Source organism: Mercurialis annua, linkage group LG1-X (assembly GCF_937616625.2).
Source record: "Mercurialis annua linkage group LG1-X, ddMerAnnu1.2, whole genome shotgun sequence".
NCBI lineage: Eukaryota > Viridiplantae > Streptophyta > Magnoliopsida > Malpighiales > Euphorbiaceae > Mercurialis > Mercurialis annua.
Genome location: NC_065570.1, coordinates 10,173,969 through 10,239,310, shown reverse-complemented (window position 1 = coordinate 10,239,310; position 65,342 = coordinate 10,173,969). Strand labels below are relative to the sequence as shown.

The 65,342-nt window shown below is 33.6% G+C and overlaps 6 protein-coding genes and 2 long non-coding RNA genes across 8 annotated transcripts in view; 3 read left to right on the top strand and 5 right to left on the bottom strand.

Moving 5' to 3' along the window:
• The first annotated feature begins 3,423 nt into the window (after positions 1-3,423).
• LOC126678305 (subtilisin inhibitor CLSI-I-like) lies at positions 3,424-5,164 on the top strand. The gene is made up of 2 exons (XM_050373213.2): positions 3,424-3,570; positions 4,707-5,164. The coding sequence occupies exons 1-2, from the start codon at positions 3,495-3,497 to the stop codon at positions 4,934-4,936; spliced, it is 306 nt and encodes a 101-aa protein (XP_050229170.1). The 5' UTR covers positions 3,424-3,494; the 3' UTR covers positions 4,937-5,164.
• An 8,591-nt stretch (positions 5,165-13,755) lies between these two features.
• Positions 13,756-16,081, top strand: LOC126678315 (uncharacterized). The gene is made up of 4 exons (XR_007640702.2): positions 13,756-13,896; positions 13,987-14,062; positions 14,824-14,904; positions 15,770-16,081. It is a non-coding gene; the product is annotated as an uncharacterized LOC126678315 (long non-coding RNA).
• A 4,169-nt stretch (positions 16,082-20,250) lies between these two features.
• Positions 20,251-22,702, bottom strand: LOC126678283 (L-type lectin-domain containing receptor kinase S.4-like). The gene has a single exon (XM_050373186.2). The coding sequence runs from the start codon at positions 22,460-22,462 to the stop codon at positions 20,444-20,446; it is 2,019 nt and encodes a 672-aa protein (XP_050229143.1). The 5' UTR covers positions 22,463-22,702; the 3' UTR covers positions 20,251-20,443.
• A 7,584-nt stretch (positions 22,703-30,286) lies between these two features.
• Positions 30,287-32,798, bottom strand: LOC126660874 (uncharacterized). Its single transcript, XM_050354614.2, has 5 exons — positions 32,677-32,798; positions 31,607-31,752; positions 31,388-31,494; positions 31,055-31,303; positions 30,287-30,974 (listed from the first exon to the last, which is right to left on the bottom strand). Exons 1-5 carry the CDS (start codon positions 32,796-32,798, stop codon positions 30,480-30,482), a joined length of 1,119 nt encoding a protein of 372 aa, XP_050210571.1. The 3' UTR covers positions 30,287-30,479.
• Positions 32,799-37,260: 4,462 nt separating this feature from the next.
• LOC126678980 (ribulose bisphosphate carboxylase/oxygenase activase, chloroplastic-like) lies at positions 37,261-39,961 on the bottom strand. Its single transcript, XM_050373917.2, has 6 exons — positions 39,688-39,961; positions 39,273-39,571; positions 39,090-39,195; positions 38,608-38,693; positions 38,068-38,540; positions 37,261-37,799 (listed from the first exon to the last, which is right to left on the bottom strand). The coding sequence occupies exons 1-6, from the start codon at positions 39,730-39,732 to the stop codon at positions 37,513-37,515; spliced, it is 1,296 nt and encodes a 431-aa protein (XP_050229874.1). The 5' UTR covers positions 39,733-39,961; the 3' UTR covers positions 37,261-37,512.
• Positions 39,962-45,235: 5,274 nt separating this feature from the next.
• On the top strand, positions 45,236-46,615 carry LOC126666098 (uncharacterized). Its single transcript, XR_008790034.1, has 4 exons — positions 45,236-45,541; positions 46,103-46,192; positions 46,306-46,373; positions 46,453-46,615. It is a non-coding gene; the product is annotated as an uncharacterized LOC126666098 (long non-coding RNA).
• Positions 46,616-48,770: 2,155 nt separating this feature from the next.
• On the bottom strand, positions 48,771-49,339 carry LOC126660707 (dirigent protein 4-like). The gene is made up of 2 exons (XM_050354386.1): positions 49,262-49,339; positions 48,771-49,178 (listed from the first exon to the last, which is right to left on the bottom strand). Exons 1-2 carry the CDS (start codon positions 49,337-49,339, stop codon positions 48,771-48,773), a joined length of 486 nt encoding a protein of 161 aa, XP_050210343.1.
• A 14,655-nt stretch (positions 49,340-63,994) lies between these two features.
• The window catches only part of LOC126679516 (uncharacterized), a 3,287-nt gene continuing 1,939 nt past the window's right edge, over positions 63,995-65,342 (bottom strand). Inside the window, exons 2-3 of the mRNA XM_050374566.2 lie at positions 64,955-65,342; positions 63,995-64,202 (exon numbers count right to left, since the gene is read on the bottom strand). The exon at positions 64,955-65,342 is cut by the window's right edge and continues 167 nt beyond it. Coding sequence (XP_050230523.1) covers positions 64,104-64,202; positions 64,955-65,342 — 487 coding nt within the window. The 3' untranslated portion in view covers positions 63,995-64,103. The remainder of the gene's footprint in view (positions 64,203-64,954) is intronic.

Below are 65,342 nucleotides of genomic sequence, written 5' to 3'. Positions count from 1 at the left end.
TCTCTCAAAACCCTAATTTATTTTCTTATTTTATTCCATTAACACACATCCACCATCATTCTACCGCCACCGCCGCTTTCACCTCACGCCGCCGCTATCTCCTCGCCGCTGCTCTCCCTCACGTTTCCGCCGCTCTACTCCCACGCCGCCGCCGCTCTCTTCCCATGCCGCCTGACTCTCCTCTTTGCTCCGCCTCCGTTCTCGCTACATTCACCGCCTTCGCCATTGAATTTGACGCAATCTCCAACGTTGCCGCTCTGCTCGGCTCGCCGCAACCGCTCTATCTGCCGCCGCTCCATCCTTCTCTGCTCCTCCTTTGTCGATTAAATATGAAATCGGATCTCAAAATATCAGATCTGAAATTTCAAATCTAATTTTTTATATCTGAATTTGTTTCTTTTTTAAATTGTATACAATATGTATTATATACGGATTATATATAAAATTTGGCTTCATCTTCATCTTCTCCGTTTTTCAGAGATATTCTCATTCTCAGATCTGATGTTTTAAAAAAAACATATATAATTCGTATTATATACAGATTATATACAAAACTGCATTTTTATATACGAATTTTTATATAAAAACTGTATTTTTGTAATTATTATTTGAAAATTTGTACTTTTATAATTATTTTTTATATTTCTGTTAAAAAAATGCAAGTAGTATCTTTGTAAATATTTTTATTTTTTTCGGTATTTGTAAAAAAATTTCTAATATAAAAGACTTTTAAGATTTCATAATAAATGACTTTAAAAACTTATAATTAATTAAAAATAATAATTGATTTCATAATTTATAACATTAATGATGCATAAAAAAACTCTTTAAATATATAACTTTTTAAACATTAATAAAATATAGTAAAGATTAAAAATATTCAAATATACTATATACTAAATATTAGAAATAAATTAGATTTTTAAATTTTAATTTCATAATTATCATTTATTAAAATGCAATGGATTTAAACTTTCATTTTTAAAAGTTAAAATTATTTTTTTAAAATGTATTTTATGTCATAATTCATAAAAGTAAATAATAAAATAAACTCTTCAAATTTTATAACTTATATTTAAACTCTTTGAATTTTATAACTATAAATTTATTGTGTATTTAAGAAAAAGTTAATTAAATTATATAAATAAAAATTAAAATAAATTTAAATATAGTTGTACACGTGGATGAAATATAGAAAGACACTTGGTGAAATTGTGTGAAAACTCTTTTGGAGCTAAGATTATAATCTATATATATATATATATATATATATATATATATATATATATATATATATATATATATATATATATATATATATATATATATATATATATATATATATATATATATATATATATATATATATATATATATATATATATATATATATATATATATATATATATATAGATTAATTGTCGGAAAACGGTTGGGTCTACAAATTACAAAAATAACAAAAATAGAGATTTATTTCGTAACGTTTTAAACATCAAAATTAAATCGCAACATAAGTGAAACGTTGGAATTTGTTTTGCAACTACTTTTTTTTCTTATTAATAATATCATTAAAATTACATTAAATGATACAATTTTTTTATAATTTTTATAAATTATTACTTCATCCATTCTAAATTAATAGATCACTTTATCATTTTTTGCATCCTAATTTGTGTACACCTTCAATTTTAGTAAACAATTTAAATGTTGAAAGTTATGGGCTGTGACACCTTTTTCAGAAGGCGACATGTAGATAAAAAGGCATAAGCGTATTAATTCCAACTCGTAATATAATGGACTTTAAATTCGGACGTCGAACCCACGAGAAATGTGGAGTTATGATGACAACGAGTTTAGTTGTTACTCAATTCGTTTAGCACGCAAGAGCAAGAATTTTAGATCATAATTAAATAAAAACAACTAAAGTAAACAAAGACTAAATCTAAAAATTACTTAATCAAGCAAATGATTAATTAACTATTGGATTAAAAGCAAGAGTAAAAATGGATCAAAAGCAAGAGTAAAGTTGTTTTTTTAATACTTTTCAAAAAGAAAAAGAAAAGACATAGTATTTGACTAAATAAGAAAATGAGTCTAATGTCTTGAGCCTTAAAATTTGAATCCTGAGAAGCCCTTTTTGTGCTGGTCACGATCATGACCTCCTCTTTAAGTGGGAGTCACGACCGTGACTCTTGTAAATAAGTCAGCGTCGGTACAATTTGCTCCATAGGTCAGGATCGTGACCTTCCCCTGGTTGCGGGTCACGATCGTGACATGCCTTGATTAAGCATCTTCATCGCTTCCTTGCTCTAAGACTTTGCCGCAATGATTCTTTGTCGATTTCTTCGCTTTCTTAGGTTAAATACGCTTCAAAACGCTCTAATGTCCTGAAAAGTTCAAGCACACAATAAGATACATAAACACCTTAAAATACAAGACAAATTACATTAAAACGTGATGAAATGACTCGAGTAAATAGGAGTATTTTACTCCTATCACACCAACGCCTTCTTGGTCGAGTTGGTTCTAGAAAAATTCAAAATTATTCATTCTTGGTTAATTTTCACGCAAATGAAACAAATCAAGCTTAATTAAAATTTTAAAATGATTGTATAATCAAGAAACAACATTGAAATCCTGGAGTTTGGATCCAATAATGGATATAATATGCAGTTTTGTGATTCCACAACTTAAGAACGAAGAACATCAAAAATAATATAAACATATAATTAATTCGAATTAAACACATAAACAAGCAAAAAAATACTTACGTGATATGATTGAAAACGAATTTGAATCTTGAGAAGTATTGTTTTGAATTTTTGGATTATTTTCAATTATCTATAGACATTATCGGAACGATTAAACGTTTGAACATAATGAGATTACTAAGCGTTTGACTTTTTTGGATTATTATACTTAAAATGAATGTGCATTAAGTACAAATCGAACCCATCCGAATCTTTCGTACTTCTTATTAATTAAATTAAACTAATTTTATTAAAAATATATCAAATTGAATTTATCGATTCAATTAGATCAGTGATTTTTTTTCTTCTTTGGTTGTGCACACCCCCTAAATAAAATGGTAAACAAGTGAATGAGCTTAGGATGAATAAAGCATATAGCATAATTGCCGGCAAGAAAGAGTAGCGGATGAAAGAAAACGGCATAAGAACTTGGAAGTTGGAATAAGATCCCCTTTATTGTATTTTGTTCTCAAATTAGTCTCCAAAACCAAGAAGCTCCATACAAGTCCACATCAATCAAAGTTACAAATGCCAAATGGAAGATAATCGTAAATATCAATTCAATCATCTTGGTCTTTTGTGAATTAGCCAGTCAAATACTTTTCAATTGGCAAAATCAAGAAATTAATTAAATTGACGTTGAAGTTGAAGTTGCTATATTAGCACACGTTACTCTAAATATGTTAAAAAGAAAAAAAAAACTATCTTCTCCCAAATTAACATATACTATCTTTGATCTTTGAAATGGCAGAGAAAGAAGAGATCGTTAAATCCTCTCAAGAAGAAGAAACTGCCCAATCAACACCACCCTTATTGCCAAGTAAGTTTATAACACAACAGAGGGTTAAAAATATATGTATATACCAAACTTTATCTCATGTTTCGATTTCGTATTAAAACTTTGTTTTGTTTCGTATCAAAATGATATGTAAGGAGGCCCGTCATATAACTCTGTGATATAACGATTGGCATGATAAGATGTATACAGCCAGGGGCGGAACTAGGGAGGGTCGAGGAGGGTCGGCCGACCCTCCTCGACGGAAAATAATTAAAAAAAAAACAAAATTTTTGGGATTTTTTAGTATAACCACCCTCAAGAACCGCCCCTGCATGTATTAGGGGCAGTTTTCTTTCCTTGTAGGGGCGGTTAGAGCTATAAATTAACAGACCATTTTTTTTAAATAGCCGAATGTAAAAATTTCGACCCTCTTTATATTGGAGTTTTGGTTCCGCCTATACAACAATATATTATAAGAATATGTTCCACCAGTATTATATTAGATCGGAAAGTAATAAAATATTATCGCCTGAAATGAAAATAAAAATATAGATAACACTAAGGTACGAATTAAAGTTTTGATATAAACTTAATATAAGAGCAAGTTATTATGAGGTCCCTCACATTTATCATAATTCGCACTTTAGTCCTTCCTGTTTAAAATTAAATGATCAATCCAGTTCTTTCCCTATTTAACCGGCTTATTTCAGTCCGGATTAGTGAAAAGAAAACTTTCCATCATTTTTGTTTTCGTCTACAGTTTAGTCCACCCGTCCATTTTCGGTGATAGTCACCGGAGTCGAAAAACTTAGGAGTAAGTTAATTTTCAAACATGATGGATGAAATCATTGACAGAAATAAAAGTGAGGGACGAAATTGTTGACAGAAACAAAATTGATAGACAAAATCGTTGATAGAAATAAAAGTGGAGGACCATATAGTTTCATTGACTCGTTAACACGAAAAATGGATGGAAGAACTAAATCGTTGACAGAAACAAAAATGAAGGACCATATTGTTTGATTTTCAATAAGAAAAACTAAAATGGAAATTATAATAAATGTGAGGAACTTTTTAGTAATTTGCTTACAGTACCACGTACACTTTTAAGTTTTAACCCACAACAGATGAATAATTGAATTCTTAATTTCACAATTTGCTGTTGGAGAGAATTCCAGGGACCTGTGGGAATTTACTTGGCCCTATTTCAACTGGAAGAAGGACATGGCCTGATCTAGTCGGCGTGACGGCGGAGGAAGCGGAACGAAAGATAAAGGAAGACATGGCCGGAGCTGAAGTTCAAGTAGTTCCTCCTGATTGCTTTATTACCATGGATTTCAAGGTAGGGAGAGTCAGGCTGTTCATTGATTCATCAGGAAAAGTTGCAAAACCCCCCATAATTGGCTGATATCTCTGCAATTTCGATATTAAATTGAAAATTATAATAATTAAGATTGGGCACTAAATCTGTAATCTGAATACTCATTTTATAAATTGTATGCATACGTGGTAGTACTTTGTTTAGGTAAAACAATTTTATGTAATCTACTTAACAAAAATTATTTTGTAATCACCCATGCAATCAAAATTGAATCATCAATTATAAAAATAAATCTCAAAAATATAGAGTTTGATATATTTATCACAAATTACAAAATTGACACATCAGATTGTCACAATTTTTTTAAAAATACATTTGACATTTTGATCAAAAATGTAGATATATAAAATACTTACGCCTTTTCCAATCATCAAAAGCAAGTGATAACATACTAGGGGTCAAACAACCTCAAAAAATTTAAACGTCACTAAGTCCAACTAATACCAAGCATGGCCCACAATCCCAAACCGACATAAAAGCCCATATTTAATTGTAAAAATTGGAAAGTTCATGTAGCCAAAATTAAAAATTTATGTTAAATATGCAAAACACGCGAAACTTGGTGATTTTTGATGCATTTAAACCTTTAAATTTTGATTTAATGGGTATTTTTTATTTTTTATTAATTGCTTTCCTGATTTCTTCTAATTGCTTATAAATATGGTTTTTCATGTATTTCATACTTTGAATGTTTGATGTGCAAGATAATGAACATAAGCTGTTTGATAAAATTTCTAACCAAACCGTTACTTCATATTTGCAGATTTTGAAAAAAAATAAGTAAACATGGTAAATCAATAATAAATTAATAGTAAACTGTTAGTAATCAATAGTAAATTTGTTTTTTAGTAATCTAAAAGTAAACAAATTGAAACTAATTTTCGTATATTTTGTATAATACTAATAGTAAATTAAGCAATAATTTATTTTAATTTTATAGTGTAAAAGATAAATTAATAGTAAATTAGTTTTTAAAGTAAACAGACAGTGTTGAACTTAATTTTAGTAAATATACTAGTAAACCATCAGTTAGGGGTGCACATTAAACGTTCAAAACAATTAATCATACCGAACAGAACTGAGTTAATCAAACCGAAATATAATTTGAAAATTCGATTCGGTTACGGTTAGAACTTTTAAAACTTCAACTATTCGGTTTGGTTTTCGCTCACAACTAAAAAATAACCTTAATAACCAAAACGAAAAAATTCAAAACGACGTAGTTTTGTTGTAAATATACACTTTAAATTACTCAAATCCTAAGAAAAAAATCTCTCACTAGTCACATATTTCCACTTTGTAAAGTCTTTACTGTTTTCCTCCTTTTCTTTATTTTTTTTCTCTGTGCTAGCCCTAATTTCACTTTCTAAATCTATATTCATTCCTTTCATTTTTTTTATTATCTTCTTTTCTCGTCCTAATTATTAATTTCACTTGCTAAATTTATAGCCAACAGTAGCTTCAATTCTAGATCTTTCTCTCCTTTTTTTATATTTATTCTTCTTGTATTTTAAAATTGATATTTAGATGAAAATTCTTGAACTTGAAAATGTGCGCAGGTATAAAAAAATTGTAAGTAAATTGATTTTTGTGTAATATAATACATGTATATGTAAAATTCGGTCATCAACCATGGCGAACCGAAATATTTCGGTTTGGTCAAATTCAGTTTTAGTATAATTTTGCTTAATTTGTTTCAATCACCGAATTTTTTAATAACCGAACGGTTTGTAATTTAGGTGCGTTTTGGTGACCGAACCGGCCGTTACTCACCCCTATTGTTAGTAAACTTAAATTGTGAATTTTTTGGCAAACTGTATTTTTGCAATAATTTTTTGTCAAACCGTATTTTTGCAATAATTTTGGTGAAAGCATATTTTTTAGAATATTTTGCCATTTCATGGATATTTTTTAAAAAATTCCAATTTAGTATACGCGAGCTGAACTCAATAACATTTTATAAGCCATTTGAATTCAGTAACTGATTATGTATTTTTTGCTTGTATAATTGATAGCACGTTCATGATCGACTTTAATCAAACTAAAACATTATTAAAACCGATTTCGGGTCCGCTACTTAATAATTTGTATAAAAGATTTTATGTAAAAGTAAAGATATATTATAATTGATATGCATAATAATAAAAGATATAAAATAAATTAATCAAATTTAAGAATCTGAAACGGTTAAATATTTAATTAATTTATAATTTTTTTTATTGATAATTGAGAAGGAGAGAGCGCTTGTGAAAGGAAATAATCTCACAACTTTGACAGTTTGTTATTCAGCGTTTATAATATTTGAGTTATAGCTCATCGGTAATTAACTTACAAACTTGATAGTTGATTCGAGTGGCTCATATTTGAATTAGATTCAATTAATATTTCGTCGGTTTTAAATATTTTTTATATTAATTTGAATAGATTACGAGTGGAGTGATGGATAGAATTTCAGATTGGGAAACAAAATTGATGATAATTTATGGACAGTGTAGTTGGCATTTGCAAAACAGAAATAGGAACTGTGGCTCTTGATGATGGCATAAGTTGAAAATGTAGTCCCTTCACTTTAACAACTCGCTCATTTTATGGCATCCTTTCCACATTCGCATTGAGAAATTTGCATTACTCATTAAATGTGTTAAAAAAGAATTCCATTATTAAAACTGTTTTGGTATTTCTTTTCATAAAGATCTCTTTAACACTCCATAAAGAGGAGCACTCAACAATTTAATTTTAATTGCAACAAGGACAGCATCACCAATAATCGCCCAAATTTGGTGATTGCCACCTAATAGTTTCCACCACTTGAGCAAAAGAAAAACAATACACAATTGATATTACAAGATAATTTTTTCAATTTAAAAAGGTTTAATGGTACTAAAAATATAGTATTTTTTATTTTTTATCTTTTAAAAGTTTATTTAATTTTTTTTAGAAATTATAAGTCTATCCTAATTCGGCAAATTCGTTGGAACTCTATCGAATTTTTTAAAACTAATTTAGCTGTGCCTACATGGTCATATGAATGTGTAATTTGTTTTTAAAAATGGAAAAAAAGTTAACAATTCAGATGCTACGCTGTCAAATAAATTATAATTTCGTATTTAAATCCAACTTGACATGTCATGTAGATACAAATGAATCAGTTTTAAAACAATTGTATATACTTTCAACGAATTAATTAAATTATGATAGATTTATATTTTTTTAAAAGATCTTGATAAATTATTGAAAAGTTTAAAAAATTTGACTTTTCCACAACATGAAAAAATATAAAATAAAAGAAATATTGCTATAATTAATTAAATGTATTGTCCACAGGTTTTTTATATTCCTTTTATGTAATATACTTTGATATTAAAATTTAATTTTACTTATGTTGAGGTCATAGTACTTGTTTTCCCTAAAAATTCATTTAAATATATAATTTTATGAATTTTTTTTGGAATAAAGGTACCGAGTTGTATTAAGAGCATCTCCAACCAATTTCAAAAAAAAAAAAGCATCTCCAACCAGTTTCAAAAAAAAGCATCTCCAACCTAAAAATTTAAAATAGTATGGAATTCATACTTTTGAGGTTTTATATAGTGTTTTTACTTCAATTTATTATCCTATCTTTCACACTAAAATGACTTAATTTCAACCGTCGCCTTGACTTTCAGGCTTTTTATCACTGACGTCCCTAAAAATCATTTTCGGCATGTAAACTTTCTGAGTTTTAATTTAAAAGCCAGTAAACTCTTTCTGTCCAAATTTTGACTAACATCGTTAACCGGTGATGATATGGCACATAAAAACTAAAAAAAACACATCCATATCATCTGATATTGTCACGACTCGAAATCTCGAGTCGAGACCGGCACTACGGAATGGGAGTGATAGCTCCAAAACCCGTAGCAAGCATAAAACAACTATAAACTTTTCGCGATCTAATCAAATAAGCAATCATGCAAAACGTTTTCAGAAAGGCTTTTAAATAATACGATTGCAAACATCTACTCACATTCTGAAAACTATACATATAAACTAGGGTCTTACAATGCGATGCCACATCAAGCATTTCCCTGTTTCGCACATAAAAAACAAACGGTTTAAAGCGCAGATAAACTATATGAGTTTACAAAATATCAGAGTATAAGTGATACATAAAATGTTTGACCAAAAATCACATAGACATCTAGGACTAGACTACTACAGCGCTATCAAAATCTTCTTTGTACATACTTTTAAACACAGACTTCTGAAGCAAGGATAGAAGTCTGTCATGTCAAAAGACTATGTACTGAAAATGGCTAAAACAACGGGATCAGTCAAAACTGAGTGAGTTCATAATTTACAAGTGAATATTCTATAAAATAAAAACAATGCTACAATTCATTCATTTATATGCATCCGAATATAACTTCCGATTGAAACCCTAATCCTTGATTCATTGAATCTTCTTTGCGATCAAAACGATTAACTTAATCCTGATGGTAGGTTACAGGATAGTTCAACCAAGTCAACCAATACTATTTGGTATAGTCCCGGGATAATTCAACCAAGGTGACTAGTACCATCACTCAAATCCAAGGACCGATATGAGTCCCGGGATAGTTCAACCTAGGTGACTCATTAGATACAGGTCGCGGGATAGTTCTACCAAGCTGTTCTTGTATTTAAACACACAAAAGATGCCTCCAACATCAAATGAAGAAGCATATAGCTTGAACTTAACTAGTGATCACATAATTTCTATTGCCGCCCAATAGGAAAGCATGTTTCATCAGATCTATACTTGTTTCAAGATAATGATGTGTGTATTTCATACAAAGCATTTTCGATAATAAACATGGTATGCAATTCGTATAAATCACTTTGCATTTAGAAAGCAAGGCATTTTCAATACATCAAAAGTAAACACATATATACTCACTGCTTGCTATTCCAAAAACTTTAATCACACGACACCTGTCAAGCTCCTTTTCCGATAGCTAGTTGTCTCGCCGGATCTAGCAAACAAAAAAAATATCTTGAGTAAGAATCTAACTCTACAGAAATTCTAGACTTGAGATATAAACATATACGTAACTCGTCGAGTTCTAATCACGTCTAATCTTATTTCTTTCTATCTTTACTTATCGATCTTCGATACTAACTCTATACAGCTTTAGGTTTACGACTTAAACCTAAACGTCTAACTCCGTATATCAAAACCCTAGTCATAATCTTCATGTTCCATGTCCAAATTTCTCATTTTCGGAGTCCGTAGGTCAAAATCAAGCTGAACTGCATCGAACGTGTCTCAGAATGTCATTCCCGTGACAAAACAGGCTTAGCGTACCATGCCAGGCCTTCCTCACGTCGTGAGAGATCCCCTCACGTCGTGCGACACTCCCCCACATCGTGAGGCTCACATCGTGAGGCACTCCCTTTCGTCATGAGGGACAGTGGCGGATCCAGAACTGATGTATGGTGGGGTCCATATATATTAATAATAATAATAAAAATACTAATTTTAATTAAATAATATTAATATAATAATAAAATTATAATTATCGAATCAGCTAATATAAAATTTTAGAAAATATTAGATACAACTAATAATAAATACTTTTTATTTTAAAATATCTCAATATAATTTACTAAATAAATTATACACACCAGATTTTTAATTATTATATAAAAATTAAACAAATAATTGAAGAAGTATAGATTTTTACAATTTAAAAAACATTTTACTATAGTAAGGAGAAATTTTTGGCGTGCTTGTAGTAGAATTTGATATCAAAACCTTTGTAAAAATTTGCCTAATATATGTATCATTTGAGTTATAGTTTGTTGGTAAATTTGATAAACATTAATATGAAAATTATTTGCAATCTTTTTAATTTTTTGATTGAATTAATTAGTATTTTTAATTAAAATGTTTTAAATTTGATATATAAAAATGGTAAATATTTCTCATATTATCGTTATCTATTTTTTCATTTTCAAATTACTAATTTTTCATTGTCAAATTACTAATTTTAATTTTTTGATTGAATTAATTAGTATTTTTCTCATAAGGTTTATTTTGTTTTATATGTTTTTTTATCTATTACTTATATTACATATGTGGGAAATTTTTTATTCTAACAAAAGGGTGGGGTCCATGGACCCCATCCTACAAAGCATAGATCCGCCTCTGGTGAGGGAGCTCCTCACGTCGTGAGGACGTGATGTTTGGCCCCTAACACGACCCCAATGTGTTTTTGACTCCATTCTGACCTCCTTTCACATACCCATCAATACCACAACGCTTAGGAAACAAATACGCATAATTCAAGCTTAAAACGAATCGAATACGCAAAAATGGTACGATTTCACCATAACCTTAACGTTCTATCCAAAAACCCATCAAAAAAATCAAACGAATGGCAAAACGACATGCTCACCTTGATAGCCCTTTGAGTTATGATCGTTTTGCAACAAAAACCGTCAAATTTGGTTAAGAAACGAGAAACCTAGGTGATGGCAAGTTGATCGTGAAAAGATGGGGTTTAGGTTATGTAACTTTATTTTGAAATGAAGAAGATGAATACTTACATATTTATTTGGCTAAAGTACAACTAGGCTCAAACAGCTCAATCTCGTACTTTAACTCAATTCCTTAATTAACGTCCGCGTCTAATTTTAAAACGATCTCAGAATTACACGAAAGTTTATCGATAAATTCTTAAAAATATTTTACGAATGACGGCATAAATATTATTAGCTCGGGACTTATATTTATTTTATATTAATTTTCTTAACTTTTTATTAGTCCCGCTAATACCCACTTTAACGAATAATAATTACTAATAAAATTATTATTCCGGGATCAACTTTATAAACTTATTCCGACTATAATTCTTAACTCAATTTCCATTTCCGACCTACTTGATCTAAATTTCATAATATAAAACACGTGGCACAATCTAATATCTTTAAAAATTTATAGGTTATTACAAACATGTCATCAAAATACCTTAAAAAATTTAAAATATCAAAATACCCCTAAATTCCAATAATATACCAAAGACGAATCCCATCTAGGTTCAAGTTTGTCCTCATATGAACTTAGTACGAATTCATTTGAGAAGTCGAACCCCTCTAGGTTTGTCTTCTCAAACGATTGCAGCGGAGGAGGCCAACGGTGGGTTCAGCTAGTGACGATGGATTTTGATGGTGATGGTCGGTTCCGCCGGTGGTAGCTGAACATTCAATAGGTTTTGTTTTGGCATTTTTTTGGTTTATGGGTATTTTAGGTATTTTTTTATTTTTAGCGTGTTTTGATAACGAGTCACATGATGTGGAATGTATTTTAATTTTTTAGATTTTTTAAGTGCCATATCAGCATCTCTTATCAGTATTAGACAAAATATTTCGGAAGGAATTTACTAGCTTTTAAGTCAAAACTCAAGGTGTTTACAAACAGAAAATGAAATTTCGGGACGTTGTTGATAAAAGACCTGAAAGTCAGGGACGACGAGTGAAAATAAATGTAGACACCTCTTTTTTGGATAGGTAGAAAAGTAATAAGGGACTGAGGCGTACAATGATGATTTCTAGAGACATCCGTCCGGGTAGCGAGCTAGCGATTTGATTGTCAGAATTCAAGTGGACTAGTTCGACATATATATAGCGGTAAATTTGAAGGACTAAAGCGTATGTGTTGCAAATAACCAATAAAAATCCAAAGGGATTGTGATAAAAGTCTAAAAAATTTGACTAATTACAATGACTTAGAAGATTATAGGTTAATTTGTAGGTTTGGCGGATTAATTGCCGAAAACCTAATTTTAGTGGCCCTGAATGGCTTTTTTACACTTTTAGGGACCAAACATGACTTTCTGCCACTTTTTTTCGTGGCATATATAATTTAATCGGAAATTCACATTCAATAAAGCTAAAAATACAAGTTCTAACCTCGCTCAAAACACCCTAACTAACCCTAACCCTAATAAAAAAAATAAATATAACATTTTATGTACGCAATTAAAGGAGTGGCATAAAATAATAAAAAATAATTAATAAATCGATTTTGCATATACAAACCCTAATTTTTGGCTACCAACCACCAAATCTCATCGACCATTGACACCAATTAATCAATCAAATCGGACTTCTATGCTTCAGAATTTCAAGAATCAATTGCTACACAACGTTTACATTGAATTTTGCATCCAAATCACCAGAAAACAACCACATAACTTAGAACGGTACTTTAAAGGACGCTAATCGGTTCTTACTCATATAAATAAATGACAAACAATCGCCAAATACTCCAGAATGAGATTGAAAAGTGTAATGACCCCAAAATTTTGAAATAATAAAATAATGCCACGAGTCCTAAAGTTTCGTAATTTGGATCAAGTAGATCGGGAAATGGACACCGACATAACATTTATTAAAGATAGCTTGAGAAATAATAATAATTCAAAATGGGAAGTATTATTATTTATAATAAATAATGATTAATCGGAAAAGGATATCTTAAATTATTTGGAAAGTTAGCACGACAGTTATTTGGAGATTTGAGTTTAAATGAAACTTAACCGTTTTCAGCTAAACTGAGCTTTTAGCCACTTTGAGTCACAGTGGTACTTTAACAAAAACATAAGTAAGATAAGTGATTAATATTATTTATTTGGAAATAAATAATATGGAGTTGATCGGACCTAAAAGGTTCAGCGTTCGACGGGCGAAAACTAACAAGTTTTAAGTTAGAAATCGAAACGGTTTGAGTCGATTTCTTTAAGGACTAAAAGAGACCTTTTTCTATAAATATATAAGAAAAATGAATTGATTTTTAAACTCAGCAATTCATTCTATTTCAGCTAGCAAAATCCCGTAGCTCCTCATCGCAAAACCTTCTAAACTTCAATTCACCATATCTTTTTCGTTTCTTAACGAAATTGAGTGATTCTTGCGGCCACGGAACGAGGAAAGGATCCTCTACTGGATTATTGCTTCAATTTGAGGTAACTTTGAGAATTTCCAGTTAGGGTTTTGAGGTTTTAAATTCGGTTTTGGTAATTATTATGGTGACTTGTGAAATTGATACTTTTAAGGTGTTTGTGAGCTTGAATCATGGATTTTGATGGTGAATTGGAGCATGAGATCATTCGGTTTTGAGGAATCATCAAGGTAAGGAATTTTTTAAATTCTTAGGCTTTTGATTGAAGTGTTTAAGTGATGTTTAGCATAAAAAAAAATTGGTTATAATCATGTGGAGTAAGTGTTTGATGAATTGTCTAGAAGAATTGTGTGTTGAATTGCTTGGATTTTGGTTAGGCTATGGTTTGAAGTATTCAGCCATGGCCCCAAACCATTGATACATGTGCGTTGATGAGTTTTAGGCATTGATTTAGTGAGGAATTAGCTGAATTAGATTAGAATTGAGCTAAGTTTGAATGTATGAAAAGTTTGGTGAATTGTAGAAATTTGTCCTGCAAAACAGCCACGTTACTAAGTCAACATCTCAAGCTATTGAGCTCCAAATTAAGTTCCGTTTGTTGGTACGGAAACTTAAGAGTGTTGTCTAAATATGTCTAGGTTTAAGTTTTAGCTAATTCGGCCTCTAGGTGGCCCAAACGAAACAGGACATTAAGTTGCACGTAGCAATCCTGAAAACAGGACAGCCCCACGTTATTAAGTTAAGGGCTAGTTTCCGACACTTTCGGGTGCTAGTTTTAGTCCAAGACCTAAATGAAAGTCGAAGATAACATTCTGAACTTTAATAATGTTGGTTTCGTTTTGAGGTCAGACTATTTTATTATTAGCAAATATAGTCGACTACATGGTCGATAATGTGACAAGATATGTAACTTGTTTAAATATCGAGTCTATGTGTTGTTGAGTTTTTTTTGAGAGGATCTCATTTTAGATCCGTTTGATATATGTCCTAGGTCCGATAAGGCAACCTAATAGCGGATAAGGAACTCAGGGAGCTTACGCTATAATAAGCAAAGATTTTGGATAAGCAAGTTGTGAGTATATTTTACTTACTCGCATTATCGTAATTAAATTTATGTTAATATACTATATGAATAGTACTTGAACGCATCACAAATGTGTATTGTTTGGATTGTTTTGGATTGGATTGCTTGGATTAAATGGTTTGAATTAGAAATGTGATATGCCTTTATAGCTATTGGATAGTCATTTGATTTGGTAAATGATGCATTAAAGTGTTTGTTGTTGAAGTTGTTTTGAGATTTCGTTTTGTGGCCAAATGGTTATTTAGTTGTGCTTAAATGGTTTGAGATTTATGTTGGTGATATGCGACTCTGTAATGATGTATGTGAGAGGTGCTGAGTTGTGATATGCACCTGTGATTATGTGCTGAGATAGAGATATGCACATGGGAGAATATTTTGTTATGTGTCAATGCGCATGACACCGGGCTAAGTCCTGAACGATGGTCGGTGAAGGGAAAAGGGCCGAGCCTGCTAATGAAGTAGAAGGGTTAGCCGTGAGGTGGCCTAGAAAGAGTTTGGCTAGACTGTAAGCCAGTGTTGTGTTCCTAGTTACAGACCTAGGGTTTGGTGAATTATTACAGAGATGGATATCACAATTGTTGATATGATGTTCATGTTATTATGAGTTTCATAGATGTTGAGAATATTGTTGTTAATCATGTCATAGCTAGAACCTTTGGTTGGTTGTGTATGTGAGGTAAAATGAAAATGAGTATGATTTAAGAATTAGAGATTTAACTAGTTTATAATGGAGTAAAAGTATATGTATATGAAAGGATTGTGTTTGCATAAAACGTTTTAAAAACGCGATGCTATTTTGATAATAGAGTATGTAACGTATAACTCACTTAGTCTCGACTGACCCCCCCAACAGTGTATGTTGCAGGTGTATGGTTTATGACACGACGGACTTCTACCTTAGTTCCAGAAGTCCTTATGTACAGTAAGAAGGAGTCAACCAGTAGTGCTGCAGTAGGGTCGAGTCCTAGCATATTTATATTTGTTTGTCAAATGATTTTCGTATACGATATAACTCTGATTTGTAAAAGCATTTTGAGACTTCCGCTATAAAACCGTTTGTTTTATTTTGGAATGGGCTGTGCTAGGATGTGGGGCATCGCATGTTAAGACCCAAGTTCCTATGGAACGTTTTCTATTTTGAAAAAGATGTTTGTATACGTCAAAGATCAAGGAGCTTATAATGAAAATGATTTGTTTTATGAATGGATGTTTGGATTTTGGAAATGATTGTATTTGCGAAAAAAAAAATTATATGTGTTTTTAAAGGCTTGTTACGGGTTTTGGAACTATCATTCCCATTCTTTAGCGCCGGTCACTGCTCGTGATTTCAGGTCGTGACAAAAAGTATTTCTAATCTTATATATACATCAATTTATTGTTTTGAGTATGTAAAAAGTGTTTATTACTTTGAATGTATATCCATATCCAATTTTAACAGGATTAATCAGATAATCACGTTAATTTACTTCCAAACTAATCAGACACATTGAAATCTTAGGACTGTCATGAAATTTGTAATTAGTGGTTGTATAGGCATTGAAGATGGTAATTAATAAAATTAACCTCATTTTTACATCCGGTTTAGGCTTTATGCATGTAATTGGAATACAATTTATTTTTATGTTAGAAACCTCTAAAGTTGGATGCTTGTTTTGGAGTATTTCTTTCTTGCTCACCATGGTAGTGGAGATAGAATGCAAGTCATGAGTGTAATGCATGTTTACATATATTTCTACAATTATTTCTAGTCATTTTTCTTACATAACTTATTTTTGGTTGTCCTATTTGATGAGATTGTTATTGCCTGTATAACATAATTTATTCTACGTGAGATATGTATGTTAAATCGATAAAATTAATAAATCAAGTACAAGAGTTAATTATGTCCACAAATCTGGATCTTTCGGTCTGATGCACGGCGTCTTATGCATCTATAAGCGAGTGGTGCGTTTAGTCAGTAGAAAAGGTACTTCCTAATTTATTTAGGTGGCGATTCCATTTTTAAAATTAAAACCATTAAAGTTGCCATAAGTCTAAGCGAACCAGACTTCCCCTCTTCACCCATACCCTGCTCTCAATAACACTATTTTTTTTTTTTAACGTGGCAATATTTCCAATCCAACCAAACCTCATAATTACCCAACCAAAATCAAGTTTAACCTTTAAATCAAAGTACTCCTTCCGTCCCACAAAAATAGTCCATCTTTCTATTTTAGGCGTCCTAAATTACTGGCCAGCTTTTATTTTTGGTTAATAATTTTAAAATTAGAAGTCTTAGCTATCCCTAATAAATATACATTGTTATCTCCAACTTAATTAATTGCTCCATGTTCCAATATAGAATAAATATCAATTTTTAATACCAATGTAAAATATACCAGTACAAAAATTAGTCATCAATATATTATTTATTTATTTTTTTAAAAAATTATTAAAAGTTAAAAATTGAAAAGTACATAAATAAACTAATTTTAACTAATCTGACTATTTTTTCTTAATTTCCGTGTTTGTCCAACGGCCTATCTTTGTGGGATGGAGGGAATAAATAATTATATTATTATAAACTTAATATATATTTAAAAATTATTAATATTTTCTAATTGACTAATCAAAACTAATTTAAGGTTCTAATTAATTTAATTAAACCAATTAAATCTAATTTTATGTTAAATAAATTTATTTAATAATTTTATCAAAACTAATTTAAAATTCATTTAGAAAATTTAAATTTCGTCATTCTCCACTCTCGTCGCCCCCCTCTCGTTCTCCGTTCACCGACGTCTTTTCCTTCTCCCACTCTGGCTGCCCTTTCCCACACTATTGTTGGAGAAGACGAAGAACAAATTTGTTCTTCATTCTCCATTGGAAAAGATGAAGAATAGATTTGTTCTTCGACATCTCTGTCGTTCTCCATTGGAGAAGTCGAAGAATAGATTTGTTCTTCGACTTCTCCATAGTTCTCCATTGGAAAAGTCCAAGAATAAATCTGTTCTTCGACTTATCCAATGGAGAAGCCGAAGAACAGGTATGTTTTTAGTCGAACAAATCTATTTTATTAGACGAAGAATAGACTAGTTCTTCGCTGAACAGATCTATTCGACAAGAACAAAACATATATGTTCTTCGCCAAATAACGCTAGGAGAGGACATCGGGAGCAAAAGACGCGGCAAAGCGGAAGAGGAAAAAAATGGTGGAGGCCGAAGCGCGAGAGACAGACAGTAGTAGTGGGGAGTAGTAAAATTTAATATTTTGAGATGTATTTTTAATTTGTTTTAATTAATATATTAAATAAATTTTCTTGAATTAAATTTAGATTTAATTAGGTTTAATTAAATCAATTAGAATTTCAAATTGAGTTTAATTAGTGAATCATGAATATTAATTATTTTTAAATATAAATAAATCAATTTGATTTGAAGATTGGGTTTGATTTTGTTTAGATTATTATGTCCTTTGGTTGGATTGAGAGTGTTGCCACATCAGCAATTTTGATGAGTTGGCAGTGACATGACATATGTGTTGGCAAAAAATCGTTTCGATTAAACGATGGTTATAAAAGGTACCAAATATGCTAAAACGAGCTAAATGTGCCGATTTTTAAAGGTTTATATATAACTGATAAACCGCGTAAATGTTTACTATTTTAATTCAGTCGGTTGTAAATCTTTCGGGACCTCACCATTGGTCGGTTAGCTCGATGAGCTACGAAATCTCTCAAGACATGAATAGCTCGTCAGTAGATAATTTTTTTGGAAACTATACTAAACGCTTTTGTTTTTTATTTTGTTTGGGTTGTCCAAAATAGAAATGTCTACACATAGCAATGTCATTTTGTTTGCGAAATAAAATAAAAGTCTTGTAGCTCTTCAAATTTTGAACAAAAGTTGGACCGAACAACTTTTGAAATACAAAAAAATTATATAATACAACTGTTATGTTATTATTTGTACAAATAATATAGTAATTATGTGAAATATTTAATAAAAAATAAAAAATAATTAAAAAATTATCTATCGCAAATGCTCGGGCTCCGGTAGAGGTAGAGCTTCTAATTAGGGGGGAATGGGACAAAGCTTCTGAGGATGGTCAAGATCTTTACCCCATGCTGGACTTACAGGTTGTACCTTTCCAGTTAGTCACCTGATTTGAAATAGAATAATAATAATATGTTTTATGTCAAAAAAACATAAGTAAAATAGGAAGGAGTTTTGGCTAGAAACTTTGAATTAAGATAGAAATACGCTAGGTTGCACAAAAAATCGTTTTTACGTTAATTCAAAGCCCAGAAAGGTGCCACCAGTAGAGGGAGCAACTTCCCACTCTCGCCTTTGGCGCTCTCCTAAAATTAATCGAAGCTGATTATTTTTCTTATGGCAGCCACTATGCAATTGTCTAAATTGAAGATAATTTTGCCCAATCGAACTAAAAAACACATATATGAAGAAAACAATTAATAACTGCCACATATATCAAATTAAATTTAATTGAATAAATTTAACATATAATTAGAATAAATTATTTTTATATCAAAATTTAATTGAAAAATCATACATGTTAAATTGAATTAAAAAAAATTAAAAACATTGTAATTTTTCAAGTTTGTAGCCTTAATGTTTTTAATCCTTTTTAAATAATAGTTCATACCTATTTTAACATAATATTTACTTTTTCCGTTCTATTTTAAAAAAATTGTTTGATTCTACATAAACATTAAAAACATATTTCTTAAAATATTCTTTTTATATTATTTTTTGTAATGCGGTATTACAATTTTTTTAAAATTTTGAATATAAAAATAAAAATATTATATTAAAAATAGAAATAAACTTCTAAAATGAAACATTTTAAAATGAAACAAAATAAAAAAATAATATTTTTATTAAATATGCTCTAATCAATAACGAACCATTTTCATTAAAAAAAACAACGAACTGCTAATATATTTAAGGCTTAATGCCTTAAAAAAACCCGATCTTTTATCCCCTTTTCAATTCTACCCTGACGTTGAAAAATTGCCAATTTTACTGCAGTTTGCACTTTTTCATTTCAATTGTATGCTGAAGCATAAAATTGACCTTTATTCAAAAGTTCAATAAATTTTCTTAAAAATTGTCAATTTAATATAAAAAGTTAATCTAATGCAAAAAAGGTCAATTTAGGTAATTTTTGCCAAATAAAAAAAGGTCAATTTTATGCTTTATAGTACAATTGAGATGAAAAAAAAATACAAAATAGGGTAAAATTAACAGATTTGCAACGTCACGGTAGGATTAAAAAGGGATGAAAGTTCAGAATTTTTTAAAACATTAAGCCTATATTTAAGAAATATACAATTCAAATAAACAAATTAGTCCATAATATTTGGCCATATCATTAATCATTGAGAAGGTAAAAAAGAAAAAAAATTAAAAGAGAAATAAATTTCACTATAACCCATGATATTTCATGAGTGCTAATGCGCCTATCAAAACAGAGCATGACACTAGAGAATTTATGTCACCATTCAATATCTAGTCTACTACTCTACTACCTCGTTTCTCCACTAACATTCAGAAGTGAAAGCGGAGAAAACGACCTAGTCGTTTTATCAAACGAAGAAGAAGCAAACGACTCTACAAATTCATCAAATCCCCCACCACTAATAATCCCCTTTCCGCCGTCACCATCACCGTCACGACCCGTCACATCCTCAGGCAACCCGACTTCACCATCCAAATACTTCACCACCTCTCTCATGGTTGGCCTACCCATGGGCCCATTATTCGAACACATTAACCCTAATTTCAACACCATCATCACTTCACTCTCATTAAACACCCCATTTAGCTTTGGATCCACCACATCACCCGCTTTCCCTTGCCTAACCATTTCCCATACCCGATCCACCAACACCATCTCCTCCGCAGACAACTTAGGTTCAATGGGTCTCCGCCCACAAGCCACCTCTAGTAAGACCGCCCCAAATGCATACACATCTGAACTAGCCGTTGCCTTTCCTGTTCTCGGCATCTCCGGTGCTAAATAACCTAGTGTCCCAACGACCCGAGTTGTATTCGGGTTAGACCCGTGCTCATATAATCTTGCTAACCCGAAATCACCAAGTTTGCCGGTTAGTTCAGTGTCTAGTAGAACATTGCTGGCCTTAATATCTCTGTGTATTACCACTTGTTCGTAGCCTTCGTGTAAATAAAGCAGCCCAGAAGCAATATCTTTGATAATCTTGAATCTTTGATCCCAGTTTAATATCATTTTTGGTTGATCAAACAAGAATCTATCTAAACTTGCATTAGCCATGTACTCGTAAACTAAAAGAAAATCCTCTTTTCGACGACACCAACCGAGTAATTGAACTAAATTTCTGTGACGAAGCCTGCCAATACTTGCGATTTCTGATACGAATTCGCGTATACCTTGTTTCGACTCGTTCGAAATTCGCTTTACCGCGACTTGAAGCTTTGTATCCGGTAAAATACCTTTATAAACTTTACCAAATCCGCCATGCCCGAGCACCTGTTTTTCGCTGAAATTACCGGTGGCCTGCTTCAGTTCTTGATAGGAGTATCTATGAGGCCCAATTTCAAGCTCCCAATCTTCAATCACATCAGCATTTCTAATCTTTTTAACCACGTAAACGACAGCGAAAGATAGCGCAATAGCCGCAAAAATAACCGATGAGACTATGATTAAAATTGTTAAACCTGAATGCTTGTTTCTTGAAGTTGCTGGTAATGAAGGCAGTGAAGAAAGATCCAAAGGTTTAGCTTCTCCGTTCATTTTAAAGCTCCATCCCAAGATATAATGTGAGCTAGCAAGCAAACCAGTTGAAGCAGAGAATCCAACATACATATAATCTTGAACAATTGGTGAAAGATTTACAGAATATGACAAGATTGGCAATCTTGGTTTCTTGGAAGTTGGTGAAATAGTTACATTGAGAAGATTCTGAGTTGAATCATAATCAATCCAAACCTGAATTGGTTTACCACTCTTGAGATTCAAATCCACCTTTGAAGAACTCTCAGTATAATAAGCAGCAACAGCAGAGGCATTAGACCTCAAGCTGTTAATATCAACACCAACATGGTTATCATTAATGTCCCCGAATTCGAAATCTTGAACCGTGTCGAATTCAACCGCGAGAAGATGATTCGTCCAGTTACCAAAATCGGTTGCATTGAGAAGACCTAGATACTGACTCGGGAGAGCGTATAGAACCTTCGAAGCTGAGATTGCGAACGCGAGGCCATGCCCACCGAGTTTCGGATACTCAGGAACTATAGCTAAAGCAAAAGAAGTTGAGAAGGAGAAAGATTTGTTGGTAGTTGAGTTCTTGAACTGAAATGGAGTGGGATAAAAAGCTTGGCCCAACAATCTGCTGGTTTCATTAGTTAAACGAAGAAGACCATTTTTTTGAATCTGTGCATTGCCTGTGAGTGTGATGTTGGGATCAAGATTTTTAAAACCAGGGTAGTAGAGTTCATTTTGTTGGGAAGAAGCATGAACAAAGAGGAAGGTAAAGAAGATAAAACTAAGAGAATTGGCCATTGACAGAGAAAACAGAGTCAATTCATTGATATTTTGAAGAGGTTGGTGAGATTTTAAGTGTTGAGTGAAAGTGAAAGCGGTTGGTGAAAAGAAGAAGAAGAAAGATTATGAGAAAGGAAGAGGTGAGTGTCTGGGCAAGAACAAGAAAGTGAAATGAAAGGAGTCACATGGGGTGACGGAGAATGAATTAAATGCAGAACCTTTATGTGTTATTGTTGGTATGCGGCAGACCATATATTCTTGTCTAAGACCAATTTCTTAGTAGTACTCCATCTCTAAATAACTAATAGGCTGATTTCTATATGGGTTAAAATCACCATTTTTACATAAATTTTTAAAAATAACTCGAATTTTAAAATATGTCAATTTAGGACACCAGTTTTTGTTTTTTTTTTTTTCAAAAACCACATCGGCAATTTTTAGTAGCGTTTTTGCTGACGTGGCAAACCCATCGAGTGTCGAAGTTAGCGAAATTTTACCTACAAATGTGCCCATATTGTTTTTGAATAGAAATAAAAGGTGATGCCCTGAATTGACACGTTATAAAAGTCGAGTTATTTTTGAAAAATCGTATAAAGGTGGTGATTTTATATGTAATTAACCCTTTCTATATTAGATGTTTCACATTATAAATTTCATTTTATTTTGAAATTAATTAAATTTGATTGTAGAGAGACCAAGTAAATAAAAAGTAAAAAATATAAAAACTAATTAAAAAAATCAAAATGGACCAGGGATTAAATAAATAAAAAGTGAAAAGCAGAGAGATCCAATAATGGATTACACCTTTAATAAATAGAGAGATTTATGAATTTACCTAAAAAAAGAAAATAATTTGAGTTTCTACCTCAACACGGAAAAATCAACAAAAATACTCCATGATTTAGCCATTTTATGTTTTTACTCTCCGTGTCCATAAATTAATGATTTTACTCCAATCATATAAACATGACCTGCACCTTTTTTTTTCTTTCTTTTTTCTTTTTTTCTCATATATATTTGATGTTTTTTTTATCTCTTTAACTTTTTAAAATAATATGTTATTTTTATAATAATATTAACATAATATTTTCATAAAAAAAAAATAAAACAGTTTATTTTTTAATTTTTTAAATTACTTTAAAAGAATATTAATAATAAAAAAATAAGTTCCTATAAAATATTTGAATATATTTAGTATCAAAAATATTCAATTTTTTTATTTTATAATTATATCTTAATTTTTTATATATATTTTTAACATCCTTCCTATCATAATCAAAACACTATCGTGGTATCATGACCTTATCATAACAATATCATTAATATAATTATGTAGATATCATCACGTTATCATCTCGTTATTATAATGTTTTTGTAATTTTTTTCATGCATGTATCATATTATCATTTTTATTATCATAAAACTTTATCATACTATTATTTTCATATTATCATCTCGTTATCATACTTTTTTGTCAATATTTCATATTATCATACTATTATCTTCACATTATCATCTCGTTATCATATTTTTTTTGTAATTTTTTTTCCGTATAGGTATCATATTATCATAATATTATCGTAACTTTATTTTTATATTATCATCAGGTTATCACTGATATCATGAATTTTTTTGTAATTATATTTTCACGTACGTTATCATTCAATTGTCATATTTCATTTTCATCTAGTTATCATACTGCAGTGTTATGATAACGACATGATAATGTAGTGATATTAACATAATAATCAAACACTATTTTATCATACATTATTATAGTGATACTAACATAATAATCAGAAACTGATTTAGTTATCATAACATTATCGTTCTGCTATCACGAAATCCTTCTATAAATTTTTTTTACGTACGTTATCATAACCTTATCATACTCCATTATCATAACATTATCACACTAAAGTGTTATGATAACAACATGATAATATAATGATACTGACATGATAATCAGAAACTGTTTTATCATAACATTATCATAGATATTATCATGTCGTTATCATAACATTATTATTTAGGTACTATAACGAGATGATAATACAGTGAGAATAATATGATAATTAATTTTTTTTCAATGTAGAATTTTTTTTTCTGCAGTGTTATGATAACAACATAATAATACAGTGATACTCATATGATAACCATATGATAACCAGACGCTGTTTTTTTATGAAAAAATTATTTGATCTGCAGTGTTATGATAATCATATGTTATTTTGTTTTTTTGCAGAAAATCGTTTTTTTTAATCATAACTTCGTTTTTCATGCAATTAATCTAAAATTAAAAAACAAATTCAAGAGTAATTTATTTAGATCTGAATATTAAAAAAATCGCAATAATCACCATGAATTAAAGAAAAATTTGCTAAAAAAAGAACAGTGCATCGACGGTGGAGCGATGAAGGAACAAAAAAGAAGAAAGAAAAAAATGGAGAAGAAAATAAGAAATAAAAAAGAAGAAGAAAATTGGCGAAGAAAAGAGAATAGAGAAGAAGAAAACGAAGAAAAAGAAGAAGATGAAGAAGTAGAGGCGAGAGGAGAAAGAAAGAAAAAAAGAGGAAAATATTAAAAATGACAGTTGCCATAAGATATGATAAGAGTAAAAAAATATATAATTAGAGTAAAAAAATTAATAAAAAATAGATATACCTATAATACTAGTTTCGCATTACGTGCTATGCACGTGGCTCGTAACGTAACTCATCAATGAACAAATTACTAAATTTATTATAATTATATCAATTTTTTATTTATAATTAATAGTAAAAGTAAATATAATATATTCGGTTATTAAATTTTTTTCCATATTAAATTTATTCTTCTTTTAGTTTTATAATAACCATAATTAAATAATTAATTTAATTTTATTAATAATATCTTTAAAAATATAAGATAGAAATTTAAATAATAATATATTGACCAAATATATTATTTTAATTTTGTAGTTCAATCAAACTAAAAGATAGGTATTCCTACTAATTTGGAGATAATTTAGTTATTTTTTACATACTAAAAATTAAATTGGAGATAATTTAGCTACATATTCTAATTAGAACTTTAATTACAATATTGATTAATTAAATAACTAATTAGTTAATGACTATAAAACTTTTATTTAGTAGTGATGGATACCGAATCCTACTGAAAGTATAATGGAGCCGAGTTGCAGGGGATCCACTCTCAGGCGACGCCGGACTCCCCCTGAAGACCGAAAGATACGGAGGAGATGCCGAATCTCTAAGATTCGGTAATACACTAATAAAGACCGAATCCCACATGATCCGCCAAGAGCGCGTCAGGTCCGGGATTCGGGTAAACGACTGAATATGGAAATATTGTCCTATTTGGACACAAACACTACATATGGAAGGATAAGCTCTACTTTAGGAAGATAAGACTATTTAGGAAGACGTTCCTAAATAGGACTCTTATCAGATTAAGGTAGATCTCGACAAATCAGGAGAATCCCTACGATACGGCCGAATCCCTACAAAGTAGGATTCACCTGCCTAATACAACTCTACTAGGTATATTCGACTACTATAAAAGGAGCACGAGGTATGCCTAGAATCACAATTACATTCACATACTCAAAACGCTGCTCAAAGCTCTAGACTGACTTTAGCATCGGAGAGTTAATCGGACAACCACCGTCCGGTTAGCTTCTACCCTGTTTTGCAGGTTCACTCACCGGTTCAGAAGGCAGACTCCATCAATTGGCGCCGTCTGTGGGAAAAGCTTAACTAAACTTCAAAAGAAGGAGCTTTTCTGAACTCAAAAACAAATCTCATTGAAGAAGATGACTTCTGAAAGAGTAAACCTGAAGAACCAAACGTCACAAAGAAAACGAAAAGCAACAGAACTCTCAACTCCTCCTCCAGTAACTTTTGACGGGGAGGACTTCGGGAGAATAGCCGAAGAGCACAACGAAGCTCTGGTAGTGGCCATGATCATCGAACATTGGAACGTTGAGAGAATCCTGATCGATGAAGGAAGCGCAATAAACCTAATAACAAAAAAGGCCTACGAAAGCCTAGGAGGAGACCTAGCGGAACTAAAGAGAAATGCCACGCCTGTGGTAGGATTTGGGGGCTTGCCGATTAAGCCCAACGGAACAACTACTCTTGACGTCAAGCTAGGAAGGACAAGGAAAAGCGAGGAATTACCTACACGGTTTAGCGTCGTAGAAATCGACCTGCCATACAACGCAATACTGGGGAGACCATTCCTCCACGACTCAGCTGCCGTAACAAGCATAAAGGCACTAACCATGAAGATACCGACGAAACAAGGAATTATCACGATACAAGGAAACCGAGCCGAGGCGAAAAAGTGCTACGAGCAAGCAATAAAAGAATCAGGCGAAGCAATGGCAATAGAAGAAATCCTTAATCACGACATCGAAGAAAAAGAAACAGCACCAGAAGGCGAAACAAAGAAACTCCAACTCGACGGGGAGAAAAGAGTAAATCTCGGCGCAAACATGAACCCGAAGATCGAAAGCGAAATCACGGCCATGCTGAAAAACAATACTCCAGGACCTTCGCTGCTAACGCATCAGAAATAGTCGGAATAGACCCCCAAGTCATTACTCATGATCTAAATGTAGCAGAAGCGGCGAACCCAGTGAAGCAAAAGAAAAGGAAATTCTCGGAAGAAAAACAGAAAATAATCGCTGAAGAAGTAGAAAAACTGGAGAAAGCAGGATTCATACGAGAAGTCCACTACCCCGAATGGGTAGCTAACGTAGTGATCGTAAAGAAAGCCAACGGAAAAAATAGAATGTGTGTGGATTACACCGATCTAAACAAAGCGTGTCCTAAAGATAGCTACCCTCTCCCAGATATCGATCAACTCGTGGACTCTACTGCTGGACACGCGATGTATAGCCTAGCCGACGCAGCTCAAGGCTACCACCAAATCCAGATGAAGGAGCAAGACCAGGAAAAAACTTCATTCATCACGGAGGGAGGAACTTACTGCTACACGGCAATGCCTTTCGGCTTAAAAAATGCTGGAGCAACATACCAAAGACTTATGAATTTCATGTTCAAAGACGAGATAGGAAAGCGAGTCCAGGTGTACGTAGACGACCTAATCATCAAGAGCGAGAAGGAAGAGACCCATGCAAAAGATCTGGAAGAAACATTCAACATACTGAATAAGTTTGGAATGAAGCTGAACCCCGACAAATGCACGTTCGGCGTACAAGGCGGGAAATTCTTGGGATTCATGATATCTCAAAGAGGAATAGAGGCGAACCCCGAGAAGATCAAAGCAATTATGGACATGAAGGCACCAAGAAGCATAAATGAAGTTCAAAAACTCAACGGGCGAATCACAGCACTCGGTAGATTCATGTCTTGCTCAGCAAAAAGATGCTTGCCTTTCTTCAAAGCCCTCAAAGGAACACAAAAATTTGAATGGAATGAAGACTGCGAGAACGCCTTTGAAGAAATAAAGAAGTTCCTCGTCACCCCTCCATTGCTAAGCAGACCGCTGAAAGGGGAGACGCTATACCTATACATCAGCACCACGCACGAGACCATCGGGACAGTGCTGGTAAGGGAAGAAGATAACGAGATGAAGCCAATCTACTACATTAGTCGAGTCCTGAAGGGCGCGGAGACACGATACCCCGAGATCGAAAAAATGGCACTTGCCGTACTGACCACAGCTAAAAAGCTGAGATACTACTTCCAAAGTCACAACGTTGTGGTAAGGACAAATCAACCATTGCGAAAGGCGATCCAACGACCAGAAACCTCCGGAAGATTAGTCCACTGGTCCATCCAACTCAGCGAACACGACATAAGATACGAACCTCGCCCAACTCTGAAAGCACAAGCTTTGGCGGACTTCGTAGCAGAAATAACTCCAACCGAGACTGGCCAACCCAAACCAGCCTTGGTATGGGAACTCCACGTAGATGGAGCATCGAATGAAAAAGGAGCTGGAGCAGGAGCCATCCTCAAAGGACCCGAAAAAATCAAGATCGAATATGGAGTAAACATCCAATTCGCCGCCAGCAACAATGTAGCTGAGTATGAAGCCCTAATTGCAGGCCTCGGCCTCGCATTAGAAATAAGAACGGAAATCCTAAAAATCTATAGCGACTCCCAGCTGGTGGTAAATCAGGTCAAGGGAGAATATCAAGCCAAAGAAACAGGGATGATCGAATACCTGAGTCAAGTCAAAACACAGCTTCAACAGCTGGAAGCACAAGGAGGACAATGGGAAATCATTCAAATCCCGAGAGAGGAAAACACCGAAGCCGACGCCATCGCCAAATCAGCGTCAGAACTCGGAGATCTATTCACTAAAATGCAGCTAAAGGAAATTCTCGAATCACCAAGCACCAGAAAAACAGAAGTCATGGCAATCGAGGAGGTCGACTCCTGGATGACTCCACTGATCAAATATCTAGACCGCGGCGAATTACCAACAGACAAAGTCGAAGCCATTCGCACCATCAGAAAATCTGCCAACTACTCTTTTCACAATGGAGTTCTTTACCGAACCTCATTAACTCATCCATGGTCTAGGTGTGTCTCGCCTCAGACAGGAGAATCCATCTTAAAGGAAATCCACGAAGGAATATGCGGCGCGCACGAAGGAGCAGTTACCATAGCAAGAAAAACAATACTCCAGGGATACTACTGGCCGACCATCAAAGAAGACGCAAAAGCATTAGTCAAGAAATGTGATAAATGCCAAAGACACGACAACATCAGTCGTGTACCGGCAGTGCCTCAAGGATCAATGGAAAGCCCATGGCCGTTCGCCACTTGGGGGATTGACATAGTTGGACCGTTCGAAACGGGAAAACATCAAGCGAAATTCCTAATCGTCGCAATAGAGCACTTCACAAAATGGGTAGAGGTAGCACCTGTCGCAACCATCACCGCAGCCAAAGTAGAGGAATTCTTCAAGAACGAAGTAATATGCCGATTCGGCATACCCCACACTGTAATAGCAGACAACGACAAACAATTCAATTGCAAGCGGTTCAAGGCATTTTGCAAAGGACTAATGATCAATTTGAAATTTACTTCGGTGGCGCACCCCCAGACAAACGGAATGACAGAAGTCACCAACCGAACCATAGCACAAGGAATAAAAAAGAGACTTTCTCAGTACAAGGAGAACTGGGTAGAAGAATTATACAGCGTTCTATGGGCATACAGAACAACTCCTAGAAAAGGAACTGGCGAAACACCTTTCAGGCTCGCCTACGGCACTGAAGCAGTAATTCCAGTAGAAATTGGCATACCCAGTATCAGAGTAAACTATCTAGAAGAAGAAACCAATGAGGCTAGAACAAGACTATGTCTAGACCTACTAGAGGAGAGAAGGGATGAAGCGGTAGCCCGAGCCGCTACATACAAGAAGCAAGCCGCAAAATACCATAACAAAAGAATGAATTTTAGAGAATTTCAAAGAGGCGATCTGGTCTTACGAAACGCGGAAGTTGGCAGAGGAAACGCAGGAGTAAAGAAAATGCAAGCTAATTGGGAAGGCCCCTTCATCATAGAAGAAGCTACTGGCAAAGGCGCATATAGACTAAAGACAATAACTGGGTCCATGGTACCCAGATATTGGAATGTAGAACACCTGAGAAAGTATTATCAATAAATTCATGGCTTGTACTTATTTCCATTTTTAAAATAAAAGGCGATTTGGCGAAACAAACCTTATAGGCTCGCTCGAGACCTAATACATACAATTTAACAAGAGTCGTTTGAATCTTAGTTAAAAAATAATTTAGACTCGTCCGAGTCAAATAAATAAAAGGATCCATTCGGACCTACAAATAAATCACACCAGCAGAAGTTTAGATTAACTTCTCAAAATAACAAACGAGTTTAGATTAACTCTACAACTAAAGAAAAGCAATGGTCAAAAGATCATTATATTCACAGAAGAAAAATTACAAAGGATCCGCCACGATCCAATACAAAAAAAAGGCGAAAGCAAAAAATACTAAAAAGCAAAAAATACAAAAAGGAGAAAATAAAAACTAAGCCTTATTCAAAGCATCTTGCTTCTGCTTATCAAGCTTCGCCTTCACCTCCTTCGCCAAAGAAGCAGGATCCAACTGATTGACTCCAGAAAGATCGACGCCAGGATTCTGCTCCCGCAGCTTTGCCCCGATCGCCAACCGGTATTGTGTCATGACTTGGGAATAAAAGCTCCCAGAGTCACCCAATCGCCGGCGGAGACGCCCCTCTTCTTTCTTCAGATCATCCCTCTCCTTAGCGAGAGCACCTGAAGAAGATTGTAGAGACTCGACTTCCTCGGATAAAGTTCGAACCCGAGCCTCTAAAGCGGAAATCTCCCGAGTCTTGGTAGATACGGAGGACCTCAGCTGTTGGATCAGACCAGTCGCCTCGCCAGCCTCCTCCTCCATCTTTTGTTTCTCGGAGAGCCAGGATTCGGAATCTCTCTGAAGCTTCTTCAATTGATCCACCGCATCCCTTCGGCGGCGCTCCAAAACAGCGATGGACTGGACCACCTGCGAAAGAAAACAACAAATAAGAAAAACAAAAGAAAAAAGGAGAAGCAAATCATAATATAAAAAAGAAAGAAGCATACCGAAAAACCGCCGAGACAGGCGAACTCAGCCAAATTATCGCCATGTTCGCGATCAATGGACTCAATGTCCTCTTTTATCATAATATTCTCCATGCAAGCATGAAGAATGGCGACGTTTGAAAGACGAGGCGGATTTTGCGCGTCCGCCCAAGCAGCAAACCGAGGCGCGTCCTCAATAGACACCCCAAAAGATTTCTTCTTCTTGGGACGCTTGGTAGAAGCCCCAGCCTGGTCCTCAGCAGGACGCTTCTGGCCAGCAGTAGGCAACCCCTTCAGAGAAGGACCTGACTCCTTCGAAGGAAGCAGAGGCGACTCGGAAGTCGCAGCAGGAACTTGATCGCCAGAAGCGGGATCAAGATCAGGATTCACCGAATCAGGCGTCGGATTCGGCACGGCGATTGTAGAGGGATTAGGAACGCCGCTGGTGACCTCGCCCATATCTACAGTCATATCGACATGAAAATTGTCAAGCAAATGTTCAAGAGAAGTCGACATCCTACAAAACAAAAACATAACAACAAAAGATTAGAAAAATACCTTCTAAAGGAAGACCCGCCAAAAGTATCTCACGACGACTCAAATACTGTTCTAAAAGAACGCTGTACTTGGGCTTGTCAAAACGACAATCCGACAGCAAAGACTGGGCGAAGTCTTTCTCCCCATCATCCAAATCAGGTACGTTAGTAAGCGAAACCTTACTAGAAGTAAAACTCCGCGAAAAAGAGGAGAAAGAAGAGTGCTGAACCAAGAAAAACTTAGGGGTCCAACCCTTCAAAGAAGAAGGAAGACTAAAAAGGGATCGATTCGGTCGACCACCAGCAAAAATAAATTCCTCACCCTTTCGGCGGGAGAAAACATAAAAATAATTAAAAAGAGCAAGCGAAGGCTCCTGCATCCGAACCCTACACGATTCCATAAAAGAACAAAGAAGGCGAATCGCGTTCGGATGCAGTTGACCCAAAGGAACACCTAAATTATGACAGACCTCTACGATTAAAGACTCTAAGGGAAACCTTAGACCCGCTAAAAGCTGTTCATGAAAAATTACTATCTTAGAAGGCGAATCCGTGCTATGATTCGCCCGATACGATTTCGCCGGCCTCAGAATAACATACGACCCGGGGAAGCTAAAATCCTCGGCATAACCGAGTATCTGCTCTCTTGACAAGGAGCTCCGGGTATATTCTAGCTCGTCACGAGCACCCTTCGCCCCCTCAGTTACTTCTGACATTTTAAAATTTTTAAAATGGGGGGGAAACACGGAATGATGATAAAATTAAAACTCTAAAAGATCAAAAGAAGGGAAAAGAAGGAGAACAAGACGAAGAACAAGACGAAGAACAGAAGGAATAAAATGAAAACTGAAAAACTACCAAGAAATTAAATTAGAGAAAAGGTAAAATACCTCGCTAGCAAATACGCAGGATCAAAAGAAAGATAAGGAGCAACTTGAAAACGAGGAATCTTGACAGCAGAAGAAGAAAACCCACAGAAAGCTTGAAGAAATCGAAAGTCTAAGCAGAGCGCAGAGAAAGCAAAAGTTGAAGAAAGAATAATTGAAGAAAATGAACAATTATATAGCCTAAACCAAAGAAACTGAAAAGACGAGATCCCATAATTACAAATAAGGACTAACTAATGGCGCACGAAGACACTTGTCCTTCATCCAGTCATAACCGTCTACGGATGGACAACACGTGGCAACGCAGAATCTCACTAAAGATGAAACGCCGCCCACAAACATATGAAACGACTCGCCCGGAATACAAAACGACTCGCCCGTATAAAAGAACTCAGCTCCAAAAGAGCTAAAATCCACTAAGGCATAAATGCCAAACTACTTCAGCTCACTTGCGGGGGGGCTAATGATGGATACCGAATCCTACTGAAAGTATAATGGAGCCGAGTTGCAGGGGATCCACTCTCAGGCGACGCCGGACTCCCCCTGAAGACCGAAAGATACGGAGGAGATGCCGAATCTCTAAGATTCGGTAATACACTAATAAAGACCGAATCCCACATGATCCGCCAAGAGCGCGTCAGGTCCGGGATTCGGGTAAACGACTGAATATGGAAATATTGTCCTATTTGGACACAAACACTACATATGGAAGGATAAGCTCTACTTTAGGAAGATAAGACTATTTAGGAAGACGTTCCTAAATAGGACTCTTATCAGATTAAGGTAGATCTCGACAAATCAGGAGAATCCCTACGATACGGCCGAATCCCTACAAAGTAGGATTCACCTGCCTAATACAACTCTACTAGGTATATTCGACTACTATAAAAGGAGCACGAGGTATGCCTAGAATCACAATTACATTCACATACTCAAAACACTGCTCAAAGCTCTAGACTGACTTTAGCATCGGAGAGTTAATCGGACAACCACCGTCCGGTTAGCTTCTACCCTGTTTTGCAGGTTCACTCACCGGTTCAGAAGGCAGACTCCATCAAGTAGTAAACTGAAAAGGATTATTCAGTAAATTTGCCCGTCCCCCCCCTCCCCCCCCTCCTCCTCCCATCCGTGCTTTTATATATAATATAAATAAACATGTTTTAAAGTAAAAAAATTAAAGCATTAAAATGATGAGATAATTTTTCTAACTTTTTCTTATTGAGATAGAAAATTAAATTATTTTTAAAAATGGAATATTTATCCTTATTTTCTCTAATAAATATGCATTTAAATGGTGCATAAATAGTAAATGTATTGTATGTAATTGGTATAGTTTTAACTGAAAAATTAATTTTCTCAAATAGAAGTGTAAGTCAAAAATATCTTATTAATTATAGGAAATGCAAAATGAATTTATTTACCAAAAATTATACATTAAATTTATATATTAAATATTCTCTGCTTAACTCAATGATTCAACTTTTATGTTAAAATAAAGTAATGTTTGTGATGCGGTTGTAGAAGTAGAATTCGCCTACATAGAGAAAAGGGAGCACAAAATGGTGTAATGACATTTTTGTTATTCTGCAAATTGCATTCATAAAAGGACATTTTGACGAAGAAAATACTAAGTACAAGGACCAGATAAAGTAAAGTTGAACGTTAAGAACCAACCGAAAAAAATGTGTAAAGTATAAGAATTTTAGTACGGATTTGGCTTTGTTCATATTATTGTGTAGTATAATATTCTTTGTTTTCTGAAAAGAATTCCTCATAAAGAAAAAGGAAAGCTTATGATTTAAACACACACAAAAAAGAGCTAAGTCAATATGCGTGCTCATTGTTTATACAAAACACTAACCAGTGGAGTAAGATGCTCATCCATCGAACATTTTCTCCAATCACTCACAAAAGCAATATTAAAAAAAAATAAAGAAGATATGATATTTCATACCTTTTATTCTTTAATTAAATTGTGTTTTCCTTTTATTCTTAAAGTTATCTTATAAGGCAATGATTTGGAAACATTTAGGAAGCATGTTAACCAAGCACATTGCATTTAGTAGCTATGTGATTGAATATAAATTATAAGTAAATTTGATCGACTTTTATTTAAGAGATAGAATTCAAAATTAGTAAAAACAATTAAAAATTAAACTTAATTTGATTATTTATAGGTTTAATGGTGAAAAAAAATTCAAACCTTTACGACTTTTTGCAATTTAATTCAATATTTTTGACTTTTATAATAATAGCCAAATTGTATTTTCCGGTTGCAGTAATAGCTAGATTGATGGCAAACTTGCTAATTTTAATTATATTATTATTATTTGATGAATAACGATATATTAAAAACTACAAAAAGTGGCAAAAAAACTCAAAATTACTCAAAAGCTTTTGCACAAAAAATACAATTTGACTATTATTGCAACGAAAAGAAACAATTTGACTATTATCATAAAAATTATAAAAATATGAATTAAATTACAACAAATTTTAAAGGTTTGAATTAAGGCCTTGTTTATATAACATTATTGTAAAAACAATGATTGCATCATAAATAAGTGTTATTAGAAAAGATAAAAAAGGTAAATTAAGCAAAGTTTAATTAGATTATAAGCTTGTCGAACAAATTTTTTTGATGTTTAAACTTGATCAATCAGTTGAATCGTGCAGTCGTTGTTGGCATTAATAGTTAAAATTCAAACTCGAACCAATTAATGTAAAATCTATTTTAAATATTTTAAAGTCAATATCAAATAACTCAATAGTTATTCAGATCGGTTACATTTATAGCACTAATTACTGTTGGATGGAATTCATGACAGTAATTCTCAAAAGCTTCTGTCTTTGACACAAAATATTATAGTCCAGTATAGAGGTGGAGATATCTCTATTTGGTTCAGTTGTTTTTTTAATAACTGATAGCTATTAGTTGCTGATGATAGCTGTTAGCTCATAGCTGGTAGCTGATCGACTATACGTATTTGGTGAAATTTGATTAACTTCTACTATTTATATATAAAATGACTTTAAAAGATATTATTTTTTATTTTTATTTATTAAATTATAAATAGGTTATATTATATTATATTTAATAAAAACAATAAAAATTAATTTTTCAATGAGAAACAACATTTAATTTAATTTTTTTTTGATAATTTGGGGAGATGGGAGAGTTTGTTGGAGGAATCGAACCCGCGACTTAGCAGTTTGCTAGTTAGCGCTTATACCATTTGAGCTATAGCTCAATGGTACATTTAATTTAAAATTACTTATTTTTTGATAAATTTATAATTTATTTAAAAAAAATAATGAATTGTATATAGCTACTCTAATATAAATAAAATAATTTTATATAGTTTATAAATGATTAAAATATTTCAAACTAATTTAAATAATTTTATATTTTTTTTGATGAATAATAATTCTATATATTATAAAAACAATATATTTTATTAGAGAATATTTTGTCTAAATAATTATGTATATTAAATATGTATTAGCTATTGGCGAAAAACTACAAAATAGAATTTTTCCAACTGCAGACGTTGGAAGTTTAAAAAATTCCATTTTAAAAAAAGTACTTCACTGAATGTTTAAATAGATTTTTTCAAAAAGTATAAGTCAAAAGTTCTATACAAAATTGAACCAAATGTACTCTAAATATAAGATAATGGTGAACTGTTATAAATTATTGGTGTCGTTTATGTTTTTGCATTTTTTTTTTTGATAATTGGGGAGGAGGAGCGCTTGTGAGAGGAATCGAACTCACGACCTAGCAGTTTGCTGCTTATCGCTTATACCATTTGAGCTATAACTCATTGGTTTTTGCACTTTATTTCATTCACGACTTAACTTATCTTTTGTTTCAATAAGTTTATGTTGAATTAGTTTTAGCATTCCGTGCGACGACCTTTTTACCGTTTTTAAGGCTAATTTAAAGGCCAAACTTTTTATAAATTTTTTATAAAAGTCTTAATCTTTTAATTTTATCCAATTTATCTTGAACACATGATTTCGTTTCAAGTTTATCCAATTTATCCTGAAACGCATGATTTCGTTTCAATTTTGTCCAATTACACAAGTTTTCTTATGCGGCGCTGGTGTGTGGCGCGCCACGTAGGCGTCACATGAGAAAAATTATATTATTGGATAAAATTGAAAAAAAATTACACGTTTCAAGACATATTGGATAAAATTAAAATATTTGTACTTTTATAAAACTTTTATGAAAGGTTAGCCTTTTATAGTCATTTGCCCTTTTTTTGAAAGAGTATTTGTTTTAGAAAAGATCAATTCACCCCACTTTAAGTAATGGTGTGCATTTGGTTCAATTTAAACCGAAATTACTCCATTTTTGAAAACCAAACCGAACCGAGATTATAAGATAAATTAAATTTTCAAACCAAATTGAATTGGTTGGTTCGGTTGACATTAAAATCTTACTGAATTTTTTTTATTTTTTAAATCGAACCAAATCGAACCAATTTATTTTATAATATCAAACTAAAACGAAACAAAATTACCTTATTTTACCTTACGATTTTTGCACACCCATACTCTTAGGAAGCCCTTAAGGACCAACAACACAATTGAAGAATAAAATTATAATTTTTTTTTTTAACAGAATAAAATTATAAACTTTCATTATTTGATTACGATTTTCTTTTCTATTTCATAATTACCGTGTTTTGTAAAAATTGTTAATCAAGTTATACTTCTATTTCTCTATTAATATTATTTCATTATTATAGAAAAATAGAAATATAAAACAAAATCTTACCAAACAGATTGATGGAGAGAAGAGAAAAGAAAGAATATTAAAAATTAAGTTGCAATTTGCTTCATTCGTTTTTTACAATTAGAAAAATACAATTTAAATAGAAACAGAGTAAAGGCAAACTTTGACAGAATTTCAAGATACAATCATCCTTGGACAAATATCTATACAATATACTATTATTGGATAAAACAAGAATTGATCATAGCCACAGCTTCCATCATCATTCCTAGCAGTTGGACAAAAGTTTTCCTGTTTTTCAGAATCAAGAATCTAACCATAGAAACTTCCATTATTAATGGCATCTTCATTTGCATCTCCAAGAGCTGCTTCTTTCAAGTACTTGTCAGCCAATTTTACTCTCTTCACATTCTCCTGCTCTTCGACAAGCATGCTACCGTACTCGAGGAGCTTCTTCAGTGTCATATTTGGTTGTTCGAATGTCGGAGGTCCTTCCTTTGAATTCACCAGCCTTCTCCCGATATTTTGGACTCCGATACTCGATATCCACGCCCTCACTTCATCATCATAAACTCTTGCTCTAACTGCACCAAAGAAGTCTACGGAACAAAACAAATTTATAATTCATCATCATTAGGTGTGAATTCATATAGTTATTGATCATGATAACCTATGTTAAACTTCTTGAGTTTTATGTTTCAGCGTTTTGTTTTGGTTTCCGGAAACGCTACTGAAATTCGATAATTCTATATTTATAACATATTCATGTAAAACAATAGTATCATTTAGATATTTTTCATTTGAGCATTTCTGTTTCTGGTGGTGTATAGATCATGATAACATCAATTGCCTTTTGATGAAGCTTACCAATGGACTGTCCAGGAAAAGTGTCGACAAGCTTTACAATATCCTGGTGAGGAATATTGTCGGTCTTGAAGATCCCCGAGCAGACACCAATGCGGTCCTCTCGTGTGGGTGCCCAATAGAATTTCTCCATACGGCCATCACGAATGAGAGGAGCATACAGTGTGGAGAAATCATTACCAGTGACAATTACCGGAACACGAGGATTCTCCTGCTTGTTGTACATTCCAGGAAGCTGGACATTAGTCGGATTATCAGCAATGTTCATCAGAGTAGCATTCACCATCTGATTGTTGACAGTGTACTGTGTAGTTCCACCCATCCTACCAGCGCCTGCGTCTAGATCGTTTATAAAGAGACAGCACATCTTTCCTTTCCGAATGATGTCTGAAGCCTCACGATATCTTTGCCTGATCAATTTCGCTGGCTCTCCGGCATTTCCACTTTCTAATTCTCCGGCACTCATCATAATTGGGCTGCCAACATTCAAGATCAGAAAATTTTCAAGTTTATAAGTGATGGATGAATTCAAGATTGACTTACTTAATTCCCATCTTGGCGAAAACAAGCTCGCATTGGAATGATTTTCCCTGTCCTTTGCCTCCCCATATACCCAAGATCAGAGGAACCTGTGCCAATTACTCATTACTTTTCCAGTGTCAAATATTTTACCAATCAAGAGAGTACTAGACCTTCAATTCATATCAAACTAATATCAATAATTTGATTTTCATTTAATGCAATTCCAATCTAATATGGTAATCTGGTAAAGTATATTTTAAGAATATGATGGCACATCGTTGGCATATTAATCGCCATTTGACTGGTGCTTTATATAAGATCATATGCATTCTTAGAAAATGCTGCATTCGATTATGACACATTTGATCTAAAAATAATCGAAGACTCCGGGTTAAATAAAAACTAAATTTTCGATAATATTTCGATACGAGTTGAAATTTTGCATTAAATTGAAATGTAAAACAAAGATCTGGTACCACTCAAATTTGTTAACCCTAACTAACCTTAATATTTGGGAGGTTCAAGAAGTTCTTGGTAATATGAACAACAATTTTATCCATAAATGCAGGTGCAATATACAAACCATCCACAACATTATCAAAATTACACCTGAAAAAACTTCCAAATTAGTCCAACCCTCAAAATCAGAAATCTCAAATTCCAAAAATAAAACAGCCAACACTTACTGGCGAAGACCATGACTAACATAGTCATACGAACTCAGAACTGCATCATGAGTTCCAGACCCCATGGAAGCTTGAAACAGAGAGTCCACCATACCCTTTCCTCTAGTAATGTCTTGCTGATCATCTGATATATCAAATGCCAGACCTCCCCATCTGTCTTTATCACTCTGCTTCAGTTCATCATATTCAGCAGTCATCTTTAAATTACATTTCAAGATTTTCTGGTTTATGATCTTCGAGTTAAGTTTCTTTAAACTGCACCCCAAGAATGGTGCAGCACCTGAACCATTTACCTTCAGCTGCAAGTAAAGAATGTAAAGAAAGTTCAGTTCCATTAGTAAACTTAAAGAAAAGAAGAGAGGCGATGATAACAAAGTAAACACACTCAGAAAAAAAGGCGGGAAAAAACTGGTACCGGTGCTCTGTTGGCAGCTGCAACAGTGGACAGAGATGCAGCCATTGATCGGATCGACAGTGATGATGGGTTTAAAGAGAAGAAAAAGAAGACGGGACTGAGAATTGATGGGTGTTTTGGTGGGGATTTATGGTGAGGGAGAGTGGGTTGAGTTTGTTGAAGTGCGTGAGATATGAGTTTGTATGGATTGGCTTACGAATTTATAACGGCCGAGGAAATGAGATGTTGGGATTGTTATGATGTGGAGTGAAACGGACGTTAGTTTTTGACTTCATGTCATCTCCGATCAAACTTTAAAATAGGTAAAATTCGTATGTGAACTAAGTGCAATATCATAGCGTTATTAATTGTGTATTTAAAAGGCCTAATCACTCAAAAACCCCTCACCTTTAATATTTTTTTCAATTCCACCCCGACGTTGAAAATTTGTCAATTTTACCCACTTTTGAATTTTCCGTTTTCAATTGTACCCCAATATTTTAATTTTTGTTAATTTTTTTTACTTAAATGATGAAATCATTCAATTAATTAAGTCTAAACATGAAATTAATTTTTTTTTATTCAAAAAAGTACAAATAAATTCTTTATTTTTAAAAAGTAACTAAAAACCATAATCAAATTAACAATAATTTAAATTCTTAATTAATTTAACTAAATTTAAATAAATTTTAAAAATATACAATCAATATATGCGAGACATGGAGAATGTTTTAAACAAATTTCCAAACGCAAAAGACGTTGATTTAATTTTGCAGGGTACAATTGAAACACAAAAACGCAAAATAGGGTAAAATTGACAAATTTTCAACGTCAGGATATGATTGAAAAGAGGCTAAAAGGTCAGGTTTTTTTAAGACATTAGGCCTATTTAAAATGACATTTGGCGTAAGAGTAATGTTATATAATTTACTTTTTCTAACTTATCTTATATGACAATAAAAGAGTGAACGAATAAAAATTGGTTTTTCGAAAATAAATGAACGAATAAAACATGCCACGCAAAGAGAATTATAAAAGATGGTTAAAAGATGGTTATGATTTTAGTTCTGAAGACGGCAGGGTCAGCTAACATAAAGGATTGTATATCTATTAATTCTTCAAGCACATTTTCGAAAATTCTTTCTTTAAGGTTAGCGCTTTATTTACTCGGATGATCTTTTGTAGTCAACATGCCTTCTTGAAAGGCAAAGCATTCTGAATTGTCTATATTGCGAATGAGCTTATTCCTTTGGCAATAAAGAGAGAAAGAATAAATTTTTGGTTTTTAAACTGGATTATCATTAACCTTTTCACAATATTGAGTGAGACTATATGCTTTTTATTATGAGCTGCATGAATTTTCTAATTAAATGGATAGAGTAGACGAGGGTTTGTTTTTCTTTAGGTAGCACTTCAGTATTGTTCAATGGAAGCCCTATGGATCTAGGGTTTTTTAGGAGAGGGATTCGCCAGGAGGCTCAATTTTGCATTATATATTTGTTATTGCCGAGGAGGGGTTAAATCAAATTCTTTCTAGATCTGGCAAAATAAGGTCTACCAGAGGTTATAGCTTTACGGATAATCAAGAGCCTATTTCATTGCTTCAGTTCGTGGATGCTACTCTTCTTTACCTTCCTTAAGATTTAAATTATCTGAAGAACTTAACTCGGATTCTTCGTTGTTTTGAGCTACTTTCTAAATTGACCATTAATTTCTATAAAAAATCTATTATAGAAATTAATGTTGCAGAGTCTGATCTATTGCTTGCTGTTGCTATTGTTGGGTGCAAAATTGACTCCTTTTCAGTTAAGTACTGGGTGTCCCTCTTACTAACCGTAAGCTTTCCTCTGGAGTTTGGGACCATGTGATTAAGCACTTTAAATCTCGTTTGGCATTATGGAAGGATTCGTTGTTATCTCTTGCACGAAGGCTTGTTCTCACAAAGCAGTCTTGTTCAGCATTCCAGTCTATTTTATGTCCATTCACTATATGATGAAAGGGGCTTACAAGCAGTTGGAAATGTATATCAAACGGTTCATGTGGAAAGGGGATGTCTCATCACGTGTGCTTAATAAGGTGTCTTAAAAACTATTTGTCAAGACATTAATAAGGGAGTGTGGACACCTATTTTTCAAACAAGTAAAAAAAATAATAAGGGACAGAAGTGTCCAATAATGATTTTCAGAGAAATTCGTTCGGGCGACGAGCTTGTGGTCTGCTTGTTTGTATTCAAGCTGCTCAGATTAGTGTGTAGTTACAAAATTGAAGGGTTGAAACTAATTAACCACAAGTAGCCTATAAAAATCCAAATATATTGTGATCTAAGTCTGAGAAATTGGACTAATTGCAATATTTTAGAAGTTTATGGACCAATTTACAAGTTTGACAGATTAAATTGACCATACCAAACCCATAGTGTCTTAGAAGTCATTTTTAATACTTTCGGGCACCAAATGAACATTTAATTTCTTTTTACTTAGCATGCAAGATTTAATTCGAATTGAATTAGAAAAATCGTAAAGATAAATGTTAAATTTAATTAATCCTAATTAATCTTCTAAAGCTATCACTGCACATACTCTCACATTCTTCCTGACGCAACACGAACACCTAGTAAACCCTAGGTCAACCTAAATCTCTATAAGTAAGACCCTAGTATGGCCTAGCTAGAGGTCGGAAAATTGGTCGAACATGACGCACCAGAAAAAGCATAATTAAACCCTAGAAAACCCTAGTTTGGACGAACCAATCAAATACACAGACCAGTCAATCTAACAAGCTAGAAATGCCACAATCACTCAAGAACACAATACTGCATATCGATCCGAAACTGGATTCAATATCCGGATCACCAGAAAACGAGGAGAAGGACTCTGAACGGTACTTCTGAGGACCCACATATTCTTTCCATCAATATTTATCTTGTTTAATTTAGAATTGCTAGATTCAGCATCTTAGATAGCATGTTAGGCTATTTTTCTATGAAATTGCCATAAACTTTGTTCTTGCCATGACTGCCATGTTTTTAAGATTTTGATATGATTTCCATTAAATTAAATTAGAAACCTGTTTATTGGCTGTTTATATATGTTTTAACTATCACATGTTGAAACAGTTTAATTTTAAAGCTTCGAACACATGCTAGTAACTCAAATTGTCATGATTGTCATTCTTATTACGTTCTTAGTTGTTTGCCATGATTTTATATGAAATCAGCTTATAAACATGTTCTTTTGGGTGTTCAATTTGATTTTAGACACTGTATTTTGATTATAGTACGTTCCAATGTTTTCTTATGCCTTTTGACTGTTTTTAAGCGTTTTTGCATGAAACCGAACAAAACGACGAGTCCCCTTGACCCAGCCACAACGTCGCCGCCACCATGCCATAGTGGCGCCACTATTCGTTCCTGTTCTTGATCCCAGATCTTCGAGATGCAATTCAATCATATTTTTGTGTTTCTGAGTTTGTTTGAACTCCGAATTCGGGCCCATTTGTTAGTCCAGATTGAGTCATATGCGGGTCTTACTTGTTTATCGCTTACAAACGTGTTTACATTTCTAGTATTATATTTAGTGAACTGCATGATTTCTGAGATGAGATAATCAGATATGTTACACAAATATTTGAAGCGTTTGATAAGGCAAGTAGAAGAATTTGGGTAGTGTTCATCGAACCCGGTCTATTCGTCCGATGCACGATAATCTCACCCATAAGGAGCTATCTAGTCCGTATAAAGTACATTTTCTAACTGAGTTAGGTGGCGATTTTATTTTTTCAAATCTTTCCAGATCCGAAGTCCGCCATAAGTCTGGACGACGACCCTGAAACCCGCTCCGCTCACACATATCGTGTTTTCTATGGGAACTTTCATTTTATTCCTTTATTTATTTTAACATGCAATTAGTTTATAATACATTTATTTTATTGTTAAGTGAGATTACATCAATTATTAGGGGTAGACATGATAAAATAAAATGTTGTATTATTTTATTAATCTTGATGCAAACCTTATTCATCCTTTTTTAAACGAGACAAGGGAAGTATTAATTAAAAAATTATTCTATTAACATATTTTGATTAAATGTTATTTTTATCCTAAATTGATAAACAATTTATTATAAACCCAAGAATTTAAAAATGTAATTTATTTAAACAAAATAAATTAACTTACAAAAACATTATCTATCTTCACCGTTGTTTAATGTAATCGCAATCCTTTCGTCTTTTATTATCTCCTAGTCCCTACATCCCATTTAAAAAATTCCTTTGTCATATTTCACATATGCTATTAAAAAGACATAAATCATATTTGTTTTTTTTTCACTTTATTTTAAAATTATGCATATCATTACATGTCTACAAAATATGTTTGACCATTAAAATAAAATAAAAGTAAAAGAGGGAAATTATGCTAAAAAGCAATGAAATTTTTTATATGGGATAAAAAAAAAGACAAAGTAACTTTCTAAGGAGTATTTTTTATTAATTCATTCTATTATATTTAATGAGGATATATATAATAAATAATTGTTCAAACAATGAAGATATTTTACATAGCCATCCAGAAAAAAATTATGAAATACTAATATATATATATATATACTGGACTAAAAAATGTATAAAAAAAATAGACACCGGAAACCTATAAAATACACCAAAAAAAACTTTTAAAATACACTAAAAAACACATAAAGTATACTCATATATTAGGTTTAATCACTCAAAATCCTCCACCTTTAAACTTTTTTTTAATTGCACTCTGACGTTGACAAATTCTCTCAAAACCCTCCCACCTTTAAATTCCATTCCCATTGCACTCTGACGTAGGAAAATCCTCTCAACACCTATAATTTTTTTTTCAATTGTACCCTAAATTGGAAATTATTATGGTTTTGATTTAAAAAAATTATTGGATATAATTTTAGAAAAGAATAATTTTTTACATTATTAATAATATTAGTGTTTAATTAGAATATAGATTAAAAATGAAAAATTATTTTAATTATTTTCATGTGAAAAGAGGTCAATTTAATACTTTGGGGTACAATTGAAAAAGAATCTAAAGATGGAGGGGTTTTGAGCGAATTTTCCTACGTCAGGGTGCAATTGAAAAAAAATTTAAAAGTGGGAGATTTTTGAGTGATTAAGCCCATATATTATAGTAAACGAAAATTAACAGTTCATTGGTCAACAATGAGGCTACTACTTGTTGACTTCCAATAATTGTGTCGGATAATTTTCCGGCTAAAATTCCGCAACCGATCCGGACTCCGATGGTTTATTTTAGTATTTGTTTTTGTGTAATGCAATATTTTTAGATAGAAACTAAAAATAAATTAAAAGTTTGTAAATGGTCAAATATGAAGGATACTTTTTGAAATTTTATAATATTTTTATAAAAAAATTCTAAAAAAAAATGAGTGATGTATAAGCCCATTTAGAAACTCCTGTACTATACTATTTTGAGGAAATTAGACCCAGCACCACCAAAATCCATTTTATTCTCATAAATACCACGCGGCATGTTTGGTTGCAAAAATAAAAAGTAATTCACTCCTTATAAATTTTTACGATTTCAGTATATGTTTTTACGGCAAAAAAACTTGAAATGTACGCTTTCTTTCTCCGATCAAACATGCAATTGATTTCATCGAGTTCAGCCGCATTTTCATCCTCCAGATCTCGATTTCAGAACGGCGGGCAGTGAGAAAATAAAAGAGGCTGAACAGAAAGTTTTTACTGCCTTACTCGCGTTCTTTCACTAAGAAGCGGATGTGGGTAGGTCCGGGCTTTTTTTGTATTTTCGGCAGTGGTTCCGATGTGGAACGAACTACCGGTAAATATCTGCGAGTAATTGAGATGTCTCAACGAGGTATGGCCAAACTTTTTTTATTTCAGTTGTATTTTTATTTTTAATTCAATTTAGTGCTAAATTATTGTTCCTATCTGTTCAACTAAAGCGTAGTTGATTTTCTATTACGATTCAAATTAGTGTTACAGATGCACGATATGGTTTCTGACAGGTTTCTTAATTCCAGTTTCTTGAGATTCATGTATTTATGTTTTGTTTTTGATTAATTTATTGGTGTGGATATTCTCATTTCCTCTTAGTTCTGTTAGAATGAGAAGAACATTATTTTTGTCCTATTACTCATCCACCAACAGATTGAACATAAGAGGCTAACAATATTTTCAACTGGGTGCTAATTACTTTCATTTAATTTATGATTCATTTGAGATGATTAATTTGGCATTAACTGTGTTGTGTTTGTAATGCTTCTATTGTGATTTAAGTTGCGAAAGAAGGATGTGAAAAATTGAAAGTTTGAGTAATGAAGTGATTTTCTTGTGACTAGTTTCTTTATAGGAGAAGTGTGATATAATAAATTGTATAAATGAATGATTTTGAACCCTTCTTTTTTTTTTGTTTTAGGAGAAGAAGCCTTATTTGGATAAAGCTGTTGAGCTTAAGGATGAGTATGTCAAGGCCTTGGAGCAAGAAAATTATGCTTATAATGAAGATGTATGAATCGACCACTCTCAAAGGATGTGAAATATTTTATTTAATGGCTGCTATATTTTGTTGTTTTAAATCCCTTACTATCTTTTGCAATATGTTAATTGTTGAATCTGCAGGTCATAGACTTACTTGGATCCAAAAGCTGCCTACAAACACCATCACCTGCTCTTCCAACACTCAAAATGTACATTATTGTGATGTTTATGCATTTATTTATTGATGTTTGATGAGTAGATTAGCTTATCCATGTTGTTGTTTCTCAGAGGTTCAATAAGGTGGAAGAGAAGAGGGTTTCTGTAATTTTGTTGGCCGGAGGGATGGGTTTATAATAAAATTTGTAATTTTTTTTTGTTGGTTAACCAATGGTTTATTAATGGTATACCAATAATTTTGCTTGTAATACAATGTTCGTAAACGCTAGGTTAACCGTTGGAAACTTGTAATAATTTTTATTATGATTATATGGTTAATAAATTGTTGGTAAACTTGAATTGTATATTTTAAACATACTGCACTTTTAAAAAAATTGATAAATTTATTTTTAGTACACCGTTAGTTAACCGTGAGTAAACCGTCGATAAATTTATAGTTAATTTCCATTTTTTAAGGAATTAATATAAATTTTGTGATAGTACACCGCTAGTTAACAGTGAGGAAACTGTCGATAAATTTATAGTTAATTTTCAAAATATTATTTCCATCTTTTAAGTAGAGGGATAGAAAAGACTAAATAAAAGGACCTTAAAAATCAAAAATTAGATAACTAGAGGGACTAGAATAATTAAAAAAATAGTACAAGGATTTTCGGAAAAAAAATGATATAATACAGGACCTCCGTACTGGAAGAAAGATGGAGTCTATGGCTGAATTAGAAAAATTAAAACATTATATTTTGTGATTTTATTTTGTAATTAATAATTATAATGATTTCGTTGTTGGTTTACCAATGGTTTACTAATAGTATACCTAAAGTTTAATTTTAGTAATACCATTAGTAAATCTTGAGTTAACCGTTGGTAATTTTATAATTATTGTTTTATTATGATCTTGATTTTTTTATATAATATTTTTATTCACTTGTGTATGTGCAATGGTTTTTTTGTTAGTTAACCAATAGTTTACTAATGGTACACCATAAAATTTAGTAAATTATGTAATGATTTCGTTGTTGGTTTTGCTAATGGTTTACCAATAATATAACAATAAATTTAATTACCATTAGTAAACCTTGAGTTAACCGTTGGTAAATCTATAATTATTGTTTTTATGATGCTCTCAATTTTTGTATGTAATTTGTTTTCACTTGTGTATCTGTAATATTTTTTTGTTTGGTTAACCAATGATTTACTAATAGTACACCAATAATTTTAGTAAATTACGTAATAATTTATTTTAACATTCTATAATTTAAAAATAAAAAATAGTGATTTGATTTTTAAATAAACTGACAGTAGACCATTAGTAAACTTATAGGAGACTGTTAGAAAACTGTTAGTGAACTTATAGTGAACAGATTTTTGGTAAACCGTTAGTAAACCATTAGTAAACTGAAATCGTATTTTTGCAAAAAAAAAAGTATTTTTATAAAAATATTTGGTCAAACCGTAAATTTTAACTAATTTTAGTCAAAAGGTATTTTTGAGAATATTTAGGTGTTTTATAGGTATTTGTCTAAAAATCCCTACTATTTTTGTTCAGGAAACTAAATGCTATTTTTTTGTGCTTCTAATCCCTCGTTATCTAATTTTTGATTTCCATGCTCTTTTAACTTTTTGTCTTCAATTTTTCTACATACAATTTTTTTTTTCCAGCAACTCAACAGAACATAAAAATTTATAGTTAGTTAAGTGTAGAAACTGAAAGAACGAAAAAATAGTAGAGAAACTTCCGGAACAAAGTTGTATAATACAGAGGTTTCTGAATATGTTTTGCCATAAGTTATTAGTATCATAAATTATACTCTTCATGATAGATTAGAATTATCTAAATTACGTATTTGTTTTATGATTTCATATATATGACTATAATTTATTGTAGGCCAAATTTTCAAAAAATATTAAATATTTTCATTTTTGTCAGTTATGATCAATTTTTTTAAAATTTAAATATATAATCCATTTTGTTAAATTATGTTTTTTTATAACTAAAGTCGAATCAAACTGGTTTAGTCATCATAAAATATCAAACCTTTGCATTTTATGTTATAATAAAAGGTTTAATCGTAATAAAAAAAACAAACCGATTCAAAAATGGCTATAATAAAAATATAATATATAAAAACAGATTATATTTGCAAACTTTGAAAATTTAGTCACCGAGGGTGGAAAATAGATTTTGATGGCGCAACTAATCACTCAAATAATAAAGGTTTAGTATTTTTTGAAAATTTGGCCTTTATTATATCAACATAGTGCATCGTATGTATTAGAATAATAAAAGAAATAAACGATATTTTTTATCATTTTTATTAGTATCAAACAAAATATTGATTAGCATAATTTAACATAGCAAAGCATGAGCCACATATAAAACACCTAAAATAATACAATTAATTTAAGTAACTATATAAACCAGATTGTAGTTAGTCATATACGGTAACATCATACTTACTAACCACATAATTATCAGTAGTATTTGCAAAAACTGTTCGAACCTTAGCAAAACCTGTAGCCATCCTAAATTTTTTTCTTCCACCAATAACTGCAAGCTCGCGTTCTGGTTCTAAAACCAAACTTCGTGAACAAATGATAATCGAACTTCCTTTAAATTTTCCTCTACTAAATCCGAAATCCAAGCAAAGAAACCATGTGGGAATTTCATTTGCTTGGCTAGATGCTACTTCGAGTCCTTTAGCACGCCCTATAATTTTTGAGGTTGGATTAATGCCTAATTTTAAAGCATTATTAACAACATAAAGATCGCCGAATGGGACTAGTTGGCCGTCATTTCTGGTTACTGATAGGTGTAGAATTACACCTATTTTACTTGTCTATTTTGAGTTATTAATGCCATGTTAATGTCCATTGAAAGTGTTTTATTGCTCATTTTCATGTCGAAGTGTTTCAGGTACACATTGGCGAGAATCGGGCAAATTGGAGCGTATTTGGAGCGATCAAAGTCAGAAGGAGCAGAATTCCCCAAGCCAGTCATGGTTTCGGAAGAAACAGGGTGTGTTTCGAAAGAAACACTCCAAAAATAAGCCTGTTTCGGACGAAACAGTCTCTGTTTCGGAAGAAACAAGGCCTGCACCCATCCAGGAGATTTCTATCTCAGCCCATTTCGGAAGAAACAAGCCAACTTCTGACAGAAACGCATTTTTAATGAAGAAACGTGGTGGAAAGCTGAAATGACATATATGGGCATCCTTTTGGTCTATTTTCATTGGTGGCTTATTTTAGACTTGTACTAGGATGTAATTTTGCACCCTTTTTGTCCTTGAACTATAAAAGGACCCCTTTATTTCCCTTTTAGGGCGATGCACATATTTTTAGATTTGTAGCCCCCATTTTCACTTACTATTCTCAGCTTTTTGAATTACACTTGTTCTTAGTGATATTTTGAGTTTTTGTTATGGATTGAAGATTATTATTATTAATAGAAGATTATTGGTTCCTTATTATTGTTATTCATTATCTCTTTTATGCTTTGGGTCTTCAATTATTACAAGGTAATTAATCTCTACACTATGTTTATTCTTATTTCTTACTTATTAGTTATTGTTAATATGTTTGTGATTAGTAGCTAAACCCTTTGTTTAGGGGTTGTTAATGAAGGTTGATTGTGATTAGTTGATTAGGGTTTATTTGGGTATAAGAGTTTGTAGTGATTTGTGTGCTTTATGCCTAGGATAGATTAATCTCCTAATCCTAGGTCAAAAGGGTAATTAATTAGGCGAGAGTCATTTAATAACCCGGAATTAGCAAATCATTTAATTAGGGCTTAATCACGCGAGAGCGGTTTAGGACTTAATTGGTTATAGGTTAGCTTCGCGATTGGATTCAATTGATATAATCGAAATCTAATTACGCGAGAGCGATTTAGATTTCGGTGTATTAATTAAATTACAATTAGCTCTAATTGCGGACTCGAGAGAGCGGATTAGGCATTTTAGAAAAACTTGACCCGAACCAAATACTAAATCAACCCCGGTTAGCTAGAACGTTTCAACCCTAATTAGCAACCTCTAAGCGTTCCTCTTATTGATTAAATCTTATGTTAATTAGCGATTGCCTAGTTAATTGTTTAATTTAAGTAACGATTTAATTGTTTGCTTAGTAGTTAATTGTTGATTTTATTGATTTTAAAGTTCCGCAGTTATTACTTCAAATCAATTTACTTGTTGCTTTCCGAATTGAATTTTAAAATACGTGTTCGTTCACTTTAAACCTCTTGTTCTTGTGGGTTCGACCTCGACTTGTCGAGTACTACAAGTTAGCGAGTGAAAATTTTCTAACAAGTTTTTGGCGCCGTTGCCGGGGACAAGGTTGCGTTTAATTGATTGAAAGTATTTTAAAATTCGGTCGAGTTAGCGTTATTTTCTGTTTTTGGTTTTATTGTTTATTAATTGTCTTTCGTGGTTTACACTCGGTTTTCTTGTTTTTGTTTGTGTAGGGATTTTGATTTTCGTGTATGCACAATACGCGACGAGCAAATCTACCACTAGAACCGTTCCAAGATAACCTCGGTAACTACGAAAGAGGTGTAAGAAGAAGAGCCTGTATACCCGAAGTTATGAATAACGAGGGAAACAATTATGATGAAGAGGGAAGGTTCAATCCTCTAATGGATGGAGGGGAACAACAATATCCACCCGCTCCTCCATTAGGGAATGTGAACCGACCAAGGCAACAAGACCACCCAAGGGATGATCGACCCCAAGTGCACGCACAAGTGCAAAACCAACAAAGACAAACTTTGGGTGAGTTTTTCTTGCCGGATGTGGATAATGCCACTTTTGGATGTTTTGCAATGCCGGTTCAAGCGGCAACTTTTGAGATCAAGCCGAGTACCATTCAACTTTTGGAAAATCGTTATGCCTTCTTTGGGTTGAGTCACGAGGATCCTAATGAGCATATCGCCAAGTTTTTGGGTGTTCTAAACACATTCAAGCTTCATGGGATAACGGCGGACCAAATTAAGCTTCGGATGTTCCCTTCTCCTTGAGGGACAAAGCTAGCATTTGGTTACATTCTCTACCAAATGAGTCTATTCACAATTGGAGAGAGTTGGCTCAAGCTTTTCTCAACAAATATTTTCCTCATGGCAAGACTACAAAATTGACTAAGGACATACTTGAGTTTGTCCAATTTGAAGGAGAATCACTTCATGAGGCTTGGGAGCGGTTCAAGGATTTACAACGGAGTGTGCCTCATCATCGGCTCAATAGAGAGCATGTTATACAAATATTCTATGATGGGACAAATGTCACTACCCGAGCTACTATTGATGCGGCTTCGGGCGGTTCACTTATGCAAAAGACTTATGAAGAAGCTCTTGAATTGGTGGAAAAATTAGCCATGGTTAGTAGTACTTGGGGTCCTATGGATAGAAGAGCGCCACTCACTCAAAAGTCACTCATGACTCTTGATCAAGTGAGGGAGATGGAGGCCATAAAAGCCGCAAATGCTTCGCTCCAAGCTCAAGTGGATGCTCTCAAGAAACAAGTCGCTCCTATGCAACGAAATGCTCCGGTGGCTTATGTTCAAGTCGGTTGTGAGTTTTGTGGTGATTTTGGTCATTCGGGAGGAGAGTGCCTAGTTACGGGTCAAGCCTTGAGTGAGCAAGTGAATTACATTGGGGGGGCAAAGGCAAGCTAATGATCCTTATTCCAACACCTACAACCCCGGATGGCGGAATCATCCAAATTTCGGGTGGAGGAATCAAGAGGGGCAAGGCAATGCTCAAGGGTCTAATCAAGCGGGTCCAAGCTTCCAAAGCAACAATAGGCCTCCTCACATAAGGCTCTTCAACCTCAATAGCCACCTCCTCACAAACAATAGGTGGCTCTTGACTAGAGCTAGCAACATCAATCACCACTTGAGGCTCATCCTCCTCAACCACATGCTTCTTACCATTAGCTTTTTCTAGATTTCTCCCACTCCGAAGCTCTATCGCTTTTAGGTGCTCCCTTGGGTTGTTCTCCGTAGTAGAGGGCAATCCCCCTTGTGGTCTACCTTGAAGTGAGATAGCCATTTGAGAAATTTGGGTCTCCAAATGATGAATAGTGGAAGCTTGGTTCTTCTCCCTTTGCTCCATTTTTTCCAATTTCTCAAGTACCTTGGCAAGCACATTTCCCTCATCCGTGTTCCGTGGTTGTTGGAAACCGGGAGGGTGTTGGGGTCACGTAAGGATAAAAGAGTCCATGTGATCTATTACGCTAGTAGAACCTTAGCGGGAGCTCAATTGAACTACACCACCACGGAAAAGGAAATGCTCGCCGTGGTTTTTGCTCTTGACAAGTTTCGCTCTTATCTCCTTGGGGCCAAGACTATTGTTTTCACGGATCACGCGGCATTGAGGCATCTTTTCGCAAAACAAGATGCTAAACCTCGCCTAATTCGGTGGATCTTATTGATGCAAGAGTTTGACATTGAGATTCGGGATAAAAAGGGGACGGAGAATGTAGTTGCGGACCACCTCTCTCGGCTTGAGAATCCGGAAGCAATCCCCATTGGAGTGGAGATTAATGAGAGATTTCCGGATGAGATGTTGATGGTAATCTCGGAAGTGGAGACACCTTGGTATGCGGATATAGCTAATTACTTGGCTTCGAATGTCATGCCACTGGATTTATCACACCATCAAAAGAAGAAATTTTTGAGTGATGTGAAACGTTTTTTGTGGGATGAGCCATATCTCTTCAAGATATGTGGTGATGGGATGATTCGGAGGTGTGTGCCTTTGAAGGAAATGATGCCAATTTTGAGCCATTGTCATGAGTCGGATTATGCCGGGCATTATGGGGCATCAAGAACCGCCGCTAGAGTGCTTGAGAGTGGTTTCTTTTGGCCGACATTATTCCGGGATGCCAAGGATTTCGTGAGTCATTGTAACCGATGCCAACGGGTTGGCAACATCTCCAAGCGAGATGAGATGCCATTAACCTCAATTCAAGAAGTCGAGATCTTTGATGTGTGGGGCATAGACTTTATGGGTCCATTTCCGGTTTCTTTTGGGAATGTGTATATCTTGGTTGGAGTCGATTATGTTTCTAAATGGGTAGAAGCGGAGGCTTTACCCACAAATGACGCCAAGGTAGTTGTGAAGTTTCTCAAGCGCCTAATAAACCGATTCGGGACTCCAAGGGTTATCATTAGTGATGGGGGGTCTCATTTTTGCAACCGGCAATTTGAGGCTTTGATGAAAAAGTACAACGTGTACCACCGTGTTGCTACCCCCTATCATCCACAAACAAGTGGCCAAGTGGAGGTTTCCAATCGCGAGTTGAAGCGAATTCTAGAGAAAACGGTGAATGGGACTCGAAAAGATTGGTCTCTCAAGTTGGATGATGCTTTATGGGCTTACCGCACGGCATTTAAGACACCTCTTGGTATGTCACCTTATCGAATTGTGTATGGTAAAGGATGTCACTTGCCGGTTGAATTAGAACACAAGGCTTATTGGGCGATTAAAAAGTTGAATTATGACTTTAAGGCGGCGGGTGAGAAGCGTTTATTGCAACTCAATGAGTTGGATGAATTCCGATTCGATGCATATGAGAATGCTAAGCTTTATAAGGAGAGAACAAAAAAATGGCATGACGCTCACTTCTCGCCTAAGTCTTTTGAAGTGGGAGCCTTTGTGTTGTTGTACAATTCGAGGTTGCGGTTGTTTCCGGGAAAATTAAAATCTCGGTGGAGTGGACCTTTTATGATTCGGAAGGTGGCGAATCATGGTGCCTTGTAACTTGAAAATCAAAGGGGAGAAACGTTTAAGGCCAACGGACACCGTTGCAAGCCCTATCTAGGACCTTTGACGGATCAAATAGGCGAACAAGCTTATCTTGCCCCCCTTTCGTGAGTTTCATCGGAATGACGGTCGAGCTTTCGACCTTAAACAAGCGCACTCGGGAGGCAATCCCGAGAGGTTCGACATTTCATCTTATTTTATTTTATTTTATTTTCGTAATTGTTTTAGGTTGTGTCGTTTTGGAGTTTTGGTGATTTTTGTGTTATTGTTGTGTTGATTTCTTGTCTTCTATTTTATTTTTATCCAATTTTATTTAATTTTTTTAATTCCGTATAATGCCGGGGTGTTCGTTTGGTGTGATGTGTAGGAATTGGAAAAAATGGGCAGTAGATTCGTGTTAGGAAGGTGTTTCGTTCGAAACTACCTTGTTTCGTTAGAAACAACAAAATTTTGGTTGTTTCTAACAAAACAATAGAGTTTCGAACGAAACTCCCTTCCCCCAAAATCTCCTGGAAGTCCAGGAGATTATTCTCAAGCAACGTTTCGGCCGAAACAATTCAGTTTCGAACGAAACATCACCAGTTTCGTCCGAAACTCTCTTGTTTCGTCCGAAACAATTGCTAGAACAACAAAAAGCTGAAGACGTGGCCACATCACAAGCCTTTCATCTCCCCACAATTTCCTTCCCCATCAAACAAACCTCCATTCTCAGCAATCAGAAGAAAAAAAAACGGCAGCCCCTCCATTTCTTTTCAAAACTTACAAAAAATTCAACCTTAAACCTCCATTTTCCCTTACCAAATCACCTCCAAACTTCACCAAATTTAAAACCCACCTCCAAATTCCATCACTCTACAACACCCATAAATCAGAAAATTCAAACCCACAAAAGAAATTAAAACCGAAAATTTCAAGCATGGTAAGGAGCAAAAACGCCGTCAACCGCCCTATCCGAACCGCCGCTCAAGCACAGAATCAAGCGGAGCCCGAACTACCTCCTCTCGCAGCCGTTGGCAGACCTCGCCAAGCACGTGCCCCGAGGGCAGCCACTGAAGGGGCAGCAAACAACACCACGGCGAGCCTCACTCGTCGTTTCAATGCTCCATTTGAAATTAGAAGCGAAGAAGAGGGAGCGAAGTATGAGGCGATTAGTGCTAGAGAAATCGCTCAACCATGGAAGATTGATTGGGTAGCAATGCGGGATTTGGGAATTGAGAATGATGTGAAGCGCCAATTGAATGTGTGGGGTTTGTTGTACTTAGCTTCAATTCGCCATGACACACACACGGAGCTTGTTCATGAGTTTTTCACTACCTTGAGGACTCCGGAGGAGGCGAGTACCGACCTCATTTTTCGCATCAAGAATGTGGAGCGACGGGTTAGTGTGGAGGAATTTGCTACTAAGGCAAAAATGAGGAATGAGGGGTTGAAATGTACCCCTACCGAGTTAGATGAAGCCGCAATTTGGAAAGCACTATCGGACGAGGACCTCTACGACGCCAAGGTGTCTAAGGTAAACGCTATTAAAGATGTTTCAATTTGTGTTGCTTTGAAGTGGTATGGTTATACTTTTATGGGTAGAAATGAATATAGTAAGGTTGCTCAAGAGGACATTATGGCATTGAATTCATTGTTGCATCCCGATATTGCCATGTATAAAGTGAATATGCCGTACCGTATGTTCCAAATTTTGAGAGAAGTGCCGAGAATGAAACATAGGATTGCTTTAGGATGGGTTGCCGGGTTTATGTCAAATATGTACTCGGGTTACTCGGTTAGTGAGCTTGCAAGGATGACGTACATGCCGCCAAAGGTGATTAATTCAAAGCATTTGAGATTGGCAATGATGGTTAGGAAGGGTAAGGTAGTTCCGTATTATCAGCGGACTACTTGGATCCTTAAGCATGGAGAAGATGCGGCTTTGGCAGCTGAGATAGAAGAACATGGAGAACAGTCCCAAGATCAAGAACAGTCAGAGGGGCAACGCCCGAAAAAGCTTACTGTGCGTCGAAAAGGAAAAGAGCCGCCGAGTTCATCAGCGGAAGCAGGGTCTGATTTTCAGGGGCAGAGAGGTGCTCAGTGGACTGGCTATGATCACCGTTTTGATGAGTTGGAGCGTCAGAACAGAGAGGGATGGGCCGAGCAGACTCGGTTGTTAACCGAAATTCAGAGTGATCAGAGAAAAGGGCTAGCACGGATCCGCTACGAGCAGGATAGAATGAAGGCAAAAATGGATCGACAGGAAGCTTACTTGAGGCGTTTCTTCAATGCCTCCGGAGGAGAGCGGTATCCATCACCCGAGCCATCGCCGGACCCCCCAGTTTTCGACTAGCGAGATTTGTTTTCTAATCCCTAACTTATGCAATTTTCCTTTTTATATATATTTCATTGCGATGTGGGCATAGCATGAAATAGTGTGAGGAGGGGGTTAGTAAAATTGTTTCGTTAGTTATTAGGTTTTGTTTAGGATTTATTTTTATCTTTTATGTTTTTGGTGTGTTTGATTAGTTAGACTTTTTGTTATGTTTAGTGTTATTTTGGTGTGGGGTGCCTTGTATCACTTAGCCTTGAGCTTGATGTTTGTTGAAAATATGCTAGTGATCTTGGTTGTTTGAAACACTTTTCATGTTTGATATTCCGACTCATAAATGGATTGAATGCAATTTCTTTGAATATCAATAGTTGATGATGCTCACATAGTGAAATGCTAATTGCATGATTATAGTTTAATTGAGTTTGAGATTGTGGTTGCATAGTAGTTACTTTGATGCGGATTCATGAGATGTTGTTTTAAAATTTTAATGGTTGAGTTGATTTTAGGCATGATTGGTTTGTTTGTGCGGAAATTAAACTTTTGGCATTACACAACTTTTTGATGAAAATTTGAGCCTAATGTTTTTGTTGTGAAAATGTTATGTGCATTTAATTCCTAGAACTTGACTTGTATCCGTTCAAAATCACATTGTTGAGTTTTTGGCACAAAAATGAGAATGGCATTAGGACTACACATTTTTTCTTAAAACCACTTAAAAGACTACCCCATTTTCTATTAGTTGCACAAATTTGAGCCTAAAACCTTTCCTTGATTTTAACCCCAAAATTCACACATTTAAACCTTTCAACATTTACCTCTTTAAAACACCTTATTTAACTTGATTGGCTTAATTCTTAGAAACAATTGATCGCAACTTGATGAAAAAGAAAAAGAATAGCGAACAAATGCCTTATAGAAGAAAGAAAGAAAATCAAAGAAAGAAAGAATAAAATTGGTTGAGAAAAAGAAAAGAAAATGTATATATAAAAAAAAGAGAGAAAAAGAAGAAAAATGAATGCAAAAGAATAAAAAGAGGCAAGAAATGAAGAAATTGTTCGTTTTGTGTTTGTAAATTCCAAGTTGGATCTTTGTGTTGTGTATTGTTTTTAGCCATCAAGTTATTTGTTTAGCCAAATTATACCCTTTTAAACCTACCCTACACCTTAGCCCCATTACAACCCATTTAAAGTCCATTTGATTTGTGTCGATTACCGAACTAAGTGGTGGAGTCCCGGATTATAGTCAAGCCTATGGTGAATCTATGCATGCTTTTGTGAGCTTTTAAATTGTTTTGCACTACCCTAAACACTTGAGTGTTGGAGTGTAATCTTGTGAGGATTCATGCCTTTTGGTTAATTTTCGCACAAATTTACCTTGAATTGCCTTTATGAAACTCATACTTAGTTGACATGTCCCGCAAGTGATAATGTGACTCTATGTGATTTACGTATGGAGTACTCTAAATTATAATTGTACAATCGAGTTATCATTAGTGTGCATCTTTAGCGGTTGCTAAACTTGGAAGAAAGCATTCATCTCTTTATGACTTGTGAATTTAAATGCAGTTGTGTTTCAGCAATTCAAGTTTGCTAGCATGTTTTCCTGAGCGAGATTCAATTCTTGCTCGGGACGAGCAAAGGTTAAGTGTGAGGAGGTTTGATAGGTGTAGAATTACACCTATTTTACTTGTCTATTTTGAGTTATTAATGCCATGTTAATGTCCATTGGAAGTGTTTTATTGCTCATTTTCATGTCGAAGTGTTTCAGGTACACATTGGCGAGAATCGGGCAAATTGGAGCGTATTTGGAGCGATCAAAGTCAGAAGGAGCAGAATTCCCCAAGCCAGTCATGGTTTCGGAAGAAACAGGGTGTGTTTCGAAAGAAACACTCCAAAAATAAGCCTGTTTCGGACGAAACAATCTCTGTTTCGGAAGAAACAAGGCCTGCACCCATCCAGGAGATTTCTATCTCAGCCCATTTCGGAAGAAACAAGCCAACTTCTGACAGAAACGCATTTTTAATGAAGAAACGTGGTGGAAAGCTGAAATGACATATATGGGCATCCTTTTGGTCTATTTTCATTGGTGGCTTATTTTAGACTTGTACTAGGATGTAATTTTGCACCCTTTTTGTCCTTGAACTATAAAAGGACCCCTTTATTTCCCTTTTAGGGCGATGCACATATTTTTAGATTTGTAGCCCCCATTTTCACTTACTATTCTCAGCTTTTTGAATTACACTTGTTCTTAGTGATATTTTGAGTTTTTGTTATGGATTGAAGATTATTATTATTAATAGAAGATTATTGGTTCTTTATTATTGTTCTTCATTATCTCTTTTATGCTTTGGGTCTTCAATTATTACAAGGTAATTAATCTCTACACTATGTTTATTCTTATTTCTTACTTATTAGTTATTGTTAATATGTTTGTGATTAGTAGCTAAACCCTTTGTTTAGGGGTTGTTAATGAAGGTTGATTGTGATTAGTTGATTAGGGTTTGTTTGGGTATAAGGGTTTGTAGTGATTTGTGTGCTTTATGCCTAGGATAGATTGATCTCCTAATCCTAGGTCAAAAGGGTAATTAATTAGGCGAGAGTCATTTAATAACCCGGAATTAGCAAATCATTTAATTAGGGCTTAATCACGCGAGAGCGGTTTAGGACTTAATTGGTTATAGGTTAGCTTCGCGATTGGATTCAATTGATATAATCGAAATCTAATTACGCGAGAGCGATTTAGATTTCGGTGTATTAATTAAATTACAATTAGCTCTAATTGCGGACTCGAGAGAGCGGATTAGGCATTTTAGAAAAACTTGACACGAACCAAATACTAAATCAACCCCGGTTAGCTAGAACGTTTCAACCCTAATTAGCAACCTCTAAGCGTTCCTCTTATTGATTAAATCTTGTGTTAATTAGCGATTGCCTAGTTAATTGTTTAATTTAAGTAACGATTTAATTGTTTGCTTAGTAGTTAATTGTTGATTTTATTGATTTTAAAGTTCCGCAGTTATTACTTCAAATCAATTTACTAGTTGCTTTCCGAATTGAATTTTAAAATACGTGTTCGTTCACTTTAAACCTCTTGTTCTTGTGGGTTCGACCTCGACTTGTCGAGTACTACAAGTTAGCGAGTGAAAATTTTCTAACAGTTACATTGGGTCGAACTATTCGAACAGCAGTTGGATTTTCTCCGCTAGGGACTTCATGGTAGAAAAAATTAAACTTGGTTATTTTTTTCTTCATACTGAGAACATATTTGGTTTTGCTGTAGTTCTCTCTTTCAGCATTTGCACTCAAAACATAAAGAGTTGTCACTAGAAATATAAAAAAAATATTTTCTTTCATTTTTTCTCCTATTAATTTGTCGTATTATCATAACTAATAAGTGCATTATATAAAGTTACAGGGTTACAATTACGTTCTTCCATGATATTATAGCTTATTTTGAAAAAAATTCAATACTTCATTTTGTCAACTTCTATTTTAAGATTTAGGCAAGCTTACATGTTTTTTTTTATGAATAAAAATATATTAAAGCCACAAGAAGTGGCAAAACCACTACTTTAATCTTTCGCACAAGAAGCAACACACACTAGGTGGCACGCTAAAGGCTTAGGCAAAAAGAAGTGGGCGAGAATCAATGGTTCGAATACAAAACACTGGATGGATTCAAAAAGAAATCCAAACTCGAATAGCTAAAACTCCTATTGTAACTCTTAAAAACAAAAAACAGCTTTAGAAAAGCAACTAAAGATCACCGCATCCTTGTTTGAAACTTCGTTCCGAAAAACTCTACCATTCCTGCATTTCCAAATTTCCCACACAATCAAATACCAAAGCATCTCCCACAGCTTCCAATAAGGACCCCTAGGTATCATACTCTGCCAGTGAACCATAAAATCATCAAAAGAATACGGAATAACCCAAACTAAATACAATCTCTGAACAACATCACACCAAATACTCCTTGCAAAGACACAATGGATAAATAAATAGTGTTTTATTGGTAGAGTTTGTCGGAACGAATATAGTGTTTTTAATATAATAGTAATAATAATAATAATAATCTACAATTATTACATTTGATTTCTAATAATCATGTATGTAGTTGCGTACCAATATAGTGTTTTCAATAATAGTAATATATATATATATATATATATATATATATATATATATATATATAGGTATAATATAATATAGCGTGTTTAAATATTTTATTAATAGATTTTACCAATTGTTATATTACTTTTTAATCTCTAAAATTTAAATATTATGCAGTTTTGAGTCAATATCATGATCTTTACCTTTTGCCTTTGTTAATCATTTGCAGCAAATTCATTCACAAAACAATTTTTGGACCTAATCGGATGAAATGAAAAAAAGTTGAACTCTTGATTGAGTGAGAGAAAAGGCACGTTCATTTCTATTTTTTCTTAATTAGATATTTCAGCAAAATACGTAATTAGTTACGAATACTAAAATAATTCTTATTGTCAAATAATTAAACCATCTAACTCGAATAACTAATTTTAATGTAACTTGATTATTATGTGCCATTCTTCATTGTGTAGATTTTGAGTTTAAAATTGATAAGTTGTAAAAGTTTATCAAAATAATTTTCTTTTTCAAATAAAAAAATTTCATTAATCGAAAGTTATTAGATAGATTGTTTGACATCAAAAAAAAAAAAATCTTTTATAGATGGGTTAATTAACTTAAACATTAAATTATTACATTCACTAATGGTAACTCTGCGCATTTGCGCGGAATCAAATTATTATCTAATTTAAATTATTTTATTTATATGCAAAAACAAATTTTTAGGAACATTATTTTTTATTTTTAAAAACGAATACCAACAATGCCAAAAAAAAACTAAAAAAATATCATTATCTGTAAAATAAAAAAATATAAATAAAATTTGTTATAATTATAGATTGTTTCTAAAAGGCCTAATACCTCAAAAACCCCTGACCTTTTTTACGTGATCGATGATTAAAGTATTTTGAATTAGAATCCGTATTAATTACACATAGTTATTGTAATTACGTAAACCCGACGAGACAACTACGATAGAACCTGGAATTCGAGGAACGTAAAACCGCTTTACTTGATTGAAGGCTATGGATCGCAAGTAGTGAGTATACACTACTTTTGCGTATTCTACGCTAAATTTATTTTATGCTATACTACAAATTAGTATTAAAATGCATCGCATGATATATTATTTGCCCGTTATATATATGAGTTTTGTATATTGATTTATCAATCATATTGAATTGTGAAAACTAGTATATGATTAGGGGAAACGAGCTATCAATAGGCTGTGTGATCACCAGTGTTGGGTAAGTCTTAGCAAATAGAATTAGACTAACTTATTTGTGAATACGATACGAGGTTAGCATGGTTGAACTATCCCGCGGTCTGTATCTAGTGAATCGCCATGGTTGAACTATCCCGAAACTCCGCTGCAATGTTGGATTTATGATGGTATGATGCATAATGGTTGAACTATCACGATGCCCGGCCAGATGGTTGGTTGACATGGTTGAACTATCCCGTAACCACCATCAAGATTAGAAGATCGCTATTGTTATGAGTATTAGGAATTTTCTAGTTCATGATTGTTTATAACATTAAGGTTTTGATCAGATCAATTGATTGAAATACGTAATATATATTAATACATATTTGTTTTGTTTTAAAATGCGATGCTAATTTTGAGTAATTTCATTAGTGATGTATATTCACTCAGCGTTAGCTGACCCCCCCTACAGTTTTTGTTTCAGGTTAAAAGTAATTGAAGTATTGGGCCTCCATTCTTATTCCGGAAGTCTGCAATGGTTTTGAAAATATGGTCAGAAGTAAGTTTTACTTCGTAGCGCTGTAGTAGTCATTAGACGTCTTTTATAGATAATGTTTTGATTTCAAATGGTTTGATTGTAAACTCTGATACAATTGGCATATATGAAAGGTTTATAAAACCTTGTTTAATCTGTTTGAATTCTGTACCAATTACCCATGAGTGGAATTGGATTTTCTTATGGTATGATTTGGTTGAAACCGGGCAATGCTGAAATGATGTGTCGCATTGTAAGACCCTGGTTTTAAAGAGTTGTTTTGCATGGGTTCCAGAAAGAGATATAGTATTTTGATATAAATATATTTTCTTAAAGAAGTTATGTGAGAACGTTTTTAATATGATTTGTTCTTGCTTTCGCAAAAAAAAATTTATAGTGAGTTTTAGGCTTACTACGGGTTTCGGTGCTATCACACCCATTCCCTAGCGCCGGTCTCGACTCAAAATTTTGGGTCGTGACACTCGGCTCTTCCGAAAGTCGGACATTTATTATGGCAGATCTATCATCAAACTTTTCCCATTAACGTCAACTTAGTAAAAACATACGGCACCTGTAGCAGAGAGCTGCCTGAGATGCGGTATTATGGAGGAAACTGATATTCATGCTCTAAAGGAAAGCGAGGAAGTCTGGGGGTTATAGCTGTTTTCTCCTCTGAATTTGAGAGTAAATGGAAACCAGGGTGGTACTTTGAGAGAATGGGCCGAGTAGAAATAATATTTACGTCGTTGAAGAATGAAAAAATCCAAACCTTCATTCTAAGTCTTTGGATTATCTAGAATAACCACAACAATATCGTTTTTTATAATAATAGACTTCCACATCCATTGCTGTTCGTATGCATTCCAACTATGATTCAAGCTTCACGTCCCCAAGTTACTTGTACTAGGCCTGTTTCAGTTCTGGCTTGGAATGCTCCGCCCCTGTCAGCTATAAAACTGAATACGGATGCCTCAATTGTTCCTTCGAAGAACTTATTAGTTACAAGCGTTGTTATCAGAGACGAGTTTAGGTTAATCATTAGCAGCAGGGTTCCTTTCTTCATGGAATTATGGACATCGAGTTAGTAGAAGCTCTAGCTATGGGCTTCAGTCTGAACCTTGCATTTTCCATTCCTGGTCCGGATCTATTTATGGAGTATGATGTTGCTGGTGTTATTCATAGGCTGCAACAACGTAGACTTTCTATTGATCATATTCATGATATTATTCACGATTATTATGCGTTAGTTGGTGATCGTTCGATTTGCTTTCAGCACATTAATGAAGTTTGTAATCAAGTTGCACTACCCTTATCAAATGGGGTGTGGTTTTTGGTCGTGACTGTTTATTCTCCGGTGAAGCTCCATTCTGGTCAGTTAATGAATTTATTAACTCTAATGGTTGATTAATTAAAAATAAATTTTTTCTCAAAAAATAAATAAACTAAAAGTAATGGAAGTGAAATAAACTGAACATCTTTATATAACTAATAGTAAATCGATGGTGAATTAATAATAAATTTATCTTTTAATACTTTTTATAAAAAAATTGAAAGTAAAAGAACTTCAGAAAATCATATATTTGTAATTTTTCATGTAAACGAAAATTTTCAATTTCTTGTAAAATCAAAGTTTTTTTGTGAAAAGAAAATCAATAAGTAATACTGAAATTGTTTTAATACAACATGGATATTTTTACAAAAAAAACCCTAAAATTAATGTGTTAACTATCGATTGGAACTGTTAAAAACTTATAGATAAGTTTAAGTTACACATAAAAGGAAAAATTAATATCATTATTGATTACAAAATTTATAAGTCATCGATTTACAAGTAAAATGGTTTATGGAGGAGTAACACTTTCAAACGGATTGCACCCTCTTATCTTGACTTCTATGTTTTCTCCACTATGAATTATTTGACAGCATTGTCTACGTGGTGCCTGTTTAGTTCCATTATTCATTAAACGTGTTAGTCACTCACCAATCACCAATATGCGCATCAAACATTTGATTGAATACAAAATTGCATTACATAAACTATATAACATCGTAAAATATTTATTCAAAATACACCAACTAGAAATGAACTATTGACTTCGTCTTTGTCTTTATGGTGTATTTAATGTAATCTAAGGGTTTGATGTGTTTAATGTAGGTCAATTAAACACCTACGTGTATGCCTTGTATATTAATTACTAAATTCATACCGAAAAATTAAATTTAGATAGTTTATGAAATTTATTTTTGTTTAGTTTTACAACCGCCCATAAAATTCAGAATTATTTACATATTAAATTCAGATTTATTACATTTTTAACGATTTTATAATGTTTTTTTAAATTTAACAGTATATAGCACATTTCGTTTTTTGGAATCGTTTTATATAACACAACGCCGTTTTAATACCTATTTTGTAGCTTTATACTTTGTGATGCGAAAAAAAATGCTATAAATAGGTAATACAACGTTTAAATCGCTACAAACTTAAAAGACCAAATTTAATATATAAGTAATCCTAAAATTAAATCAGTAACATAATTAAAATTTTAGTCCTTGTCTAATGTGTCTATCTAGGTGAACTAAAGCTAAAGTTGTAGATGGCCGTTTGATTAATGACATTTGGTCGTTAGTTAGGCATCTTCTACGGACAAAACAAAAATTAGAAAACGAAGGAAAATATTAATTAGCTTACCAAATTCCAAATGTCATAATTCAATCTTGAAGTTGTAGTCACGTTGATAAATTGAACGGTTTCAACTCCACCATATTCGGGTCGGTCACAACTCGTCTCTCCATCTTCCACGTGTCTCTTGTACCTAGTCAACCCTTGACCTTGACCAACAACATTCTCTACAATTCCATCCAAAAAATACACAACTGGTCTTTCACATGGATCCTTACTCATGGGTCGGGTGTTGAATGTGAACGGGTCATTGCTCCAGCTTCTCCATGTTTGAAATGTTTGAAATGCTGTCTCAAGCTGCTTTGCTGTCACTATTGATGGATATAATTGGATAGTATAGCCCCAAGATACTGATACCGACCAATTACGGGTCAAATCGTGACAGATTGTATGTTGA

Bases quoted from the DNA above. Each gene is read 5' to 3' on its own strand.
- LOC126678305 (XM_050373213.2), top strand. From the start codon at position 3,495: ATGGCAGAGAAAGAAGAGATCGTTAAATCCTCTCAAGAAGAAGAAACT. The intron at 3,571-4,706 runs GTAAGTTTATAA...AGAGAATTCCAG, and splicing joins AACACCACCCTTATTGCCAA to GGACCTGTGGGAATTTACTT.
- LOC126660874 (XM_050354614.2), bottom strand. From the start codon at position 32,798: ATGTTTGTGGGCGGCGTTTCATCTTTAGTGAGATTCTGCGTTGCCACG. The intron at 31,753-32,676 runs GTAATTATGGGA...TTTTACTTCTAG, and splicing joins CCATTAGTTAGTCCTTATTT to TAAGGTTTCGCTTACTAACG. The intron at 31,495-31,606 runs GTCTTCCTTTAG...ATATGACTGTAG, and splicing joins TCGTGAGATACTTTTGGCGG to ATATGGGCGAGGTCACCAGC.
- LOC126678283 (XM_050373186.2), bottom strand. From the start codon at position 22,462: ATGGCCAATTCTCTTAGTTTTATCTTCTTTACCTTCCTCTTTGTTCAT.
- LOC126678980 (XM_050373917.2), bottom strand. From the start codon at position 39,732: ATGGCTGCATCTCTGTCCACTGTTGCAGCTGCCAACAGAGCACCG. The intron at 39,196-39,272 runs GTAAGTGTTGGC...AAGTTTTTTCAG, and splicing joins GTTAGTCATGGTCTTCGCCA to GTGTAATTTTGATAATGTTG. The intron at 38,541-38,607 runs GTAAGTCAATCT...GAATGTTGGCAG, and splicing joins TTCGCCAAGATGGGAATTAA to CCCAATTATGATGAGTGCCG.
- LOC126660707 (XM_050354386.1), bottom strand. From the start codon at position 49,339: ATGACTGGCTTGGGGAATTCTGCTCCTTCTGACTTTGATCGCTCCAAA. The intron at 49,179-49,261 runs GTGTACCTGAAA...AACTCAAAATAG, and splicing joins TTTGCCCGATTCTCGCCAAT to ACAAGTAAAATAGGTGTAAT.